Raw genomic sequence first — 72,089 nt, 5'->3', positions numbered from 1 at the left:
GTATGACAGGAATTACCATTCTAAACAAACAAGGCAAGTGAACATGGGCTCTAAAACGCATACCTCAAGAGCTATGAGCAATTCTTGATCTTCGATGCTGTGAAACAGATCTCTTCTACTGCAAGCTCTTTGCTTTCTATATTTTGGGATGTGGTAGTATGACCCAAACCACGAAAAAAAAGTTTATTAAACGTGTGCTCTTAAGAACTATGAGCACTTACTTGTTCATCTTCGCTATTTCGAAACACAACTCTTCTAATGAACAAGTGCTCATAACTTTTAAGGTATGCATTTTAGAGCACATGTTTACTGGATATGTTTTTCTTGTTTTGCTCCGTACTACCAGTTCACAAAATATGGAAAGCAAAGTGCTTGCAGTAGAAGAGATTTGTTTCGCAGTATCGAAGATCAATAATTGCTCATAGCTCTTAAGGTATGCGTTTTAGAGGCCATGTTTACTGACTTTTTTGTTTCGAATGGTCATTCGTGTCATATCTCTGGAAATTGAACATCACTTGTGAAACTACCTGCATAGATTCTACAAGGGTCACTCCAAAAGAAATGCACACTATTTTTGTAAAAATACAGTTTTCATTCTGCATGTGTGAAAGTCTTACAGTGTGTGGATACATCCTTCCCCTTGTTTTCAAACTTAGTTCAACCTGTTCCCGTGAGGGGCGCCGTCACAGCATGTCTTCAAGATGGCTGCTACACTTGACGTTCTTCAGAAGCAACGTGCTGTCATAGAATTCCTGTGCTGTGAAAACGAGACAGTGGGAAACATACTCAAGAGGTTGAAAAAGGTGTATGGAGATGCTGCTGTCGATCTCAGTACAGTTAGTCGGTGGACAAGCAGGTTACATGATGAAAGCGGGCACGGCAACATTGAGGATTGTTCTCGCAGTGGCAGACCTCGTACTGTACTCACTCCAGACAATGTGCAGAGAGTTAACGAATTGGTGACTGCTGACAGACGCATCACAGTGAACGAATTGTCACGCTACGTTGGGATTGGGGAAGGAAGTGTTTGCAGAATACTGAAAGTGTTGGCGTTAAAAAAGGTTTGTGCCAGGTGGGTTTCCAGGATGTTGACAGTGGCTCACAAATAAACAAGAAAAACGGTATGCAGCGAACTTTTGGAACAGTACGAGAATGGCGGAGATGAAGTTCTTGAAAGAAATGTGACAGGTGACGAAACATGACTCCATCATTTTTCACCAGAGACGAAGAGGCAATCACTGGAGTGGTATCGTGCAAATTCACCCAAGAAAAAAATTCAAAACCACACCTTCTCCTGGAAAAGTTATGGCTACGCTGTTTTTCGATTCCGAAGGAGTCTTACTTGTGGACATCATGCCAAGTGGAACCATCATAAATTCTAATGCATATGTGACGACACGGAAGCAACTTCAAGCTCGACTGAATCATGTTCGACCATATTGGCAAAAGCGGGATGTTTTGCTCTTGCACGGCAATGCACGGCCACATGTCAGTCAAAAAACCATGGAAGCGATGACAAAATTCGAATGGGCAACACTGAAACACCCGCCTTGTAGTCCTGACCTGGCTCCATGTGACTATCATCTCTTTAGGAAACTGAAAGACTCTCTTCATGGAACAAGGTTTGAAGATGATGACTCCCTTGTGCACGCTGCCAAACAGTGGCTCCAACAGGTTGGTCCAGAATTTTACAGTGCGGGTATAAAGGCGCTGGTTCCAAGATGGCGTAAGGCAGTTGAGAAGGATGGAAATTATGTGGAGAAATGAAAATATTGTTCGTAAAGGATGTATCTACATACTGTAAAACTTTCAAACATGTAGAATAAAAGATGGATTTTAAAAAAATGTGTGCATTTCTTTTGGAGTGACCCTCGTATTAGTAGTGTTTAGTGCAAGTTGTACTCAACGTTTTGCGAAACGGTGACTACGAAGATGATAAAGGCATCTCTGACGGTGCAGCGCCAACTACAAGCTATTACAGCGAGTCTTCCTGCTTTTCTGACACGCCATCATACTGAGTCAGCAAGCTGCTGATGCGGCATCATATTCAGAGTTTATCACATTTGCTATGAACATGATCTTTGGGGAATACAAGATCCAAGATAGCTGGAAACTCCAACTCCCTAAACATAGAACAGATAAGCAGACCTCCCATCTCTCTGCAACAATTCTGCTGTAATTTTTTAAGTCTTTAAAGCATGCATAGTAATAATGAGGTGTGTTTACGAGGCAACACTAGGCAGCAGTTGCCTTTCACCTGTGTGATAAGGTAGCAAGCAGCTGAACGCTGTCTCAAAATAACGCCCTGTGTTACGCGTCCTGCGCTACAGTTACGTGAAATGTTTCCGAATGTTTAGGGGCATCAAATTTAACTGATGGACTGCCCTCTTACGTAACTGCAGTCGAGTCTTTTCCTTTATTTTCGACAGAACCTGTGAACTTCAAGATATAATCAGTGCTTTGCAAAGCTGATTCCTCTTGACATACAGCCTGACTTGTACAAGCACTTACTCTAAAGGAAACGGAAGAGAACATGAGCGTAGCTTATCAGCACCGTGTTATTGATTATGACTCAAATGATCAGCAATACTTAATATTTAGAGCGACGGTCCAAAGCTTTGAATTGCCTTTTCGTTCTCTCTCATGGTTGCAGATGCGCATTGCCTCATACGTCGTTGTGTTACACCAAACGACTACAACAAATTAACGTGGCAAAAAATAGCAACGTTTTAAAATTTATACGGTATGTGTCCGCCCTTCACGCTTTTGAGGAGTTGAACTCTTCTGGTAAGATTTTCAGTTAGACATTTGAATGTGCTTCATGGTTTTGAAACCATATGAGGTACTGATGTTGGATGCTGTGTTTACGTTCTAACTCATCCAAAGGTGTAACATCTGGTTTTACTCGTGACTTGCGACATGTCCGTCCATTCCAGGAATGTTATTGTCCACAAACCATTGCCTCACAGATGCTGTTTTATGACAGGATGTATCGTCATGTTGATATAAACGATGGCCGTCTCCTCTGCCGTATGCAGTACAAAATGCTGTAAAATGTCTGAATACCTAGAAGAACATAGGATATAGTGAGCAGAGGTTCATAAAATATCGTTCTAGTGAAACACAGACAGTCTTTTTGTTGTACCAGTGACTGAACATACAACCAATAATGCGGGGTGTTCAAAAAGTCTCTCCGCAGTGCCGTTAGCCGCGCCTGCCGTTTGGTTATTAGCCTGCCGGGTTACCTTCCTTCAAGTGGACTCTGCCAGCATTCCACTGTTTCGTTTATCTCATCCAGCGTCAGTAGTATCGTTGGTGTGTGTCGTTACGTGTTAACGTGAATGTTTTAGTTCCTTTATTCGTTTGTTTCGTTTTTGTCACTTAAAATGCTAACCATTGAAGAACGTGTGTTTTTAGTCGAACAAGTGTTCAAAGCTGGCGGTAAATACACAATTTCTGTTCGTCAAACATTTAATTTAGTTTTCCCGGAGACAACACTCCCACATCGCATTACTGTGCGAGATTTGATTAACAAATTTCGAAGTACGGGTTCAGTGACAGATGCACCGAGAAGTGGTCGTCCTAGCGTGTTGTCTGAGGATAAACTACTCGATATTTCCGATAAAATGTCCATGCGTCCGAACAAGTCACTAAGAAAACTCGCCAAGGAAATCGATATTAGTGTCCGAACGGCCCGCACAGCTGTAAGGTTCAAATGGTTCAAATGGCTCTGAGCACTATGGGACTCAACTGCTGAGGTTATTAGTCCCCTAGAACTTAGAACTAGTTAAACCTAACTAACCTAAGGACATCACAAACATCCATGCCCGAGACAGGATTCGAACCTGCGACCGTAGCGGTCTTGCGGTTCCAGACTGCAGCGCCTTTAACCGCACGGCCACTTCGGCCGGCCAGCTGTAAGGAAAAAATTAGAAATTCTCCCAACAAAGTGACAGTCGTACAAGAACTGAAAAATACTGATCATGGGAAGAGACTGCGTTATTGTCAATGGTTCAAAAATTTCGTTCAACAAAATGGAAGGTTTTTCACTGATGAGGTGTGGTTTCATTTATCTGGGTACATGAACTCGCAAAATTCTCGTATGTGGAGTACTGCAAATCCATTGTGTATTCATGAGGAACCACTTCATTCTGTGAAAATAGGACTTTGGATTACAATTTCTAGACGTCGGATTGTGGGTCCCATATTTTTCAACGAAACAATAAGCGCACAACGATACTGCAGTGATATTCTGTGCCCATTCACAGGAGAATTTGTGTTAAGTGAAATACTGAATGGTTATTTTCAACAAGATGGTGCAAACGCGCATACAGCTCGCATTTCAATGTCACTGCTTGCTGATGTTTTTGGTGATCGCATAATGTATAGAGACTTTGGCCTCCACGATCGCCTGACCTAACACCACCTGATTTTTTCTTCTGGAGTGCAGCGAAAGCAACTGTTTATAAAAACCGTCCAAAATCCATCGATGAATTGAAAATTGCAATATCCTCTTTCACTGCTTCTGTTACAGAAGAAATGTTACAGCTTGTGTTTGGAAACATAATTAGACGAATTGAATTACGCATTCAATAACAGGGTGGAGACTGTCAACATTTAATGCACAAATTTGTAAACAAAAATGAATATTCAATAAATTAATAACTTGTATTTCACTGAGTTTCATTTCGGTATATTCACTGCGGCATATGGCACTCGCTGCTAACAATCGTACGGCACTGCGGAGAGACTTTTTGAACACCCCGTAGAAGGCGTGAGTAACCAACAACTTTTATTTCTCTACAATTAAATATAGAAAAAGCAACGTACATAACTTTGGTGGCTAGATTTAGTGCTGCAATTGGGACGCCGAGTGGCAAATTCCCGGGACGAATCTAGAGGTCAAGTTACCATTTAGTATAAATCCCAAGAAAGTCCAGTACCAAGCAGAGCAGAAGCCCAACGAGGCCGATATGAGTGTTGAGGCGAAAAGGTAGTAGCGGTAGCCGAAACTGCCGGTGTGTGTTGCCGTGTGCCCTCATAGAGTCCCGGTGGAATACGAATACCTCCGCCGATAGCGAGTCTGCTTTGGCGTGACGCAACGTGATTGGAGCGGCATCAAATTGCAGTACTTTGCTAGGGTACGCCGGACGCTGACGCTTTGATACCGTGGAGATAACTATGTGCAATGGCGGTGCCTGTACTGTCCGGCTGAGTAGCACTGCTCTGGAGCCTAGAAATCCTGGTTGAGGACAGCTTGACATGTGAGCTGTATCTGTGTGGCGGCAGGTGCCATGGTGGAGACACTGATGAAACTACACTCTTCTCATCTCCCCCCACCGCCACCACGAAATGCGTCACCATGGTGGTGTACTTCGAGGGCCCTTGGCGGCGATGGAGAGGTACGGACTAGAGGCAGTGTGATGAGATCAGACCAGGAACGGAGTTCGGACGTTGCTGATCAGCATTCCAGAATTCGCTTCGTGGGTCCCAACAAAAACCGGAGCAAAAGTGGAGGTATGTGCGATCCCGAATGGCAAATGCGAGTCCAGCTCCTTGGCTGTCTTAGTATATGACAGCGAAGAAGACGGCGGCTTATGCTGTGATGCTAGGAGCTGCAATGTCTATGGTAGTGACCACAGCGGCAGTATTGCTACTCACTGTGACGGCAGCGACTTCAGGGCCAGGGGCTGTGGCGGCTGGGACTGTGGCGGCGGAGGGTGTGCTGCCCATGATCAAGGACACGAGGTTCTGATGGTTGTAGCAACAGTGATGGTGACTGTGTTGTAGCAAACCTGCAGGCAGCACAGGGCATCTGGTAGGACACCTGCCATGAATGACTTCTCGGGTCGAAATCGTCTTTTCGAAAATGCTCTGGAAGAAAATGGCCTGCAATATGAGCGAGGAATGCATGATAGGGCAACAGATTGATATGGTGTCTTGATCTGTCCCAAACAATACAGTTTGCTTTGCATAAAGGTTTCGCTACAATCCTGGGTTCCCACGAATGACCACTGCTAACAACCGTGAAATATACATTGGCATTGGTAAGGAATTTTGAAGCATATGGAGGAGCACTTGGGTATTTTGCAGAATGGAGAAGGTGCAGTGTAGTCCAGTGAGACCTGCCATGCAGACGTTTTTGTCGAGTTATACACACATAAAAAATCTTTTGCATCACCTCGCTTCCGAGAATTCCGGAACCTGTACAGGAAACTGGAATAGAGATCAACATAAATATCATTTCCGCAATTTTTATTCATGAAAATCAGACATTGCATGTTGCACGACCATACAGCGAGACCTTCAGAGGTGGTAGTCCAGCTTGCTGTACACAACGGTACCTGTAATACCCAGTAGCAGGTAATCTTACATTGATGCATGCCTGTATTCGTCGTGGCATACTATCCATAAGTTCATCAAGGCACTGTTGGTCCAGTTTGTCCCACTTCTCAACGGCGACTCGGTGTAGATCCCTCAGAGTGGTTGGTTAGTCACGTCGTCCATAAACAGTCCTTTTCAATCTATCCCAGGCATGTTCGATAGGGTTCATGTATGGAGAACATGCTGGCCACTCTTGTCGAGCGATGTCGTTATCCTGAAGGAAGTCATTCACAAGATGTGCACGATGGGGGCGCGAATTGTCGTCCATGAAGACGAATGCCTCGCCAATATGTGGCCCATATGGTTGCACTATCTGTCGGAGGATGGCATTAACGTATCGTACAGCCATTACGGCGCTTCCCATGACCACCAACGGCGTACGTCGGCCCCACATAATGCCATTCCAAAACAGCATTGAACTGTATTTTTTTTAGTGGGAGCACATCTCCATTTTGATCCGAAAAGATGTTGCACTAGGAAAACCAACTCCAGAGAGATTCATTGTGAAGGCTACTGCTTATCCATGAGCCAGCCAGCCTGAATAAACTGGTAATGGAGCCAGAGGGTGCCATCTTGCCCTGTGGCCATGGCAGTTCGATGGTGGTCAATTGGAAGAATACCTACTGTGAATTCATTGATCTATTCAGTGTGAAAGCAAGCTACACGAGAAGACTGAAACTCCACATCTGATCCAACTGGAAAACAAGATAAAGTATCCGTGTTGGTGCGGTGTGCCACAAAAAGGAACATTTTTTCGTGTGAAAACATGTAAGGGTGCAGCGAACTGACCAGCTGTAGGTATGAATCAGAGGTAACCCGAGGTCTTCCCCAGGACAACCTGGAGCTTAGCGAGTTTCTTGGGGGAAGGGAGCTTTTGAATATCCTCCAAATGTTTGGTGGTAGGGCGATCTCCGTGGAGATCGATGAACTGACCAAGATATTGTATTTGGATACAGAAAAAGTGAAATTTCTCTCCCCTGCATCTCAATCCTGCATTTTTATGGTTTGGAAGACATATTACAGGTTTTTCAGGTGCTTACCTGGAATACTGCCAGAGATGACAATATTATCCACATAGTTGGAGCAGGAAGGAACTTTCAACAGTAGTTGCTCTATAAACCGTTGGAAAATGTCCGAAGCAGAAGCACTGCCAAAGGTAGATATTGTAACAGCCAGATGTAAGTGCTGAAGGTGCTGAAGGATTTCGTCATGTCATCCAACGGTAGTTGGAGACAGGCTTGCATGAGATCTGTCTTCAAAGAGAAAACGCCCCCTTATATTTGTCCATTAGCCGTTTGGGGCGAGGAAGCGGGTGCGAATCCACGACAGACGGTGCATTGTTTGTGGACTTAAAATCTGCGCAAAGGTAGATTTGCCTGTTGGGTTGTCTGACTAGGACGAAGGTGATGCCCATTGACTGGCGGAGTCGGACTTGATAAAACACAGTTTCTGCATCTGTCTCAACTCTGACGCAGCCTCCTCCCAAACTGCGTGGGGGAATTTAGTTGTTTCACATATCACGGCTGTGAGGTTTCTTTCAAGGTATCGTGGGTGGAAAATTCTTTTGACTTATCCAGAGAGTCCTCAAAAGGATAAAGGAATTTGACATATAGCTTCGCGGTACTGTTGCTGGGGATGTGGGAAATGATCGTTGCCACATTATCCGCGGCTTGGAGCCCGAAAATGTGAAACACGTTTAGGCCAAAAATGTTAGGGCTGTCGTAAGAGTGAAGCACCCGTGACTGGAATTGCTTTGACTGTAGGTCTATATTGCACATGTAGAAGAAAAGTGCTGAGGACGGTGATTCAATCCTCATTGTGTGTGTATTGAGGTCCTGTGCTGGAGCTTTGAGCCTTGGGGAGCAGTGTTTTTATAAAATGAACCTGCTGATTAACGTAACGTAAGCCGCAGTATTCAACTGCAACTCGATATCCTGATTCTGAATTTACAACTAAATGAAGAGTTTATTTGGCTAATATACAAGCACAGAAGGACGCTGGGCCGACTGACAGCCTGGGGTGTTTTGTTCATAATGGGAATGTTGTAGTAGGTTTGAAATGATAAAGGCTCATCAGAAACATCCATTGCTTAAGAACAGTGGTTGGACATGATAGCAGATAAGCCCCATAATTTCAGTGTGCAAACGTCGTAAATATTCCCAGTGATTTTGCGAAACAAAGATTTGGTTCGGCGAAAGCAACAGGCGTCTCTGTCGTGAAAGAAGAGCAGGACTGCCATTTTCTGCCCTTAAATGTCTGCGACGTGCACGCTGCAGATTGTTTATGGTACACGGTAGGATCAGTGACCCCATGCTGAGAAGCCTGGCAGGTGTGAAGAGCGGCTATCACAGGTGACAACATTTGGAGCTCTGCAGTGACAAACAATTTTTGCGCGTAGATTATACGAATGATATGTTCAAGTGAAGGTCTGAAAGCTTATGGACTCTTTATAAATACTTTAGCATTGAGCCACTAATATTAGGAACATAATCCACAGCAATGTGTTTCAGGAGTCAAGCTCCAGTCACCTGCCTGTCTAAGTTAATCCTACGTAAAAAGCCCTTCGAAAGCACTGAGGGTCAAAATATAAAACAGACAAAATTATTCGGACATGAAGTCCTTGTTTTACTTTAAAAATGGTAGTTCTGCATTCCCTGCTCTACTTATCCATGCTACTGCACTTCCTCCAAAGAGGTTTTAGAATTTCTGCCTCAAGTCTGGAAGCAATAACATTTTGACCTACTGCGTCCTACAAAAGGGCACCATCGTGTGGCTGACCGGAGGCACATTTAAATTTGCAGGTGCGGATCATCTCACAAAACTCTATGAGCCACTGCCTACAAGACTGAGTAGGTTGACACTTCGTTGGAAGAACTTATACTGGGAGTCGAAATACTTATCTAGAGTTGCAGTGACCTCCAGAAAACTAATTGATTCAAGTTGAATATGACTTGCTGCAAATGCGCAAGATGTCGACGCCAGCTACAGAAAAAATTTAATTTTTGAACATCACCCAAAATATTGTAGGTCGCAAAGTGCTGAAACAGCTGCATTTTGTATTTGACCCTCTCCTCTGCGGCATCGCTGAATTCGTGGGACGGTGGTTGTTATAAGTGTCTGCTGCCATTATCATCAGCCTTTGTGATATGTCGAACTAGGGCTTGGTGGAGGAGCTCTCGGTCCTCTAACATCAGTTTCACCAAACTCATCAGGTGTGTTAATGCAAAGTCTGAACCTTGCAGGGTGGTAGACATGCGAAAAGGAGAAAGAAATAAGGTGTGCGAAACAAAGATAACCAAAGAGGGAGATCCCTCAAACTTGAAGCTAAACACCGCCTGTCCACTCCTGAAAAAAATGAAGGATTAAAAATGAAAACTGGGCATGTTGATCCATTGTCGATTCAGCCATATAGGTGTGGAGATGGAAGTGCCAGAGAGACCATCGCAGTAGGAATGGCCATTCTGGATATTTCAAAAACCTGTCTTATCAGCTTTCACTATGGATATGTCTTAAACAAGTCTCCTCCACGTCATGTAAACCTGCGCTACGCAGATGTCAATTGCTCAATCTATAACATTAAAACTCTAAATATCTGCGAGGATATCACGAGTGAAGTACATACAAGATTTGATACATCCCTGAAAATCACAGATACAATATAAAAATTCCGCCCGAATAGGCCATGAACGCCCAACGGTACCGACCGGCCGCAGTGTCATCCTCAGCACACAGGCGTCATTTGATGAGGATATGGAGTGCTATGTGGTCAGCACACCACTCTCCCGGTTGTATGTCAGTTTGTGAGACTGGAGCCGCTACTACACAATCAAGTAGCTCCTCAGTTTTCCTCACAAGAGCTGAGTGCACCCCACTTGCCAACAGCGCTCGGCAGACCAGGTGGTCACACATCTTATTGCTACCCAGCCAGACAGTGCTTAACTTCGGTGATATGACGGGAACAGGTGTTACCACTGCAGCAAGGCCGTTGGCTACAGATAGAATACACTGCTGGTAAGTAAAAAAGAGGTTGGTTTAATGGAAGACGAACTTAATTGTTAACCTGTTATAGAATTTTTTGGTCTAAGAGCAAAACTGTGTCCTCTTGACACTGAGTCTAGGTACATAAAGCACAGAGCAAAATGTATAAAACCATGTCCTCTGTTGTTAGGTTAACCATTGACGGTTACAAGCACTGTGTGCTAGATTCGGAAATACATTCAGGTTTGCAGCATGTAATTCACTCAAAGCAACATGTTTCTGCGATTAAACAACATAAACTTGCTTTATCTGCACAAGACAATAAACGTTTGACACATTCTTATAAGGTAAACAGAGTGGCTTCGGACAACTACCACATGAAAAATAATTATCATTGATTTTATTGTAAGAAAATGTAACTAATATAAATACCAGAAAAATGTAAATAATTAAAGAAAATATAAGTAATGCAAGAACCTGAGAAATGTGTGTGAAGTATGCAAGTAGTAAAAGATGTGATTTCATTAATTTCATGTATACTTTTCAATGGAAATTTGGTAATCCATCATAACTGCTTAAATGGTGAAAAATATTGTTTGTAAAGGCATTGTTTTAAATGCATTGTATTTAAGAACATTGTATGAAGAAAATAATAAATTCCTCTGTAACACATTGCTCATGCTTCAAACAACATGACATTAGTGAGCCGACAAGCGTCATTTCTGTCTCTCTCTCTCTCTGTCTCCCTCCCTCCCTCTCACTCTCTCTCTCTTTCTCTCAACAGATTCAGCTGGACTGTGTGTTACCAGGACACCAAGAACACCTTGAGATGTGAGTTGATAGCTTCCATACTGGCCTCTACAAGGTCTGTCTCTTCCAGAAAGTGGTGGGACGGAAGCCAATAAACATGTTTCTCAGACCTATGCGTTACTAAAAACTTTTCTTGAACATAACACAAAATTAGTTAGTATGTATGGGAGTGTACTGCAAGTGTGTGTATGTATGAGCGTACAAATGTGCATGCACATGTTTACACACATGCGCACTTGTGTGTGTGTGTGTGTGTGTGTGTGTGTGTGTGTGTGTGTGCGCGCGCACATAATTCAGAGGCAAATATCGTGCATAGATACCTTTGGCTTTCAAGTGAGCATCACTTTAATGTTGTTTAAACAGTAGAGACGTGGTTGGCGAACGGAACGGTACCGGGATCACAAAATAAGGTATACTAAAACAGCAATTAAACTTTTTACAATGGGAAAATATGTAGTTAAATACAATCCTTGAAATGCGTGGGGGTAAGATGATGACATAAGGAAAAAAAGTAATCTCAAGGTTGATGGGACAAGAAATTATCTAATAGTTCAAGTACAAGCAGTTGCAACCAAATTAGTAATCACCCTATAGTGTTCCTCATTAACAGACAATTCAAGAACAACGTTAGACTGTATTTTAGTAACTGCAGAAATGACTTAAGACCTAATGATAAATGTCGTACAAGGCGAAGACAAAATAGTTTGAAGTATTATCCAGTTGCAGTTCAAGCGATCAAGAGAGCGTTACAGGTCAAGATCAAGCAAATAATTATTCTTAGTAACTGCTTAAATTGCTTAGGGCCCAATGTTAAATGTCTTCCACGGCGGAGAAAAAGTTTAATTCATAAAGAAAGTTTCAGTACAAGTAGTTAACAGAGAATTACAGGTCAAGGTCAGCCAAATAATTATTCTTAGTAAATCCAGAAACAGCTTAAGACCCAATGATAAATATCTATTACGTTGAAGTCATTTCAAGAAATGCAATTTTATACACAATTTTCGTTAACGAACACGGTGTCTCAGCCATAAAGACCAGTTTACACCAACAAAGAACAATCGTAAACGAAAATTATTTCACTAGCGATTACAAAAGATTCCAGGTAACTGAATGGCTGGTGGCGATGCATCTGAAAATGCTTCTGATTTATCGTAGACCACAGGACGTTAGTAACTATTTTAAAGAATCTGAAGCTAAAACAGAACTTTATGGTGCAACGACTGACCAAAATATCGGTCTAGTTTTACACTAAAAGTTGCCTCTAGTAGTGTCACATTTACTTAGGCGGGATTTAAAAGGAAACAGCTGCATTAAATTATATACTATTGAAATATGAAAACCAAAGCAGGGCAGACACTTAAGTTCACGTCACACGGCAGTAAGCAACCAAACATTCAAACGGAATCGACTAATCACAGTAGGCAGGAGTGGCAAATACACAAATGACACGACAATTATCACACAAGCGGCCAGTTGGAAAATAGCAAATAGAATGTAAGGTGGACTTTTTCCGATCAGCTGTCAAGGTGTCTTATCAAAGTAGATACATTTTCCACAGATGAATGAGGAATTCGGAAAATCATTTGGTGAATGCCATGAGACTGGCCAAATCATAAAAGGAGGCCCCTTTCTAGGTTCATCTCGATAAATAAGGCAATAAGTAATGGCTAATCTGTTGTGATACGCAAAGGTATAGGGAGTATTAAACACTATTCTCATTACGTATAAAATACCAGTGCATAAAACATGTTTGACAAGCACTGAAAGCTGTAAATGGTATTCTCATTAAACACAGAACATCAATGAATTTAGCTGGTTGGGCAAGCACTAAGCATTAAAAACTATGCTAATAAAACACGTGTTAACAAGATTCAAAACTGTTGCCTAGAACCCATTCAACTATTCGCCACCTTGTTTTCGTAGCTTGTCAAGCGTGACACAGTGCGAGTCTGAAAGTACATTTCACAGTGAAGATAACGGGGAAACCTGAAAACGTAAAAGGAAACATATTCTTTATACCACTTAAACTCAGATACAGACATGTACATAAATAATAAAAATGTTAACCACAACAGTTCCACATATTCAGTCGAAAATTTTCGATCAAAATAAGCTGCCCAAAAGAATATTACTAATAATTTCTGGAATACTCTGTCTTAGGTGTACTTATTCTAATGTTACACTTCGACTGTCTTTTAACTTTTTCTCTAAGCATTTGTGTGCGGAATGATCGCCGTATTTCGATATCAAAACACATATATTGTAACACTACCGAAGTATGCTTACATTAGTGCTATTTATTTTTACGTGTAAAATACTTCTTCCAACGACACGTCAACCGTGGTTGTCAGTGTCTGCATTCACTTACAAATTTCTTAAGTCTATTGACAAATTCACGCCTCACTCATTAATTAAAAGTGGTGCTACAACTATGGTGATATTGAGATGGGTACATAATTGTTATGGACAACGTCCTTAATTATTATCTGACTTACCGCTGGTGTTCATATCACTTTTCATTATATAGTATAAGTACAAATGTTAAAAATAATACGAAATTCAATTAAATTGCTTGTAGCATGCGGAGTTGTTGGAGTAAAGCGTCTCGCTGTATTCGTCACACTGATGCGGTGAAACCAGTGTACTTGTTTTATTTCTATACCACAGTTCATGCATTCTTGAATGTAAACTTAATTTTCTACTCTTGATCAGCGCCCTGTGCTACGGAAGTGGGTGACGTTAGCGTCCGTTTGTGGCACATCATGACCTCTTACCATCGCTCTCCAGCCCCGAACGTGGCTTCGTCCTAGGGTAGTTATTGAGCTAAACCAGATGAACAACATTCATATCTACTGAAAGTTAATTACCTGTGAAAGCTTTGTGGTCCTTGTTAGCACCGACGCTTAGGCGTAATGCCATAAGTGGACTGAGAAGATGAGATATTAGGATGTTCTCCACGGAACAGGCTGGTATAACGCGTGGAAAACACTGAAAGAGGATGGTAGAACATGTGTTGAAACATCGGGGAAGAACTACCGTGTTACTGGACGAAGCAACAGAGGGCAAAAATTGTAGTGGAAGACGAAGCCTAGATGTTGGTTGTAAGTGAAACCCTGAAGTGAAAAGATCGGCGCAGTTGAGGATGTCGTGGCGGGCCACAGTAAATCGGGGTCAGCATACTGATAAAACAAAGCGAGCATCGACTGTCATTTACTTGGTTCCAACTTGACTCGTTAACATTGCTGCATTTTACGTGACTGAATGGCTTCGAGCACCAAACATTAACTACCATCATTCAAGGTGTGGTAGACAGGGAGGTAGGCAGTTCGAATTCAGGTGACAGATAAGTTATTACGTGGATTTGGGCCCAACGAAAGATGGAGAAACAATAGTCTTAATCAGGAGGTAGGACACATCGCTCTTTTGTTAAGACCCAAAGTTCTCTGAAAAACCTTACTAAGAGACAACATTTAAGATTATTATGGTGATCCATTGATTGGAGGGGAGCTCAAGCTTTAAGGTAGTAATTTTAGATAAGGGAGTAGTCTTCGATTACGTGCAGGAACCGGTTTCATAGACTCCCTTCATCATCAGTTATCAAAAATACAATGTTAGGCTAAACGCGTTCATCAGTTCCCCGAATAAAAAAAAGCGCTAGTGCTTGGACAGAAAACTAATCCACTATGAAGGAAATACATAATTTTTTGTAAGATATCATTTCGAACTGGACATCTGAAAGACCTCTCGTGGTGTACCAAACAATATTGACTCACGACTCATTCTTTCTGCTTAACTGACTTGAATGATGCACTCTATCAGATCAGAAGTATTCAGAAGCCTCTATGTAATGCGGAATTGATCACTAGAAGCCACAATATGTGGAACCGCCATTATATTAAGACCCTGGGAGCCCTATGTTGTCAGTCGAGAGCCACTAAATGCTCACCCGAGTAACAAATCTGGCCAGGAACATTTCAGCCTTTCTAAAGATGCCCAAGTCGACTGTTCGTGATGTGATGTGATGTGGAAACGCGAAGGTACAACTACAATCTACCAAGACCTGGCAGACCTCATGTACAGGTACCGTCACTCATTGTAGACGAAGATTCTAAAAAATGCATTATATCGACGGAAGGCATCATTCGTGAGTTCCATAGTGATACCAGCGATCTAGATAGCACAAAGTCTGTGCGTAGGGAGTTGAAAAGAAGGTGTTACAATGGTCGTGCAGATTCTCGTAAGCCAAACATTTCTGGACAGTGGATGACTCGAAACGACTGATTTGGAGCGAGGACTCGCTACACAGTGGCAATTCTATGGTAGCGATTGCGTTTGGTGAATGGATGGAGAAAGTTACCTACCATCACGGTAGTGTCAACAGTGAATCACGAAGGTGGTGGTATGTTTGCTATCGGTAAGTTGTGGTCCCCTTATTGCGCTTAAAACCCTAAATGTGGAAGTATATGAACACGTTTTATAGCATTGTGTTATGCAGAAAGTAGATCATTGTTTGTACCAGCACAACATTGCTGCCCATAGTAAAGTAGCATTTGTGACGCATGGTTTGCGGACATTTACGTTCCTGAAATGGACTGACCTGCCCAGACTGCTGACCTAAACGCATTGGAACACCTTTGGGACGAGTTAGAACGTCGGCTTTGCTCCAGACTCCAACGCCCGACATCACTATTCTCCCTGATTTCTGCTCTTGAGGAAGAATGGGCTGTCATTCCTCCACAGACATTCGGACATCTCACTGAAAGAGTTCCCAGCAGAGTTCGTGCCGTTGAACTGCCTCCTGGGTAGGATATACTGATAAACAGACCAAATAATTTTTTATCTGGGTGATAAACTGAAAGTACTGTCGAAAACGAAAAAAAAATCGTATGAAGTAAGTGATAAAACGTTAACAGCGTCGCTGATGAACAATTACATGTGATAATTAAGTGAAAACCTCAGCTGCCGACAGGTGTTGTTGATATACCTCCATGGGGACAGCTGGAAATGTGTGCCCCGACCGGGACTCGAACCCGGGATCTCCTGCTTACATGGCAGACGCTCTATCCATCTTTTTTCGTTTTGCATTTTGTTCGTTGTTGATCCTTGTGTTTGGTCGTTGCTGACGTCACATGACATCCGTTAAAGTTCGTTTGTTGATTCTTCCTCTCAGTTTTTTATTACAGAGGCCAACCAGCTCTCTGGCCGAACACACTGAGCTACCGTGCCGGCGTGCATACGAGCCACCGAGGACGCAGATGAATAGCGCGACTGCAGGGACTTATCCCTTGCACGCCTCCCGTGAGATCCACATTCCCAACTGTCCACAATCTACATACGTAATGTTCCTAATAGATATTTGCCCATCCACTCATTACTCGAGCCAACTAAGGTGACGATTCCCGTAAGAGTTCGGGCAATCTGTGCGCATTCGCACAGAATAAGGTCAATGGCCGGGTAGCCTTTAACTACATATGAAGATAGTAACTATTCTCGAAAGAACAAATGGCCCTGAGCAGTATGGGACTTAACTTCTGAGGTCATCAGTCCCCTAGAACTTAGAACTACTTAAACCTAACTAACCTAAGGACATCACACACATCCATGCCCGAGGCAGGATTCGAACCTGCGCCGTAGCGGTCGCGCGGTTCCTGACTGTTGCGCCTAGAACCGCTCGGCTACTCCGGCCGGCTCTCGAAAGAACAGATACCATTGATGATCTAGAATAAATGATAGTTAAGTGAAACCATCAGCTGCCGACAGGTGTTGTTGATATACGGGAGGCGTGCAACGGGTAAGTCCCTGCAGTCGCGCTATTCATGTGTGTCCTCGGTGGCTCAGATGCAGAGAACGTCTACTAAGTGCGCAGGAGATCCCGCGTTCGAGTCCCGGTCGGGGCACACATTTTCAGCTGTCCCCATCGAGGTATATTAACAACACGTATCGGCAGCAGAGGGTTTCACGTAATTATCATTTTTTCTAGAGAAGGTGCACGATCATCTACGGTATCTGGTCTTTCGAGAATACTTACTACCTTCAATTACATATTAGTGTGTGACCTCTGCTACTAACTACAAAAGACGTTAATAATTAGTATTCTTTCCTTCTTTTGTCCAGCAAGCAAAGACAGACACCAGCTCTCTTAAAATTAGTGCTGGTTTAGAGGAGCGTGATTGCAATAGCTCTTACTAAAATACAGATCTGTTAACAGTAACCGTTTGTATATAGCTGAAATGGCGACTGAATATCGACGGGGAATCGAAACCGGGTCTCCTGCTTTCTAAGCCTGTGCGTTGGCCACTAAGTCACCTTGTTACAGCGGTTCGCACACCTGCACGGATTAACCTGGCAATAAGCAGGAGACCGAGGTTCGATTCCCAGCCTCGGTACAAATTTTCACTCCTCGCTTCAGTCTGTGTGCACAGAATCATATCTGTATGAGACCAGTAATGTCTCTCAAATTGTGTCATTTCATTTATATAAATAAGTGTATGAATTATTTACTTACGCGCTTTCAGAAAACGGAAGTATATTTGCTAATTATTAAAAAAAACTTCTTTTATTTGTAATAGAGTGCCCTCATTTGAGATATTTAAGATAGCTTCAGTCCTGTAGTATTGGTCGCTATTGCTATCGGTCTAACAAATTTTGTCAATTACGGCACTTCAAGCCTACTTACTTATGGAAAAGTTCATTCAATCTTTAGCCAAGTTAAAGATAAATGTTTGATAACAAAATTTCATCGCTTTTTCTAAAAACGGTGGTCGTACCGGACATAGGCTGCCGAGTACGTTCAGCTTACCGTATTCGTCATCGCAGCGTTCACGGAATAGTAATTAAACATACAGGCTGGTTGCAAAGTGGAAATTAATAAGAGTGTAATACACCTTTACGTACAAACGACTCTATTTCCGAGTGAAATTCCTGAGATCTTTATTAACTCATGCTCTACTGAAATGTATTTCTTCGATGTGTGTACAAGTAATTTAAGCGAACCTTTTGCTCTTTTGCCCATAAGTAGTTAAAAATATTGACATAACATCAGCGTGTTGTTGGCTTCATAATTGTGTTCGAGTATTAATGTGTTGTTTTGGAAATAACATCAATTTTAATGCAAGGATTAACGATAGTAACTGTAACTTTCATTTGAATTTGAAGCATGTTTAAAGACCACTGGAACCACAACGCAACACACTATGCAAACAGGGTACGACACGTCACAACCTCACCAAGGGGGCAGGTGGGCACGCCCCATATTAATATCCACTAATAGGTGACCGGATATTTTTGATCAGATAGTGTACATGAGATGTTAGTCACCACCAGCGCATCATGTCAGACTATGAGACAATATTTCACCTTTACATCGATCTCTTCTTAACATACTGAGAGGAATGAAACAATAAATTCACTTACGACCATCACGTAATAATCTCTGGAGACTGCAGAGCGATACTGTAAAATGGGGTCCCCAAGCTGTTCAGACAAATACAGCGACGGTGCACGTATAATAGATTCACAATTGTAAACGCATCAAAATTTTACATATTTTTGAAGCAAAAATTTCTTTTTAATTTGATATCAAATCACATGACATAATTAAAATCCAGCTGCGAAAACGGGTTTGGGCAATCTGAGCCGGCCGGTGTGGACGTGCGGTTCTGGGCGCTTCAGTCTGGAACCGCGTGACCGCTACGGTCGCAGGTTCGAATCCTGCCTTGGGCATGGATGTGTGTGATGTCCTTAGGTTAGTTAGGTTTAAGTAGTTCTAAGTTCTAGGGGACTGATGACCACAGATGTTAAGTCCCATAGTGCTCAGAGCCATTTTTGAGCAATCTGAGAATGATGTGCGATACCATTGGTAGAGGAAGCACTGTACATACTATTTTCCTCGAAACATGGCACTTGTGAGGAAGGAAAACGTGTACCTGATAGTGTAATGATTAAGTCGCTTTTCCTAACCCTTCATACCCTTCTATAATTTTGTTGGGTTGCGATGATTTTGGAGGGAAGAGACCAAACAGCGAGGTCATGGGTCTCATCGGATTAGGGAAGGATGAGAAAGGAAGTCGGCCGTGTCCTGTTGAAGGAACCATCCCGGCATTTGCCTGAAGCGATTTATGGAAATCACGGAAAACCTAAACCAGGATGATCGGACGCGAATGCGAGTCCAGTATGCTAACCACTGCGCCACCTCGCTCGGTTGTAGTTTGGTTCAAATGGCTCTGAGCACTATGGGACTCAACTGCTGAGGTCATTAGGCCCCTAGAACTTAGAACTAGTTAAACCTAACTAACCTAAGGACATCACAAACATCCATGCCCGAGGCAGGATTCGAACCTGCGACCGTAGCGGTCTTGCGGTTCCAGACTGCAGCGCCTTTAACCGCACGGCCACTTCGGCCGGCTCGGTTGTAGTTTAGTAACCGTGGATGTAGTGTAGACGGGTAGTGGCTTGCGGATACATAGAACGTGTTACACACAAACTTATTGTACTAAGGCAAGTAATCTCTCTTCGTCCAAGCTTTTCCACAAACGAAAAACATAATAGCGTACAAAATTTACTACTGCGAACTCCATACAGACCACTGTAGCGTTTGCAGTAGGAAACCACACAGCGATGGAACTAAAACATTGAGTATTGACAACAGTGTGAATGGAAGTGAAAAATTGTAATTTACATCTTTAGTGCGAGTGCATTATGAGTCATCATGGATGTCATGAAGACCCTCTCGCCAGGACTGAGACAGGTTAATTGTGACTGAATATGTACGAATATAACAGAAACTGCTCCTGAACGTGTAGCAAGTACATACGTAGGATTCCATTCGGTGACAACTCCGTAATTTCATAAACCACTAAGCTGTTGTTATGTAGAAAGTGTTTTAAACTTTTAGCGGAAATGCAGCCCTCAGGAAAATCATGCAGTGAGATCCCAGTAAACGCACCACTAGGCGAGAGTAGTTAACTATTGTCTTACCCAGTGCAGGAACAATATTTGCAGAATTGGCCAATTCGGTTCCTGCCAACAGCGGCATCCTAGAATTCATTGACAGGGCACAAAGGCACAAATGATACTCAGTCATCAAAGCCAACAGCAATCCTAGAGGAACTCTCAACGGTTTGATTTGTGCACTACCTAATAATGGTCCAGAAAATCCAGACACAGATCCGAGATGCCACCAACGTTGAACATTCCGTCCGAAGCCCATAATCCGCAATGTGCTGCGGTGCCGAGGCAAGTGTTGGATGGTGTACCTTGGGAAGAGATCTGTCTCTTCCTTCTTTTGCTATGAGACTTCATCACGGCTGCTTTGTTCCAGGATTGTAGTCCAGACTAAACATCTAGTTCGTTTCTTTAATGTTCTCCGCATCTTTCGTGCGCATGCCATTGCGTTATTTCTTCATCTGTTGCAGTTCACCTTACACCTGCTGGTGCAATAAATGCGAGGGAGGTCCTATCAGTCGTATGCCCCAGCGCCGGGATGTACAGAGGACGGGCAAAAGTACGGATACACCACGAGGAATACATGCTTGAACGTAACTACAGATTCTAGCGAAGCCTGCAGCTTGCGCTTTTGTATTTGACCAAGAACGGCACCTGCTCGGTGCCCTCAGTACGCTTCAAGTGTCAGTCGAGGTGACAACAGTGTTCCGTATAGTTGTGAGTGCATTAGGGGACGCAGCTAAGTGAATTCGAACGTGAGCAAATAATTGGTGCTCGTATGGTAGGTGCTTCCGCAGCTATAGATGCCGCGGTGTTTGGTGTTTCAAGAGGCATCGCAACGAAGATTTATACCGTATACAGGGAACGCAGAAAAGCGTCATTTGCTAAGTCACAACGTGGACGAAAGTTCGTGTTGGGTGCGCGCAGTCCGGAACCGCGCGACTGCTACGGTCGCAGGTTCGAATCCTGCCTCGGGCATGGATGTGTGTGATGTCCTTAGGTTAGTTAGGTTTAAGTAGTTCTAAGTTCTAGGGGACTGATGACCTCAGATGTTAAGTCCCATAGTGCTCAGAGCCATTTGAACCATTTTTTCGTGTTGGGTGATCGAGACACATGGTTATTACAGAGGATTGTGCTGAAAAATAATCGGATGACATATGCAAAAGTCACCGTAGAGCTGAATGTCACACTCGTGAATGAGAGTGTGCAAGGATTTTAGTGTGTAGATCCGTGGGAGTGTAGTAGTCTGCCACTGTGTCAGAACAGCCAGCTATAGGAAACACATACCAGGTATCAAAGAAGTTTCTGTTTGCCTTGGACGAACCTTTTGTATAGGTTGGCACCACAACAGGGGTTCCTCTGGCCACTTCCGTAGGTACGGGGAGCGGTTTTGGGTGGAGAGCGAATGCTCGTGGAGTGTTCCGTGGGATGCGAGACAGGTGAGACCTGCTGGCGGAAAGTGTAGCTTTTTGACGAGAAGTTAATGTTGTATTTAATGTAAGCTTTTCAAAGCTAGTCAAAGTAAATGATCCCTTTCATCGTTCATAGTTTATTACCATGTGTGACAAATTTTACTTCCTAATACGCGAGTGTAAATGCGTTAAAATCCAGGGACGGTGTAGGCTATTGTTCAGTTGAGCTGTTAATCAAACACGCTGAGCCGTGTTGAGTTTATTGTGATTCAGTTCGTTTTGCTTAGTATCCATTTCGTGAAAGCATGTACGACTATATCGTGTGTGATTTCCGTGATTTTATGACTGAATTTTGTGCAATTCGTCTCACTTGATAACTTTCTTTGTGCACGCCTTTGTTTGTGAGGACCACGTTGTCGCAATCTAATGAGAAAGTCTACAGTGCCAAGGCCACAGTGATCTTCCGCTGTAGTTTATTTGAATTAATTGTGGTTCTTATTTATGCTTCATTTTTATAGCAATTCACGTTAATAGAAATTTTATTCGTTTATCCCCCATGTTAAAATCAGGGGAATAGTCCCTCTTGCTACCCACATCTGCTGTGGTGAAGATTTTTAATTCTTTTTCTTCCTGTTAGTCTCTCAAGTGCGTGTGAATTAAGTGTTCGTGATTAAACCATCCTTTGATCACTCCCCTTCCATAGATCATAGACCTTGCAGGAAGTAAAGTAATTTTTTTTAATCGTATGGTGATTTTATACAATATACACTTGATATAACACAAATGATTTTATACAATATACATATGATGTAAGACAAGATTTAAACCTTAAATTTCGTGTTTTTCAACCAATTAATTAAGCTGGGTGTGAGAGTGGATATGTCGTCGGCAATTCCAGGGTATGAATGGAGTGGACAGCGTTGGACTAGATGTTCAATTGCCTGCTCTTCTTGATTACATTCACACATTGGTGAACTGATCTAGCCACATTTGTACCTGAAGTAGCTACAACAACCACGTTCAGTCCTTAACCTGTTGAGGTGACCCCCAGATGTTCCTCGGTAGGTCAAAACCTTTTGGCTTCTTTGTGGGATCAAGGTGATGGGTTCTTGTTCCCAATGTTTTTGTTGACCATTTATGCTTCCAGCTTTCATTAAGATCAAAACCATCCGCGATGAGTTTTCCTGCAGTAACACTTGCTGGTCTTCTTGATCGCAATCGTTGATGTGGTGGATGACAGAATTCATCGTGGAGTGGTGATACAGAGATTTTTTAGAGTACTAAGTTTAATTAATATGCGACGTTATAGATTGCAGGCAACATCAACCATAATATTACTCACGACACATATTTATGTGTGTAATAAAATTTACCGATCTAATAAATATTCTTTAGCCAGAATTTTCGTTTACGTTCTCACTGCTAAAATTCCACTCCATGCTTCATCCAGCTCTGATGTACGGCGCATCCTACTACGTTCCGTTTGCGCGACAGTTGTATTGAGACCATACTTCCCCCCCCCCCCCCCCCCCATGTTCAGATTAATTGTATATATACCCATTAATTGTAAAGACATCTTTCAATTATTTGTCAGCCATATCATAGTATTCCATGGTTCAATGGGTCATATGGATACTGTCCAAGATCTCATTACTGTGAAGTTTGTGTGACCATTTTGGCTGATCAGATCCTTTCCATAGGGCAATCTTGGCCTCTCAGTGGTGATGGTTTGTTTGTTATAAGACGACAGGGCCCCTATACACACAGCTCGCTTCGTCCAGGAGTTGTTTTGTGAGCGCGATGATGAGTTGTCGCCTCACACCTAGCCACCACAGTCACCAGGTCTTAATGTTACTGACTCTTTTTGGTCTAGTTTGGAGAGACGGATGCGTGACATTATCCACCTCCACCATTATTACCTGAACTCGCCATTATTTTGCAGGAAGAATGGTATGCGGTTCCATTGTAAACGATACAGGACCTATATTTATCCATTCCGAGACGAATGAAAGCTATTTTGAGCGCTGTTTTTCTAAGTCGTATTACGCATGTTAATATGTTTGTGGTGTTACCATATTTTTGACCATCGCCTGTGCCTGCTCTGGCAATATAGGGGCATTAAATTCGGTCCAAGTGCATCAGCTAAATAGCCCCTGGGTCACGTTGGTCGCACCACCTACTGCCTGCTCCAGGTGATGACTATAGAGTCGATCCTACACTAATGATGTTGGAGTTCGAATCATGTTGTTGTTGTTGTGGTCTTCAGTCCTGAGACTGGTTTGATGCAGCTCTCCATGCTACTCTATCCTGTGCAAGCTTCTTCATCTCCCGATACCTACTGCAACCTACATCCATTTGAATCTGCTTAGTGTATTCATCTCTTGGTCTCCCTCTACGTTTTTCACCCTCCACGCTGCCCTCCAGTGCTAAATTGGTGATCCCTTGATGCCTCAGAACATGTCCTACCAACCGATCCCTTCTTCTAGTCAAGTTGTGCCACAAACTTCTCTTCTACCCAATCCTATTCAATACCTCCTCATTAGTTATGTGATATACCCGTCTAATCTTCAGCATTCTTCTGTAGCACCACATTTCGAATCATAGCAAGTACAAAAACAGAGCAACTGTTATCTGAACTATTCGAGGATATGATGGCCTCGTGAGATCTTCATGTATAGTTAGTTTCTCGGCGTGAGTTCTACTTTAAAGATTTAGTGTAAGTATTGGCGAATGTCTTAACTGTTACTCTATGGATGGGGTCGTAGTTGTTTTTCTAGGGAACTGTCTACCTTGTAGAGGGAGATTACAAACTGTGAGGGTGGATACCAGGCGTGCGGCAAGACTGAAGCCTTGCAGCTGGGCTGTCCGGCGGCTGGCAGCCACAATTACACGGTGACTCCCACCACACGCTGTAGGCGGCGCAACTCGGAACGCCGGACCGCGATACAGAGCGCAGTCCCGACAGGTTGAAATGGTGAAACGCTTGCGTGACTGTCGAAACAGTGCCGAACGACCTCATCGGAGCTTCAGCTAAGAAACCTGAGGGGTAAACTCTTAGGGTACGGTGAACAATGTCATGGGATTTTTGGAGAGAAAGACGTGCTGGAGGGGTGGTGGAGTTGGGGGGGGGGGGGGAAGGGGGAGAATTCAGGATATCTTCAGGGCGTTGATCTCTCTAGAAACAATATTTAACTCTCAACATCACTCTTATTTTACTTATCGATCTGTTAATTATATTCTCCCGCTAAGACAAGGTGGCAGTACTTACAATCGATTCAGTAACCAGTACAAGCTCACCTTAAGTATTTTTCTTATGAAAATAAATAATTATGCCATCTAAATTCGGTCGCCAGTCCTGAACGGACAAATTGTAAAAACAATTACGTTCATCGAGTTTGAAACAGTTAATGAATTTACGTTTGAATAAATGAAACTTTAGTTTTCAGTACTATACTAAAAAACGCAAGACATTTAATGACTGTCTGTCAAACAATCAACTTTACAAAACTTTCTCAAATTAAAGAGAAGTTAGTTACTATTATCGGAGAATTTAGTTTTGTTCTGAGGAATTATGCAACTTATTTTAATCAAGTACTTTAAGTGCGAACATTTTAGGTTAGGCTTTACCGTGACTGTTATTGACATTATATGAAACAACAAGTTTACTGTTACCAGTCACCGTTTTATTTATTTCCACGACGCGTTTCAAAGGTTTAAACCTCCGTCATCGGGTGGATTTACTTTAGTTAGTATGACATTTGTGTGTGGGTTGTGTTACGATTTTTAAAGGAACTTGTGGCACTTCCTAGTGGAGAAACAAGGCACTATTTCCGAACATGTTTTGTTTCTCCACTAGGCAGCGCCACAAGTTCCTCCAAAAAATCGTAACACAACCCACACACAAATGTCATACTAACTAAAGTAAATCCACCCGATGATGGAGGTCTGCCTCCCCTGCACAATACCGAAGACGAAATTTACTGTCAGTAGTTTGCCCCTACAGACCCAGCGCAGTTGAGAATATGCTTCTGACATGCTTTCACAGTATCCTTGGATCTCATATTATTTAGACGGACTTGACGTGCCATATTGGCTACCTTTTGGAACCCTTCTTGATGTAATGGCAGCACAATTCTTAAAGCACCGTATTTTGTCCGGAAGCGTCTTGGGCCCACGGCTACAGTTTACATGAGATGACTTATTACTACAGAAGTGATCATTATCACCTTTCTCCATAAACTGCACCATTGGCAGCACAAAATATCAAAACTGTGTGGAACACAGTATTGCGTGAACCTTATTCGCTACTCGCTGGCTACCGTCTTCTCTGCACTCTTTCTGCTGCACACGTCTTCCAAAGAGGAGGCGTACCAAAAACCGTGAAAGACGAGGTCATCTGCCCATAACAACATTATATACTGGGCCAGTCTTCTGTGCATTTCTCCCAAAGAAATGGCGTTCCATAAACGGAATCAACAATAGAAATAGCTCCGCAGTTAAAACCCGTAATGGCTGACGTATTTCCATAGTTGAATACCACCGTTTACAATAAACTGGTTCTTTCTCAGGTAGTCGCCAAATGTACACAACTACGATTGGTCAAATATATACGTGAATAACACTGGAATAAAGTGATCGACAGCTAATTACAAAATACTTATGCAGTCAACTTACGACCTCTCTCTCACAACATCAAACACTTCGAAATAATCTAAACTAATAATAAAACTGCAAATCCGTCGTTGACTGCCTGTTTGTTTCAACATGCTAATCTCCATAACTACTAAATAAAATTTCATGGGATTTTCACAAGTAACTTGTGCGTAGCTTAGGGCAACGTAAAGATTTAGTTTCATCAAACTCAAACCACGAAAAAATGGATATCATACACATTATGAAAATGCATGTACGTATGTTCCACATCTTCTCCGACACCTGTGTACCGATTTCAACAAAACTTGGTGCACATATGAATTAATGCCTGGAAAGAATCGAGTGGGTCTACGAACCACTTGCCTACCAAAGACATGGGGGTGAGGTTGAAAAAAAAGTGTAGCCCACGGCGAGCGAATACGCTGACTTTATTCATCCAGTATTTGGAAGTGAGATCACATAGTGACTTACAACGAACTTTACACATAATTTCAAACTTTTATGAAATTTTTGCTCTCTGATAACTCGCACAAAATGCTGAAAGGTAAAAAGTTGGCTGTTTATGCAGTAAAACACTCGCATCAGGTATTAAGTTTCAATTTTGTGACTTCTTTGCTATTAACTCTATGTTTTGTAGACAGAATTCATATTTACCACTGATTGTACTTGCAAAATTATATCATTCTACGACACGTAGTTTAGGAGATATAACGTCACAATCACTGAGATGTGTAAAAAGCTGCCGCATCGTGCTTTACGTTTCAGTTTACCACCTCTTTGGTTCTAACTCTTTCGCAACGTATTTGGCAGACAGTATCTCCAAATGGCGGTGAACGTAGCTATAAAATTGTTCCGTTGTAAGATTCCTAGTTCAGGAAATATGACGTCATAAACAATGAGCTGCATGAGAACGAAACTACAGAGCGAAATTCGATAGAGATGTGGGTGAAATATGTGTACAGATGTGTAAAATAAATGTGAGATGTGAGTATACGGGCGAAGCCACGGGTAAAAAAATTTCTCTTAAGCCCCTGGACCGCTTTCAACCAAACAGTGCCGGAATACAAATAGTGCACCCTTTTAAAGGTTTCCAATTCACTTAAGATTTATTGTTGCAACAGTTCATATGGAGTACATGAAATCATTGGATTTATAGATCAATAGCACTGGCAAGTATCGACCCATGCTGGTTCAAATGGTTCAAATGGCTCTGAGCACTATGGGACTTAACATCTGAAGTCATCAGTCCTCTAGAACTTAGAACTACTTAAGCCTAACTAACCTAAGGACATCACACACATACATGCCCGAGGCAGGATTCGAACCTGCGACCGTAGAGGTCGCCCGGTTCCAGACTGAAGCGCCTAGAACCGCTCGGCCAGGTTCGCAACAATTTGTGTTTTGGCACGTCTGCGCCCACAAGTCCTCTTGTCGGTGCTGTGGTAACTTTACGATCTGCCATTGCTCCCCTTACCACTATGACGATCCTATCTGGCTTCTGTAGTGTCTGGACGTCCAGAAACTCGTCTGTAGGTGTGAGAACATTCGAGTGACCATCGATACCAGCACTGTTGCACAATTAATACAGCACATCAAGGTCGTGTGGCAATTTTTGAAAGGGTATCTCGCCACCCGGAAGGCCACAATTTGACACATTTCAAACTCGCTATGTTGGCTGCAGGGAGCACGAGTGCGTCTCCATGGCATGATTGCCTGCTTGCTTCAAGTGTTTGTACCACACTGAGGCTTCTGGCTGTGAGTATTCCCTATTGAAAGCATTATCACTGTACATACTACCCCCCAGGTGTCACATGCCGTCATCGGATCAAAGTAGACGTCGTCTTTCCAGACATATTAATTTTTTTCCGGCAGTGTATTACTATCTGGAGAGCAACACTGTGGAGTAAGAGCCAGCAACAGGGTAACACCCAGTAACCTCCCTTTGAGGTGGCGGTGATAATGTGGAATGAGAAGGAGAAGAAGGAGATGGACAGAGAGTAGGAAAGAGGAGATGGACTAATAGAACTGAAATAAACAAAATATCAAGGGAATGAAGAGTACTCAGCTAGTCGTTAATAAGTTGTCTTAGTTACTGTCAACACATAACGAAAAAGTAAATGTAACGTTGTTCCGTTACAATGTTACGTTCCTTCGGTCAGAAATGGCTAAGCGAAGTATACATGGACAGTGCGTTTAGTCTAGTATACACGGACTGTCGATACGGCGACCATTAGCCTGTTCACGAATGCCGTAGCAACAGGGAGAGGAGCCTCACAACAACGGTCGCCCTGCTAACAGTCCGCATTGTCCGTGTGGATTTTTTCTTTTTTTTTGGTGCAAACAAGCCGGTTTTCAAAACTCAATGTATGTGATTTGGTTGTTGAGTATTACACGGCTGAGCGAAAAATATATCTGTCCTCGTGGGGCTATAGAGATCGTGCGTGGCGTTGTGTATCTCCCTGCTGAGCCCGTCGTTCCCATATACTCGTATATAGGCCAACCATCGGATCCCGACCAACCTGAATAATAACATTACAAAATGATAAATCAGATTCTCGATAGAGAAGGATCCTGCCGCTGTGGAATTATGGCACTTGATGCCTAACGTGTGTACACCTTATACGAGGCATAACATGATGTACTCTGAAACGAAAAACATTTAAATGCTATTTATAAATTAGAAACCTACTGTGTAATCTTTCCTTACGTGCAGAAAGTGGATGCCGTCACTCTCTTTTACTTTAAGTGGTTGCAATGAAATGCTGATAATTTGTCTATAGAAGCATGTAGCACACTTCACGTCAGTTTAGCGTTTATTGCATGCCCCCTTAATAGTGTTGCAGTTTTAATGATCTTCTAACTACGACGAAGAAGTAGCAGGTAAGCTCACTGGACAAAACATTAGTAATCCTTAAGAAGTAATTACAAGTGTCATTCAGTACCGTGAAGTTCCGCCGCTGGACTTGATATCCGCCTGGATTCGGTCAGGAAATGAGACCACAAGGCTGTGCAGGTAAGTCGCATTGAGGTTAAGCCACTCGCTGAGGATTTGATTGTGAAATTCCACTAAAATATGGTGATGCGAATATCGGCGTATAACCCGCTGTTCCAACATATCCCACAGATTTTCAATGGTGTCCGAGTCAAGTGATTTTGCAGGTCAATCGAGGCGTGATAGGGTTGGGAAGAGTTCCGAAAACGAGTCCATATTCTTCCAGCCCGATGAGCTGTTGTCGTGTTGTGAGCATGAACTGATTCATTCGGACTTCGGTGCTCTCGACGACGTGCGTCATTTAAAAACTGGCAGAAACGTGATTCGACGGACCACATTACGTACCACCAGTCAGCTACTGTCCACGTTCGATGATTTCTAGTCTAATGAAGAGGCGCCGATTTATATGCCTGTGTGTGCAATGGCCTCCTGTGAGGTGATCGATTCCAAATTTTCATTGCTTGCAGTTCCTGCTATAATGATCTCCCTCAGGCTGGGATGGACCTTCATTCACTGCCAACAGCAATTCTTGTTGGAAGCGATTTTGATTCACGAGCTATGAAACGCGTCACTGGTGTCTCTGTCAGGATTTTTCCCGACGAAAATTTTTGTGACATCGTGTTTCGTGGTCACTTGTATTAAAACCATTCTTTGTAGACACGTTCAGCAATCTGCCGCGGAACGCCAACAAGTCCAGAAACCTCACCCAGCATACGGCCAAACACGATTGTCCCTTTTTGTTACTCTGTCACGTCCTTAAATGTACACAAGTTTGCGTCAATATCCGCTTGAAACATGAATGTCCCACTGATCGCTACTGCCTTATCCTCTCGTAGAAGCAGTGCGCGTGTGGCTATGCAAGTGACTCGATCTCTGGGCCATCTGTAAATGTTTAACGATTCATTTGTGTGCCCACACCGGGCAAAGTATTTTTTTTAATGAGCTTAGTCACTGCGTTATGAGAAATTTTGTAGCTGAGCACTTCGATTTAGTTGTTGCACAAATTTAAACTATGATCCTTTTTGTCTTTCAAGTACATCTCTTAATCGCTCATCAGGTCTCTCTCTATACACTGAAGAGCCAAAGAAAGTGGTACACATGCCTAATATCGTGCAGGACCCTCGTGAGCATGCAGAAGTGCCGCAACAGGACTTGGCATGGACTCGACTGATGTCTGAGGTAGCGTTGGAGGGTACTGATTCCATGATTCCTGCAGGCTATCCATAAATCCGTAAGAGCACGAGGGGGCGCAGAACTTACTGAACAGTACGTTGCAAGGCATCCCAGATATGCTCAATAACGTTCGTGTCTGTGGAGTTTGGTGTCCAGTGTAAGTTTTAAATTCAGAAAAATGTTCCTGGAGCCACCCTGTAGCAATTTTGGTCGTGTGGGGTGTTGCATTGTTCTGGCTGCATTGCCAAGTCCATCGGAATGCACAACGGACATGAATGGATGCAGGTGATCAGACAGGAAGCTTAGTGCGTGTTATCTGTCAGCGTCGTATCTTAGACTTATGAGGGGTCTAATATCACTCCAGCTGCACAAGCCCCACACCATTACAGAGCCTCCACCATCTTGGACAGTCCCCTGTTGACATGCAGGGCCAATGGATTCATGAGGTTGTCTCCATACCCGCACACGTCCATCCGCTCGATACAATTTGAAACGAGACTCGTCCGACCACGCAACATGTTTCCAGTCATGAACAGGTCAATGTCGATGTTGACGGGCCCAGGCGAGTCGTAAACCTTTGTGTCCTGCGGTGATCAAGGGTACACGACTGGGCCTTCGGCTCCGAAAGCCCATATCGATGATGTTTTGTTGAATGATTTGCACGCTGACACTTGTTGACGGCCCAGCATTGAAATCTGCAGCAGTTTGCGGAAGGATTGCACTTCTGTCACGTTGAACGATTCCCTTCAGTCGTCGTTGGTCCTGTTTTTGCAGGATCTTTTTCTGGCCGCAGCGATATTGGAGACTTGATGTTTTACCGGATTCCTCACATTCGCGGTACAGTCGTGAAATGGTCGTACGGGAAAATTCTCACCTCATCGCTACCTTTGAGTTGAGTTGCTGTGTCCCATCGCTCGTGCGCCGACTATAAGGCCACATTCAAACTCACTTAAATCTTGATAAGCTGCCATTGTAGCAGTAATAACCGATCTAACATCTGCTCCAAACACTTGTTGTTTTATATAGGCATTTCCGACCGCAGCTCCGTATCCTGCCTGATTACATATCTCTGTATTTGAATACGCTTGCCTATACCAGTTTCTTTGGTGCTTCAGTGTATTTCTTGTGTGGATGGGTCTCTTTTTTTTTATTTCTGTAGTTGCACAGACCGGCGTTAACCCGTGTACTTTCATAATTCTGCCTTAATATGTTACGTAAAGTTATTCAGCAGCATGCTATTATCTATGACTCTGATGGTATTGCCTGAAATATACTCGTTAGCCGAATACGGCATTCAAAATAAATTAATACATCTGACCGTCCTCATTTTGTGCTGACATTCAAAAGTTCCTGCATTAATCGAATTATTACTATGGGTTCGGTTAACTAAAATTGCAGCTCTTAGTAAAGGTAAATTACTTTCTTTCATTTTACATAATTTACAATTCCAGACAAGCATATTTCAAAGTTTTCTTTGCAGTTTTCACTTTCCAACAACGCACAGCTTCTTCTGTGAATAAAAAAGTGACTAGTTACTGCATAATAGTTAGTAGAAGATAGGATAACCGTCGATCGTGTTAAACGGACATGAGTGATAAGCATCTGATGGTGCCAGTTGTGTCTCGTATTTTCGAAATCAGAGGCTCAGTGTCCTCCCAAAGCACAAGAAAGGCGAAGTATAACATGTTGAATGCGTGTTATGGGCGTAATAAATCCATAAAAATATTATGTGTGGTGGGGCCTGATGCATTGATTGAGGGAAGGAGAAAATTTTGGACACAGACTTTTGATGTACATCCTCAGAATGCGGAATAGTGTTTTGGTTAGCGTTCCAGTGCAATACTATAGTTGCGCTCAAAGTAAAAATATCTCGTAATGTCTAAGACAATTTTTTTGTTAAAATGTTTAAATATCTCAAACACTCGTTATCCAGCGTGGGTTGCATCTTCTCTGATAATAATGTCTCTCACAACACTGCTGGACATGTCCGATATTTTAAGGAAAATGATGGAACAACATGTGTTTCAGCTATTCAACATCATTAAGCCATTGTAGCTTATATCGAGAAAACAATTAAGGGTCCGTTATTTTGCTCCACCAATTCTCAAGCAACTACAAGAATTTCTTTACGGGGGAAGACGTAGCAACCCAGCGACTGACATTCGGAATTTATAGGAAATGATTATTATGGGATTCTAAGGCTATTTAGGATGTTTAAAGTAGTCCTGCATCATATTAGACAGGCTTTCATTTCCATCAGTCTTGTAAAAAAATGGTCACACTGAGTAAACAAAGTTCGATGATAATCTCGGATACGAAAATTTAACTTCCCTCCCCACAGCATCTAATGTATGCACCTGCTGAATTTTTAAGCTGTAATGGTAGAAATGCTTGTCTATACTACTACTACCGAACATAAATGACGCTGCTAAGAACGGAAGTTCGTAGAGGTATGGTACCGCTCATATAAAAATTTGTAAAAATAGGCAAATTGCTTAAGAATAGTGTTTATAAAACTTTTTCTTCCGTGGGAACTTGATGCTTGCACACTTACCTCAAGTCATAGTTGAAATAAACAGCCTTAAGGATAGGGGAGTAGCAATCTGCGACTGGTTGCTGATGAAGCTTTAGTGAACGAGGAAGTATCGTTGTTGAGTTACTGTAGGAGGATGTAAGATCACTAGTACAGAATTTCTATTTTTTGTGATGGATGGCAGCTTGCTCTAAGCATGGAAAAATGTAAGTTTATGCAGATGTATAGGAAAACCAATCATGTAATGTCCGAATACAGTATCAGTGGCGTGTTGCTTGACATAGCCACATCGATCAAATATCGACTTTTTTTCGACATGATTTTATCAGGCGTGACGCTAGGTTTTCAAACCTAGAATTTGTGATCATCACTGTGTCGAGTTGCATTTTCAGTTTCGCATTGTTTTTATTAGATGATTTACTGGTCTGGTTAAATCTTCTACTGAGCTGATTAATATCGAGTGTATTTTCAGATTGTTTACGTTACAAGTACCGTTTATTTCCTTCAGTTCAGTTCCACATAGTTCACAAGGTTGTTTCCGCGAGTTGTCTAGAATATCAGAGCCTTTGCACTCAGTATATGTTTCAGTATCGGCACCTACCTTCAGGTTTTCGCTGTTGATGAGGCTGGTTCCACTCACAGACTGCTGATGTTTAAGGGGCTCCGGAACGCCCTATACTTGCAATGTTAAAATAACGCTTATAAATTACATCTTTCCTCACAAAGTATTTGAGGTAGGAAGTTGAACTTTTTACAGATTATTTATTGGAATATGGGCTACAACTTAACACAGGGATTTTACAAAATTTTAGTTCAGTTATTAAAGATGATTTTTTTTCAATTGTAATGAAAATTCACAACATTTTTTTGCAATTTTTTATTTATATATTCAAAAATATACAGTTTTTTGGAAAAAGGCTGTGCTAAATTATGCAGAAGGTACTGTGTAACATTTACTGAAAGTTTGAAACAAATATGTTTGGAAGATCCTTAGAAAACATGTAATTAGTATGAGAAAATAAAAGTTTTGGGAATTGAGCGACAAAGATTGGATTAACTTTTTAGTGCATTCCAGGTCCATAGGATGGATTATCTTCATCCTCTGCAAACTCCTCCTCCAGCTTCCTCTTGTTCCTCCTCCTGTTTACCCTTGCTTGTATTTCTAGACTCTTTACAGCCCTGTCTGCAGCCCGAAGGCGTTCCTTGTCTAAAGCAAGCATCGCTCGTACCATGTTAGAACCTATCTTCATTCCCATATTTCTAAATACCTTGCACCTTACAATGTTGCCATCATTGAAAGTCGCAACAGCATCATACACACCAAAGTGAAGTGTTTCTATTCCAACAAATACAGTCTTGGGGATTCTCGACCATATAACACTATTTACACTTTCATTGGGGTTTTGAGTTTTTCCGTGAATACACTTTTTCAACAGTTCAGGTGCTGCTAAGTCTCTGAAAATAGGTTTTATCACCTCCATTATTGCATGAGGCAGACTATGCTTATGAGTGTACACTTCACCAGTTAGCAATCCTTTGTTATATTTACACCAACTGTCTTCTTCTTTGGGACACAAGCTATGTTGGGGATTTTCATCGGTTGAAGAAGTATGAAAAAAAAAGAGCCCAAACAGCCTTCTTCATTTCGTCGACACTTTGTGTATTTTGCCTAATAGCCATTCCATAATAGTTCTGTATTTTGTCAATTACACTGTCAGTTAACCTTCCCTTCCCATCCAACCCTTTACCATCACTGGGTTTTTGTTTTTTGTACGAAGCTTTCAGTCGCCGAAGTCTTGTTCCCATTCGCTTCTGTACGTGTCCAATACACTCAAATTTCTGCACTACAACATCATCACCATAGGGCTTCAGTCCTTGAACATGTTTGAAACTTTTAGAATCACCGTCACCAAGGTAATTAACATATCGCACTTTATCACACGCCTCAGAAGCTGGAATATACTGGCAACACCAGCCACTTCCATTCCTCCACTACTGCCACTATAGTTAGTTTTGCAATTATTTTCATGTGTACCTTTATATTTTTGTGGACATCTACAATACTTTGATATTACTGCTACATCTAAAACTTTCCCTGTATACATACTGGTGGCAGATACTACACCATGAAGAGATGTGTGTCCCCGTTTATGCCAGGTACCATCGAACGCTGCAGTCAAATCTCTGTTACCATTATTTTCCATTTGACAGCAGTTTAACAGCGCCACAGTGGGTCACGCCCATGTAGAACACATTTCAAAAAAAATTTAAAAATAGTTGTAGTCTTCGGAAATGAATAAATTATATATCTATTAAAAGATAATAGCCTGCAGATTCAGAAAACGCAAAAAAGTAAAAATTGAACTTTTCATGATTTTGAGCCTTCCCGGAGCCCCTTAACTGGAAGCGCGACTTCTGAAAGTTTGGTGTTTAACCTAAGTTCACATACACCACAGTAGAACTTAATTCGTTCTTTTGAGCTATTTACCACACGAACTTCACTATTGGTTCAAATGGCTCTGAGCACTACGGGCTTAAAATCTGAGGTCACCAGTCCCCTAGACTTAGAATTACTTAAACGTAACGTATCATTATCAGGAGAAAGAAAACTGGCGTTCTACGGATCGGAGCGTGGAATGTCAGATCTCTTAATCGGGCAGGTAGGTTAGAAAATTTAAAAAGGGAAATGGATAGGTTTAAGTTAGATACAGTGCGAATTAGTGAAGTTCGGTGGCAGGAGGAACAAGACTTTTGGTCAGGCGAATACAGGGTTATAAATACAAAGTCAAATAGCGGTAATGCAGTAGTAGGTTTAATAATGAATAAAAAAATAGGAATGCGTGTAAGGTACTACAAACAGCATAGTGAACGCATTATTGTGGCCAAGATAGACACAAAGCCCATGCCTACTACAGTAGTACAAGTTTATATGCCAACTAGCTCTGCAGATGACGAAGAAATTGAAGAAATGTATGATGAAATAAAAGAAATTATTCAGATAGTAAAGGGAGACGAAAATTTAATAGTCATGGGTGACTGGAATTCGGTAGTAGGAAAAGGGAGAGAAGGAAGCGTAGTAGGTGAATATGGATTGGGGGTAAGAAATGAAAGAGGAAGCCGCCTGGTAGAATTTTGCACAGAGCACAACTTAATCATAGCTAACACTTGGTTCAAGAATCATAAAAGAAGATTGTATACATGGAAGAAGCGTGGAGATACTAGAAGGTATCAGATAGATTATATAATCGTAAGACAGAGATTTAGAAACCAGGTTGTAAATTGTAAGACATTTCCAGGGGCAGATGTTGGCTCCGACCACAATCTATTGGTTATGAACCGTAGATTAAAACTGAAGAAACTGCAAAAAGGAGGAATTTAAGGAGATGGGACCTGGATAAACTGACTAAAGCAGAGGTTGTACAGAGTTTCAAGGAGAGCGTAAGGGAACAACTGACAGGAATGAGGGAAATAAATACAGTAGAAGAAGAATGGGTAGCTCTGAGGGATGAAGTAGTGAAGGCAGCAGAGGATCAAGTAGGTAAAAAGACGAGGGCTAGTAGAAATCCTTGGGTAACAGAAAAAATATTGAATTTAATTGATGAAAGGAGAAAGTATAAAAATGCAGTAAATGAAGCAGTCGGAAAGGAATGCAAACGTCTCAAAAATGAGATCGACAGGAAGTGCAAAATGGCTAAGCAGGGATGGCTAGAGGATAAATGTAAGGATGTAGAGGCTTATCTCACTAGGGGTAAGATAGATACTGCCTACAGGAAAATTAAAGAGACCTTTGGAGAAAAGAGAACCACTTGTATGAATATCAAAAGCTCAGATGGAAACCCAGTTCTAAGCAAAGAAGGGAAAGCAGAAAGGTGGAAGGAGTATATAGAGGGTCTATACAAGCGCGATGTACTTGAGGACAATATTATGGAAATGGAAGAGGATGTAGATGAACATGAAGTGGGAGATATGATACCGTGTGAAGAGTTTGACAGAGCACTGAAAGACCTGAGTCGAAACAAGGCCCCGGGAGTAGACAACATTCCATTAGAACTACTGACGGCCTTGGGAGAGCCAGACCTGATCAAACTCTACCATCTGGTTAACAAAATGCATGAGACAGGCGAAATACCCTCAGACTTCAAGAAGAATATAGTAATTCCAATCCCAAAGAAAGCAGGTGTTGGCAGATGTGAAAATTACCGAACTATCAGTTTAATAAGTCACGGCTGCAAAATACTAACGCTAATTCTGTACAGACGAATGGAAGAACTAGTAGAAGCAGACGTCGGGGAAGATCAGTTTGGATTCCGTAGAAATACTGGAACACGTGAGGCAATACTGACCCTACGGCTTATCTTAGAAGCTAGATTAAGGAAAGGCAAGCAAACCCACATTTCCAGCATTTGTAGACTTAGAGAAAGCTTTTGACAATGTTGACGGGAATACTCTCTTTCAAGTTTTGAAGGTGGAAGGGGTAAAATATAGGGAGCGAAAGGCTATTTCCAATTTGTATAGAAACCAAATGGCAGCTGTAAGAGTTGAGGGGCATGAAAGGGAATCAGTGGTTGGGAAGGGAGTGAGACAGGGTTGTAGGCTCTCCCCGATGTTATTCAATCTGTATATTGAGCAAGCAGTGAAGGAAACAAAAGAAAAATTCGGAGTAGGTATTAAAATCCATGGAGAAGAAATAAAAACTTTGAGGTTCGCCGATGACATTGTAATTCTGTCAGAGACAGCAAAGGACTTGAAGAGCAGTTGAACGGAATGGATAGTGTCTTGAAGGGAGGATATAAGATGAAAATCAACAAAAGCAGAACCAGGATTAAGGAATGTAGTCGAATTAAGTCTGGTGATGTTGAGGGTATTAGATTAGGAAATGAGACACTTAAAGTTGTAAAGGGGTTTTTCTATTTGGGGGGGGCAAAGTAACTGATGATGGTCGAAGTAGAGAGGATATAAAATGTAGACTGGAAATGGGAAGGAAAGCGTTTCTGAAGAAGAGAAATTTGTTAACATCGTGTATAGATTTAAGTGTCAGGAAGTCGTTTCTGAAAGTATTTGTATGGAGTGTAGCCATGTATGGAAGTGAAACAAGGACGGTAAATAGTTTAGATAAGAAGAGAATAGATGCTTTCGAAATGTGGTGCTACAGAAGAATGCTGAAGATTAGATGGGTAGATCACATAACTAATGAGGAGGTGTTGAATAGGATTGAGGAGAAGATTGTGGCACAACTTGACTAGAAGGAGGGATCGGTTGGTAGGACATGTTCTGAGGCATCAAGGGATTACCAATTTAGTATTGGAGGGCAGCGTGGAGGGTGAAAATCGTAGAGGGAGACGAAGAGATGAATACACCAAGCATATTCAGAAGGATGTAGGTTGCAGTAGGTACTGGGAGATGAAGAAGCTTGCACAGGTTAGAGTAGCATGGAGAGCTGCATCAAACCAGTCTGAGGACTGAAGACCACAACAACAGCAACAAACATAACTAACCTAAGGACATCACAATACATCCATGCCCAAGGCAGGATTCGAACATGTGACCGCAGCAACAGTGCGGTTCCGGACTGAAGCGCCTAGAACCGCTCGGCCACAGCGACCGGCACTTCACTGTTGGTAACATCAACATATTCACTATGAAAAATGTTCACACACCATAGTACACAAATCTCACTTATATCTTACTGATTTATTGCATGATTCACATACTCTGCTATCATCACTTGCCGCCATCTTTTGCATAGGGAAGTATGGTTGTTTTTTGAAGGACACAGCGTATAGAACAGTAGTACGATGACGTCTTGAAGTACTGATTAAAAGTAGCTGTATTTTTCATGCGTGGGCTCTATCGATACGCAGATATTACGGAAATGTTCCCTGAACTCAAACAGGAATATCTGGAGGAAGACGACTATCTTTCAACGAAAGCCTAGAAAATTTATAGAACAGATATTTTGGGCTGACTGCAGAACGATTCTACGGCTGTACACATTTTGCGCAATGACCGCGAAAACGGTATAAGAAAAATTAGGGCTCGAGCGAAGGCATATCCCCCCCCCCCCTCTCACAGTTTGTGTATGGAATAGGAAAAGGAATGCCTAGCAGTGATACAAAGTTCCCTCCGCCGCATGCCATATGGTGGCTTGCATAGTATGTATGTTGATGTTGATGTAGATGTAGAAATAAAAAAGCCTTGAGCGTTACTTCCTCATGTGCAGACAAGTCAAAAATATTGCTTTATTTTAATTGAAATATTTGGTTTTTAATTCAGTCGATATTGTATCCATTTTCATTTAAATATAAGAGTATCAGTAACATGGTTTGGAAAACGTTGCTCCTCTTGGTGCTGTCACGACCAGAAGGCAAGAATTTACCTTTTGCATCATGAGGAGTTCTCAGTTCAAGGACACAGAAAGGTGACTTACTTCTATCAAGCAGCGGAGTTTATGTGCATTGAGCAACGGGTGCTTACTCGAAAGGTGCCTGCTCCGACAGGATCTACTGTGGCTGCGCGACACTTTGGAAACCAGTCCGCGCTCTTTGGCTTCTCCGAGGGGAAGGGGGTGCCCGGGCCGTCGGACGCGCGGCTGTTTGCTATATATACCCGCAGCTGCGTAGGGCAGGTCACACTTGCATCACCAGCCGACAACATGTACACTCTGGTAAGTTCTGGCGCTGCATCGCTGCCGCAAGCTGGGACCTGGCCTGGATGTTCCCACTGACCGCGCAGTAAGCCGCTGAGTTGATGGCATCGCCGTTCAGTGTTCACTACGACATTCTCATCTTACCAGTGACCTTCATCGAAGCCTTTTAGGGCCATGGGTTTGGAATAGGTCTCCAGAACACGGATTACGAAAATGTATTCTTAAAGGCGATATTCATATCTGATGTCAAATCATCGACTTGTGATTAAAGATCCAGCGTCTTCATGCTAAATGAGTGGACATACAGAGCAACAGGTACCTAGAGACTTCTGGAAGTAACCTGCACATGTCGTCCCAGACTAACGAGACCATTGCACAATGAAAATGGCGCATTGTCATAGGTCAGTTTACTCCGGGTATCCTGCTACCACAATTCTACTGTGGTAAAGATAAGAAGAGCATCACAGTGGGCAATTGAAATTGTGCGGCAACTGGACACGTACTCCAAAGATATAGTATGTGGGACATTACGATTTTCGTTGGCAAATGTCTAAATGGCGTACAGATTTACTGAGACGTTCTGGTGCTATGGACTAAGAACAAGTCGTTGTTGTTTGGGAAGTCCCGATCTGCTACAATACGATACCCATCTTTTCCTCAAGATGGAAGAACATCCAGAGGAAAAGAAACTTTCCAACTTTGAAGATGTTGACTCAGAGGTTTTCTAATGGCTACGTTATCAATGAGCGGATTTCTGTACTGAGAAACTGAACAACTGATGGAATGTTTCGGCCATTGTTTATAGAGATTTGATGACTATGTTGAAAAATGATCCCATTTTCTGTGTCACTTTGACACCTGCCATAACAATGCGCAAATTACGTTCTGAAGTCACCTCGTATATACCACTCTTCGGAATTTCGATAAAATTCTTGTCGATTTACTTAGAAGCGACGTAAAATATTCCACAGTTTTAATGCCTATTTCAGGTGTTCTTCAGCAGGATGATAACGTATACGCTGAGTAATATGAGACCGTGATGATATCACAGGGCCAGACTTCTTATTGAAGCTGACTCCGATAGCAGAAGCATAGTTGTACATACTCCGGACGCTCATTTAGAAACTTTTATTTTACACTCAAACGTTGCCTCCTTAATAGTGGCTCCTGGATCTAGGTCGGTTATAAAATTTCAAGAGTGTTACGACACATTGCACGGAAGAAGACGATTCTCTGCGGGTACCGCTACTGAGGAAGTTGAGGGAACCGGTATTTACGACAGACTGCAGTACGATTCGATTACCTCGAATGCTGATTCGTGTCAGAATAGTAAGGACAACAGAACGGAGATTAGGGCTCATAGGGAGATGTACAGGCAATCATTTCCCCCTCGTTCCAGGAATAGGAAAGAAGAGCAAAGTTCCTAGTCTATTAAAACTTTGTGGCGGACCGTGAGTCAAATCCAGAACCAACACCTTTCGCGAGTAGGTGAGCTGCTAATTGCGCTATTAGGGCGCGATTCACTACACGCCTTCACAGCATTACTTACACCAGTACGTTTCTGTTCCCTTCCAAACTCCAGAGGTATCTTGTGTAACTTGCAGGATGAGAAATCCTGGAAGACATACCCTGTAATAGGTAGGTGACAAGTCCTGATGAAATTAAGGCTGTGGGGGCTGGCCATGTATTGTAGAGTCCGCACAGCATACGCTGACCAATGCGCTGTACGAGGTCGTTCGTTTGTTCGAAAGTCCGCAATTTCACATTTGAGGCACACGCCCTTCACTCTTTCTCAAACGATTTTCCCGAAACTATTCGACATAAAAAATGTAATGTTTGCTATACTTATAACTTTATAAGTCAGCTTCATGATGATGTGCCCATCATTTCGTTAATGGTCATAGTTATTGTGATATTTGCATGCATGTAAGACCCTATGCGAAATTCGAGAAACTTTACAATAAAAAATAGTGGTCAGTATGATTCTGCATTTGGCGCATATCACATAACATGTTTTCTGTCTATGAAATTTACCTAAAATATTTAATTCTTCTTTTGACTTGGGTGGAGGTCTCTATCTGTCACCGATTTCGAGAAAACTGATCTGACGTAGCACATCTATTTGCGATCGCGCGTGCCAGTGATAAAGCCAAAGTGGAATATCCACAATATTCCTCATATTTCATATAAGGTTTGAGGTATAGAAATGTGATTTTGGCAAATGATAGCATGGAAAGAGGAGGGTGTTTTACCATGTTTTTATTATGAAAAACTTCATCATCTTCCGCATTATTCCACAACTACAAACTTTTTCGATGAAAGAAAGTAATTTTTATCGGCCATCAATATCTGGGGATTCGAGAAACGCTATAGGTTTTGGAACAACACAAGTGAAGAAATTACGCGTTTATTTTTGTACTGAGTATCTGCTTTTTCATAATCTACTGACTTTACAACTCAGTTCCTCACTTAATAAACCACTGTTTCAGAATCCTCTCACAACTGCGTCTGCACATGTTAGTGAGGTGACATCGTGTAAACTCTGCTATGTTTTGGCAAAAGAAGCAAATTTTCATACAGCAACAAGAGAAATGTGGAATTTACTCAAAATTCGCCGCGTATGACACATATATGAAAGTTACAAATGTTTAACAAGTTAGGCAAAAGTAAATCGCTGCTTTACCAGCATTTTCAGTGCAGTTCTTTTTAGATGCTAACCAAAGCAGAGGTGACAGGGCTTTTTGAATGGTCGTCATGCAAGTGCGGGTGTGGACAGATTCCGTTCAATATTTACAAAAAATGAGAGCATGAGCTTCAGTTTAAAACGAGCGCTTGGCATTTTCCCTACAGGTGCCTTCCCGCAACCCCCACCACTACTGCTCTCCACACACTGGCCCAATCAACTGCACGTCTGCTGGCCATGTTATTCGGTGTGTACTTCACCTGGATGGATCAGTCGATTGAGCGTGTGTCTGTGAATGCCAGGTTGAAGGTCAGAGTGAGGACACAGTTTTAGTCTGCCAAGAATTTTTAAATCAGCACACACTGCATTGCAAAAGGGAACTTCGTTCAGAAAAGGGAATGACTGTAATTTGTACAAATAATCCTCTTCCATGGATTGTACAATGCATGCGGACTGCGTATGTAGGCTCAGCTGTGAAACAAAGAAGGTTAACTAATTATAGAAAACGCTCAGAGGGTTTTGAACCTTCACTGAAGAGAAACAGGTACAGGAAACGGTATACAGGTCAGACTAATTCCACCACTCATTGAGTCAAGGTTACATCCCAGTTAGTTTCACAGACGACAGCGTTTTTGTAGCCCTCATTGATTAAACTGGAGGTGGTTGTTATCATGTTATTAGGAGAAGTTTAAAAATCGACAGACTTGCTGAAAATTATTCCCATTAGCAGTTAAATGTTTTAAGAATAACAGTATTATGAAACAATCTCCTAAGAGAATAATTTCTAACTGTGAAGATTATAGTTGTTAGTAATGAACTAGGCTTAACTATAAAAGCTACAAGCTGTAAATGTAATTTATCTTGCTCTAATCACCAAAGTTCATCAACTCATTTGAAAAGAAGTACAGTTGGTCTGTAAAATTAATCTTGGATAAACATTTAACCAGTATTTTATCTTTTCAGTGTAGATATCGGGACAAATACTTGAGGTGCCCCAAACCTACTGGCCGAACATTTTACCAACGATAGATGATAATGAACTTAGCACTTAGAGAGCAGGAACGAATGATCAAAAATTAATATTTAGTTTAATTATTAACACAAAAAGTTTACACTTTACAGCAACAACTTACGCTCATAGCAACTTTCCCAAGAGACAGCTGTCAGTCTCACTGCATGCATTACAGCTGTACATAAAATTTTTCCGCACCTTCGAACGTTTTTGTTATATGTTGTACAAGCGTCTGACACTTTTCAGCCTTTTTGTTTCTATTTAATTTCTACTTGGTTCCACAGTCAAAGGAGAACGTGTAGGGGAAAATACACAGTGGAAACGTCATCGATGGTTGTGTGTTAAAACAAATCAACAATTCTCGTCAATTGTATCACGTATGCGTACATAATCTGTATACTTGAGTGTGAACAATTATTATTTTAGTGTTGTTAAATACGAGGGAGTTGGAAAATAAGTTTTCCCTGTTGACTGTGGTCTGAGTCGTGTGTGAAAGGACGAAAAAGAGAATGAGACATTAAAGATAAGACATATCTTTATTTTTCTACATAATTTCCAAGTACATTGAGACATTCGTCATACCGCTTTATAAGCTTCAAGAAGCCTAGCAGGAATAAATCTGGGCGTTGCATACGGTAGAAGCGTTGAACGACTTGTTTGACGTCAGCATTGCTGAAAAAGCGCCTTCCGCCGAGAATCTTCTTCAAGGCAGGAAACAGATGGAAGTCACTTGGTGCGAGATCCGGATTGTAAGGCGGATGGTGTAGGCGCTCCCAACCAAGAGTTGCAATATGGTTTTGCGTTGCCGTCGCCGTGTGTGGTCTCGCATTGTCGTCCAGAAGCAGAACGCCAGATCTGAGAAGGCCAGGCCGCTTTTTCCGAATCACCTCTTTCAGTTTCGACAGAGTGGCACAGTACCGCGCAGCATTGACGGTTGCATCCTCCAGAAATTCCAGCAGCAGAACTCCTTTGGCGTCCCAGAAAACGGTGAGTAGCACTTTACCTGCAGACGGAGTGCTTTTGGACTTCTTTCGGACAGGTGATGGCAGATGTTTCCACTCCATGGATGCGACCTTCGATTCGGGAGTGTAATGGTGGACCCACGTTTCATCCCCCTTCACAATCCGAAACAGAAGGTCATTGCCTGATGCATGGTAACGCACGTGATGTCCCAGGCTTAACGCCTTGCGTTGTTCCATGTGCGTCGGGGTCAACTGGCGGGGCATCTATCGTGCTGACACCTTCCTGTATGGAAGAATGTCGTCGATGATCTTGTGAGCTCGCTCATGTCCGATTCCAAGTTTTGCTGCTAACTCAATCGATGGTGATACGCCGGTTCGCTTTAATCGTGTCATCCACCTTCCTGACATTTGCATTTGTAGTGGTCGTGCGCGTCTTTCCAGGTCTCGGTATGTCCTGCACTTGCTGACGTCCATCATTGAATTGCTGGCACCATCTCCGCACCGTTTGCCTCGACATCACACCTGACCCGTACACCTCAACAAGGCGGTTATGAATATCTGTGCCTGACACTCCACGTGCCCATTCATAGCGGATAACAGCTCTCATTTCCGACTGTGGCCACGACTCCAAAACGCACCTTCTCTTCACAGCTCCGGGGAAAGACTGAGCGGCTGGCCTCCTCTTTGCGCAGGCACTGCGACAGCGCCATCTGCTTGATGGCGGTCGACCTCTACCCAATGGTGTATCCGTGTCTTACACGTGCGCTTTCTCCTGCCGTGTCGTCTTTCGCCCATATCACACAACTCTGCCCACAGTCGACAGGGGAAACTTGTTTTCCAACTCCCCCCTCGTATTTTTCTGCTATGGATGATTTACTTCCTTTCAGATATTTAATTTTATGTACAGTTACATTCTTATTAGCTCAAAAGGATGGAGGATATTGAAAATATTGAGGAAAAGTTCAAAAGACGGACAACACATTGGGTTTTATAGAATTGTTGACAGGAAGCACGGAAAAAGTTTTGGATACAAACTTTATATTCTTTAGAATTTGGCGACGACCAGCTAATTATGAACCAGACATAAAAAGGAAATTATCAGAGTGAAACAAAAACCGGGTTTTTCCTCTCAAAATGAATAAAAAAAGTATATGCTAATAGGAGAAAAAAAAACGACAAACAACATTTGACTCTGGAAGAAGGATGGGAACGACATCACACACTGACGAGTACAACCATCTTTGAGTAAAACTCACAACAGTTGATAAATAAGATAAGAAAATTAAATGAAGGTTAGATGCTGGAAAGTTCACTATTGCAACATTAAATGGTATATAATGGGATCAACACTTTATAAAGGAAACAAAAGAAGTAACCTTCAAAACAATTATTAGAAACACTTTGACATATGAATCAGAAGTATGAGGAGTTAAATCCCAATTAATGAAAATAGTGATGGCAACTGAGACGTACTTATGGAGATGGTCTGCAGAGCCATGCAGATCGGAAGTGTCAGAGATGAAGTCATCAGGAAGAAAATGGGTATCGCAAGTTAGATTTTTGATTGTGTGGAGGAAGAACCAATGGTGTGAACGTATGAAAACATGAAAGAGGAGAGATTGCATGTCAAACCATGGAATGAAGAGCATCTCTAAGCAAGAAAGGAGGGGACCACTGGCCACATGAATACGGGGAATCCGGACTTCAATTAGTAGAAGAAATATGTAAGAAAATTTATGGGGTAATAGGTACATATAGAGAGTAAAAATTAAATTTTATGTTTAATTTTGAGTCACCGGAAAATGTAAATAGTCTGTTAAACAAGGAATAACAAAACATTGTAACTGTTAAGAGACCATATTGTGTTATCAGTGGTTTCGGATGCAAGATTTCCACGCGTATGGAGAACTACACACTATCAAACATATTCGCTACAGCATTCTGTTATAGATGAGTGTTCTTTCGCAGTGTTGATATGAAGTTCAATGCCAGAAGAAGAACAGTAATCAGTACTCTCATAAAAATGTTCATTTTCTCAGATTGCTTTTATGGGGAAAATTCCCAATCATTCTTTTGTGTGAAAAATGACCATAGGTAAATCAATAAAAATTTCCATTTAAGGAGTGCCACCAATGGTAATGATTGCTTCTGCACAAGTTGGGAGAATCCATTTCCCTTCACGGTTCCCTTGACTAGCACAAGCTTCACCATACTGGGTTTTGTTTATGTGGGCGTTTCTTGTCCTAATTAGACTAATTGTACTGTAGATGTGACGAAATTAACGGATCATTGTGTAGTTTTGGAATTTGTAAGATAGTGCTTCATGAAAGAAGTAATGTGCAGATCAACAGTCGTAATGTTGAGTTTGCTATGAAAATCAAAGTGAATTACCGGTACCCGTAATCAATTGGCGCACACCAGATGTGGCTTCGTGTATGAAGTTCTTAGTTATGCAGATGGATAATAAAGTGAGCTCTTAGATAGCACCAGCTCGCTGATAAGTCAACTAAAAAGCCCAGTTCTGCCATGTTTGGCAAACTTTCACTCAGTACTGTACTATGCCATAACCTCCTGGGAAAATGCTGCTAAAGCCGAAAAGTATTAATTTAGAGAATCATGCGGTAGGAATATTCTAATATGTTGATAATCGATCAACTTGCGAAACTTCTGCAAGGAGCTAGGGATTCTTACACTTTCGTACCAATAAATATACTCGCTGTCCTAATGGTGTCTGTGGTTAGTAACAAGAGTGATATTGGATGAACGCTGCAATTCACAACCACAGTGCTAGCAGTAAAAATAATTTCAATGTGAACTAGACATTGGTATATAGGGTTCAGGAAGGAGTTTTACGCTCTGGTGCAAAAGCCCATAAAGTGTTGCATAAAAATGTCAAACAAGAAATTGAAACCCCTCCCTCCAAATATTCAACAACAAGGTGAAAGAATACATCACTGGTCATTCCTTCTAATATTCATGAGTATATTTGAACTCAGGGACGTCATCTGTAAATCTTAATATTTGAATTAAGTGGCTCTTGAAGTTCCTACTATATCCATACATATTATGAAAATGAATATGTGTGTGTGTGAATATTCCGTTCTCACCCAAAACCACTGGTCCGATTTCAACCAAACTAAGTACACACATCATTTACTGTCCGGTGACGATCGCAGTGTGGATAAGAACAACCTACCTGGCGTAGTTCAAGAGATATGACGTCACAAACAATGAGATGCGTGAAAAACTTCTTCATTGTGCATGACGTTTAAACTCGTTTCTCCTTTTCTTTTAACTCTTATTCTCAATAAATTTTTCAGACAGCATCCACATATGCCGACGAATGTACACAAGTACATCATTCTACAACAGATAGTCCAAGAAATATTACGTCATAAACATGGAGATGAATGAAAAATTGCCTCATAATCCGTGAAGTTTTAACACATTTATTCCTTACTAGTAAGACACTCGTACAGTCGAATCAGTTTTTTTAAGGAAGTCCTTGACACATAGCAGGGCAGTTTTCAACTACGAAGCTAAAAAAATGGTTCAAATGGCTCTGAGCACTATGGGACTTAACATCTGTGGTCATGAGTCCCCTAGAACTTAGAACTACTTAAACCTAACTAACCTAAGGACATCACACACATCCATGCCCGAGACAGGATTCGAACCTGCGACCGTAGCGATCGCGCGGCTCCGGACTGAGCGCCTAGAACCGCTAGACCACCGCGGCCGGCCAACTACGAAGTCCAAACTGTTATATGCGAAAAGAGCATACGTCTGTAGAGGTCGTAGTGACGTTTACAAAATCGAATTGTACGCATGCGAAGAAAATGCGCCCAGCGTGCAGGGAGTGTCCTGGCTCATGTTTCTTAATTTAGATATTGTAGTTGTAGCTTTGTACATTATGCCTACTTCTTTGTACGACTGTTTCATAATTTAAATGGTGTTTTCACGAAAGCATGTAAATGAAATATTTTAGATGTTTCCCTACGGACACAGCTTATTTTTTGTTTTCGTTTCTAATAGGAAACTGGCAAACTGAATATCCTAACAATTTCGAGTTTGTCAGCTTAGATACAGGGTGATTATATTTAAAGTTAAACTTTCAAACCACTGTAGAAATAACACCACTGGTCAGAATGACGTAAAATTGCAACGGAATATTATCGGAGAAGGGGGAAAACGTATGGCAGAAAAAAATAAATCGTTACAAAATGTAGCAATAGATGGCGCTGTCAGCATCATAATTTAATAGTAGTCGACTAAAAATGACAAATGAATCAGACAACAATGCCTGAGGTGTACGTTTGATGTTAAACTATATTATTTAGTGTGCATGATGTAGTGTTAGCAGTTAGCCAACACTACGCACACTACTTGGTTGAGGAGGCCGAATGCACGCGTTAAACTCACGCAGGCTAGAGATAGGTCTGAAACAGGATACGTAATGAATGCTATAAAGAAAAGTACGTAGCTGCTGGAATACTTAACTTTAATCCATCATTTGTATACATCGTTCTTGATGAGACATGCTTCATACGATAACTATCAATTGCTATGGCGCCTTGCTAGGTCGTAGCCATTGACTTAGCTGAAGGCTATTCTAACTATCTGCTCTGCAAATGAGCGAGGCTTCGTCAGTGTGCATCGCTAGCTAAGTCGTCCGTACAACTGGGGCGAGTGCTAGTCCGTCTCTCGAGACCTGCCGTGTGGTGGCGCTCGGTCTGCGATCACTCAGTGGCGACACGCGGATCCGACATGTACTAATGGACCGCGGCCGATTTAAAGCTACCACCTAGCAAGTGTGGTGTCTGGCGGTGACACCACACATGAGTATACAGTTGTGACACTGTTAGTTACGTAAACTCATCCACCACGGTAAGGTCATATAACACCGGATGGAAAAATCGGTTTTTAATTGTCCTGAGGCCAAAAATCGCATTAATCACATCGGTTTTTAACAGTACTGATGCTAAAAACCGCATAAAAAACATCAATCAAACTCAAATAGGCTCTGTATTAATTTGCCTCCGACTAGCGCAAAACATGTTCAGTATGCTGTCCACAGTTTTCTACAAGTTGAAATCGAGAAACAGCATGTTCCACAACTGATTGAAGTGTTTCCGGGTTACATTCACAATGTGTTGCGCAATGCGTGCCTTCAGTGCAGCTAAGTTTGCAATCGGAACACTGAACACATCTTTCAGATAGCCACACAGCCAGAAGACACGGATTAAGATCAGGTGATCTGGAAGCCCAGGCTGTAAGGAAATGGCGGCTGATAATTCTAGCATTTCCGAAATGGCGCTTCAGCAGCTAATTAACTGTGGGGAGGTGAACCATATTGCTGTTGGAGAGCTGCAATGACGCTGTTGCGCAAAAGACAGTCATAGCGCTTACCAGTGACGGTACAGGTAACAGGATTGGAATCACCTGTCTTTTCGACAAAATATGGCCCTATGATAAATGATGCCGTAAACCCACACCACACAGTGACCTTTTCAGGGCGAAGTAGTACTGGTTGATTTGCGTGTGGATTTTCCGTTTCCCATATTCTACAATTCTGTGTACTGACATATCCTATGAGATGGAAACGGGCTTCGTCTGTCCACAAAATCTTCCCCGGCCAGTTATTGTCCACTTCGATGCGAGCAAGAAATTCTAAAGCAAAGGTCTCTCTCTTGCTGGCAGGTCAACAGGAAGCAACTTGTGCACATGGGTAATTTTGAATGGATAGCAAAAAATGAAGTTTCGTAGCATTTTACGCTCCGTGCTCACTAGTATGTCCAATGTTCGGCCAATTCTCCATGCACTACATATTTGCACACCACCACTCGTCTCCTCTTGCATTGCTGTGGCTACTGCTTCCACCGACGTCGGATCCATTCGTTTCCTCCCTCTACCAGATGCACACCAAAAGAGCCCGCCTTGTCGAATTTCCGAATAATTTTCTCCAGACCCATCCATGGCAGTCATCGGACCAAAGCATTCTTTCAAACCCTTCAGTGTCCGGAACTTCTGCAGAGTCATCATTCTTGTAATATAGCCTTACAAGCAGAGCGCGGTTCTGCGTTAAGACAGTCATAGCGAATGTCGCAGACGCGAAAAAAGGAAAAGCCGTGTATCCGGCGTGTTCATACCAACTTCAACAGGTCGTGCGCATGACAGGTGTTTTCATTTACATATTCTGACACATACAGCTCCATCTATTGATAAATTTTCACACTATTTTTTTCTTCTTCCATACGTTTTCTCTCTTCTCCGATAACATTCTGGGACAATTTGATGTCATTCTGACCAGTGGTGTTATTTCTACAGCGTTTTGAAAGTTTAACTTTAATTATAATCACCGTGTATACATCCTTCTAGGAAATATTCACGTAATTATCTGTATGAATAGATTAGTGCTAGTCATAATTAGTTCTTTGTATATCTTTCAAAAGTATTTAGTAGTAGCTGCTTCTGTCTGTAATTCTCTACCTTGAGTTATTCCGAATATCTGAAAGCTCTTCTTCGTGACCCAATTTAAGAAGGAGAATAGAAGACTGTCGGAGAGTCTCGACAATACTAATGATTTAAGAAGAGAAAAATTGGCTGAAGATGTGCATTGACGTTTGTGTTACGGAAGCCAGTCCTTGCAGTATTGTAGCCACAATGCTACGGTGGTGTAGTGGTTAGCACATATGCGTAATATTCAGTAGATCTAGGTTCAAGTCCTGACGATAGTGCAAATTTTAATTCATTGCCTCAGCTTCTGTCTTTATCGAAGGAATGCAAGAATGATTCGAGAATCAGAGCAAACTGCACTGTTTCGAATCAGCCTTGTGCCTGTGCTGAGAGACACTGATTTATTGATCTTCTGACATACTGTTTGGTTTGGGAAGAATCTCTTCATAACATTTCCTACTGTTTTGTGAACAACTTTCAACTTTTACAGGATGCACTAATATAGAGTATGCAGAACTTGTCAACAATCACTATATAATGATGAATGTTCAGTGGTCTGAAAGTTGGTTTATGGAACAATAAATTATTCCGAAATATAAAGCTACCCCTTCAGTTTAGAAGCAAATAAAATGCTATTTACATCACAGTGTCATAGCTAAGCATCCAAAGTGAAAAACATATATATATTCTTGTATTTTTTAACTGACTATGTAGTTACTGCTGTAACTTAGGTGTAACGGTGGTAATGACTATTATGTATGTGCAGGTTGTCCTGTCAGCATTGTTGGCCGCCGCCTCGGCCGGTTACCTGGGAGGGTACGCCGCCCCCGCCATCGCGGCCGTCCCGGCGGCGTCTTCCATTGCCAACACCTACAGGGTGTCCCAGACCGCACGCGTCTTCGCTGCTGCCCCCGCAGCCTACGCGGCACCTGCCATCGCTGCCGCCCCCGCCATCGGCTACGCCGGTGCCATCGCCGCCCCCGCACTCGCCGCCCCCGCCATCGCTGCTGCTGTCCCTGCAGCATCTTCCATTGCCAACACGTACAGAATATCGCAGACCGCCCGCGTCCTTGCGGCCCCCGCCGCTTACGCCGCCCCCGCAGTCGCCGCCGCCCCAGCCATCGCCGCCGCTCCTGCCATCGCTGCCGCTCCGGCTATAGCTGCCGCTCCCGCTTTGGCTGCAGCCGTTCCTGCAGCGTCTTCCATTGCCAACACCTACAGAATATCGCAGACCGCCCGCGTCCTGGCCGCCCCCGCTGCCTACGCTGCCCCCGCTGTCGCTGCCGCCCCCGCCATCGCCGCCGGCCCTGCCATCGCTGCCGCACCAGCTCTGGGTGCAGCCGTTCCTGCAGCGTCTTCCATTGCCAACACCTACAGAATATCGCAGACCGCCCGCGTCCTGGCCGCCCCCGCCGCCTACGCCACCCCCGCAGTCGCCGCCGCTCCTGCCATCGCCGCAGCTCCAGCCATCGCAGCCGCCCCCGCTTTCGCTGCAGCCGTTCCTGCAGCGTCTTCCATTGCCAACACTTACAGAATATCTCAGACCGCCCGCGTCCTGGCCGCCCCCGCCGCCTACGCCGCCCCCGCAGTCGCCGCCGCCCCTGCCATCGCCGCTGCTCCGGCCATCGCAGCCGCACCAGCTCTGGCTGCAGCCGTTCCTGCAGCGTCTTCCATTGCCAACACGTACAGAGTGTCACAGACGGCCCGTGTCTTGGCCGCCCCCGCCGCCTACGCCGCCCCCGCTCTGGGCTACGCACGCTACGGAGCTCCCGCCCTGGGCTACGCCCGCTACGGAGCTGCCTCCCTGGGCTACGCCGGTGCCCTCGCCGCCCCCAGCCTGGGATACGCACGGGCCATCGCCGCCCCCGCCATCGGCTTCGCCCGCTACGCCGCTGCCGCTCCAGCACTGAGCTACGGATACGCTGGATATGCCTCCTCTGCCCTCAGCTACGGCTATGGCGCCCGTGCTCTTGGTCTCGTCCACTAGATGCTCAACACGCATTCACTTATTTATTACAACCAAATAAACAAATAAAAACCTCATTTTATCTTTTTTCTTACACCCATTCTAGCACCCTTCCACAGTTTGTGGTGCAGCAGAGACTAAAGTATTCCTTGTTATGAGTAACTATTTAAATTTCGGAACCGAGGTCGCTAACAGATTATTTTGAGGAATGTGTGTGTGTGCGTGTATTTAGCGCGTTCAACAACAATGTTATCATCGTAATTGTTAAGATAGTCTGACGAGGAGGACACGGTAAGTGCCATCACCAGATTTTACAATAACTTCGCTCAATGCAAGAGGGGTGAAAATACACATGTCGCTGTCTATTTGTAGAAACTCGACTATTTCTGAGAAAACGACGGTCGAAGTTCTTACCGTAATTTATGCACCTTGTGGCAGATGGAGGTTGAACCGAAGCGGTGCCACAGTAGCTGGAGTCATGACTTCACATTTTCGCGCCCCGTTTCCGAAACCCGATTTTTTAAAGTTTTACTTTATTGTATTTAATTTGTCTACCCATGTTTGTAGAAGGTTACTACATGAACCTTTCTTACCAAATTAGGGGACACAAGAGAGTTATATTAATTGTAAAATTACAATTGGATTTCGTAGTAAGTGTCATAAATTTATCGTGCAGCATAAATTGTGTGGCATTTTCAAGCGTTACAATATTTTCAAATCCTCATACTCTTATATTTCATTCTTATATTAATTGTTACATTTTATTCTAACGTTTATTTTTCAGAAAGATTTGGTACATTCCATTGGATGGAACCGATCGTAGAAATTCTGGGCGCCATGAGCATCGCGAGAAGGCAGAGTTGCCACAGTGACACTTCCTAATATGTATCTCACTTGGGAAGAAGCATCGTTAACACTGCTAAAGATCTCGCGTATTTGAAATAATTCCACGACAAATCAAGCATAACGGATCATTTTTCCGAAAACTGACGCTTGCAATTCATTACGAATCACGATACACTGCAGGAATCTCACCACCAAACAACTTCAAATAATTTTCTCATCCTTTTATTGTCTTTCTTTAAATTCATTCACCAAATAGACAATTAGTAGACGAACAAGGAAAACGTTATTTCGGCAAATATTGGAAAACATTCTAGCAGTTATCTTCTACGGACATGGGTAGATAAATGAAAAACAAAAACAAAAATAAAAACAATAACCGGGTTTCAAACACGGAGTGTAAAAGTGTAAAGCCGCCACCCTAGTAAGTGCTTCACCACTTCGGTTGAACTATTTACTCTTTAAAATGCACTTAAGGTACCTCGAAAACTTTGACCGTCGTATTCTCAGAAACGGTCTTGTATCTACTGACAAGCTGAATAGGTCAGGCGTCCACTACACGCAGGAGGCGGCTATACGGATAGCAGGGGCTGTGTGGCGTGGAGTGGGCGGTTTTTCAGGTTAGAGAGTCTCGGGAAAATACAAAAAGGGCTCCAGTCTCAAAGGGTGCAGGTCGAACATGGGAAGAACGGATATAGGCTCTGAAATCTGGCTAAAGCCGAAGATAAGTAAGCTGAAATTTTTGCGAAGAACCTAACGGTGTACCGAAAGGACAGGCTAAACACAGCTGTCAGTAGATGTTCGTTACTGTTAAAAGTAGTTTATTTTGTAGTGCAATTGAAGTAGATAATTCCTGTGAGTTAGTATGGGCAGAGGTCATTCTTGACAACCGGAATAAAATTATAATTGTATCCTTCTAGCGACCCCCATCTCAAATGATACAATTGCTGATAGGGTGAAAGAAAACTTAAATTTGATTTCAAACACATACTCAATTCATACAATTATAGTTGGTGTTGACTTTAATTTTTCCTCGATATGTTGGCGAAAATACATTTTTAAATCCGCAGGTACGCATAAAACATCATCCGAAATTGTGCTAAATGCATTCTCTGAAAATTATTTCTAGCAGTTAGTTCGTGGGTCTGCACTAATGGTAAACAGTTGTGAAAACACCCTTGACCTCTTAGAAACAAATATTCCTGAGCTAACAATGGGTCGGCAACGACCTTGCCGCAGTGGATACACCGGTTCCCGTCAGATCACCGAAGTTAGGCGCTGTCGGGTGTGGCCGGCACTTGGATGGGCGACCATCCTGGCCGCCATGCGCTGTTGCCGTTTTCCGGAGTGCGATCAGCCTCATGATGCCAGTTGAGGAGCTACTCGACCGAATAGTAGCGGCTCCGGTCACAGAAAACCATCATAACGAGCGGGAGAGCGGTGTGCTGACCACATGCCCCTCCTATCCGCATCCTCATCTGAGGATGACACGGCGGTCGCATGGTCCCGATGGGCTACTTGTGGCCTGAAGACGGAGTGCCTTTTTACAACGGGTACAAGCATTAGTGAGCATAGGGTTGCCGTAGTGAGGCTGAATATTGTAACCCCCAAATCCTCCAAAAATCAACGAAAAATATACCTGTTCAAAAAAGCAGAAAAAAATTCACTTGACACCTCTCTGAGAGACAATCTCCACTCCTTCCAAATTAACAACGTAAGTGTAGACCAGATGTCGTTTGAATTCAAATAAATTGTATATACAACAATTGAGAGGTTTATACCAAGTACTGGTGAGAACATTGTTGCAGAAACAACGAAAAAAACGTACCAAATTTAAACTAACGCAAAATACGATCGCCGTTTTTTTTCCAACCTCTGATAGGCTGATAGGCTATAAATAAAAGACAACTTCATAGAAAACAATTATTTTGTTACCAAAACTTTTGTACGCTTATGGTTACTTTTCAACATAATCACCGGATAGATTGAGACATTTATCGTACCTGTGGACAAGCTTTGCAAAACCCTCTTCAAAACATGTTGCCGCCAATGATTTCAAATGAGCATTGACGTTGTTTTAAAGATCTTCGTTTGTTTGAAAGTGCTGCCCTCCTAGTTCAGGGAAAAGGTGAAAGTCGCTGGGTGCCAGGTCAGGACTGTACGGCGGGTGATCGAAAATGTCCCACTGAAATTGTTCAAGGAGCCGCTGGGTTGTGACAGCAGTGTGTGGACGAGCGTTGTCATGGATCAACACAATTTCTGAAGTCAGCATTCCTCTTCGTTTGTTCTGAATGACTCTCCGCAAACATCGTAAAGATTCACAATAAGCGGCTGCATTGATAAAGGTTCCGGGCTGCATAAACTCTACAAGCAACACACCTTTTCGGTCCCAAAACGTGGTAGCCATAAAGTTTCTGTTGTTGAATGTTTGAACTTCTTTTGGTTTATTTGGCAAATTTGGATGCATCCATGGTTTCATCGTCGTTTTGTTTCCGGTGTGTCTTACTGGATAATCAGTACAAAATAATGCTTCCCGTCTGTTGCAGCTCGCGTAAGCCGCTGTGTCTATCCTGCCTCGTAATTTAGCAGCATAGACCGCTTACATGGTTTGCCTTCCTTTTACAGATGCAACATTTCTTGAAATTCATCGGCACAGAACGTGGCCTCACATACGAGGGTAATCCCAAAAGTAAGGTCTCCTACTTTTTTATAAGTACATAGACCTGTTTATTTCTACAACGGTCTACATCAGTTTACAGCTCGAACACTTAGCTATTTTTCGACATAATCACCATTTCTGTCGATGCATTTTTGTAGATGCTGTGGCAGTTTTTGTATGCCCATGTCATACCAGATCGCCGCCATACTGTTCAGAAAGTTATGAACTGGCGTTATTGTTGCTTGGTCTCAGGTGTAAAGTGGTGTGCCCAAGTATCATCACCCGTGACAGTTGAGTCCAGAAAGTTGTCCTGTTAGGCTGCAAGGCGGTGAAGAAATGCGCGGGAAGCATCAACTCGTTGCCGCATGAGGTCCTCAGTCAGCATACGTGGCACCCACCTTGCCCACACCTTCCGTTAGTTCAGTGCTTCCGTTAAAATTCTGTGAGCGGTGCTTCGGGAAACCTCAGGAACCAACGTGCAGAGATCATCCAGGGTGATCCGCCGATCTTCACGCATGCTTTCCTCAACCTTCAACACTGTCTCCTCAGAAATTGACGGTCTCCCGCTCTTTTGTTCGTCGTGAATTTCGATACGACCAGCTGCAAACTCTCTACACCACTTAAGAACGTTTTTGACATCCATGCACGACTCACCATACAATTCCGTTAATTGGCGATGGATTTCAATCTGCGCAGTGCCCTTTGCGTTCAAAAACCGAATAACTGAGGGCAATTCGCACTTGGCGGTAACGTCCATCGGGAGCTCCATTCACAACGGCTGCCAAGCCAAGACAGCGCCTCAGCGCGGCGTGCGCGTGTTTACACACAGCGCGTGAACCACTCTTCATAACACTGTGGCCAAATGTCACACAAAAATTAAACTATAGAAAAATAAGAGACCTTACTTTTGGGATTACCCTCGTACACAGGAGATAGACACTGGTTTCATTAACCTGCAACAGGCGTATGCTACACACTGGAAACAACATTTCATCAGCTTAACAAATAATATACAAGCACCCGTAATGAAGTCGGTAGCGTCAGACTGCTACGAAAACTATTAGAGAACACCACTCTATTACTCTGGCGCCTTATGAGCATGCCTTTCGTGTGTCTTTTAAAATACCACTGCAAATAGCACTCGGTATTTCGCAAGCGATTTCGGCTTTCCCGAGTCCAGCCCACAAACCTTTACTCCCGGTCGACCACCGCACCAGAGAACCTCCGGCTCTTCCTAGTCCCAAGAGCGGTCATTGCCACTTAGTGAGACTATCGATGAGTGCTGAAGTGGCAAAGCGATCAACCTCAGTTTGTTTTTTTAGGCGGGTTTACACTCGCGTTTTGGTGCATGGTGGGTTAGTCCTCAATCTACGCCTCAGCAAATACCACACACAAACACTTAAAATACGATAACATAGAAAGCAATGTTTGCAAGATTCGCAGATCGATAGCGTACAGGCCTTACCTCCCTTAGCTTAAATGACGTTTATGGAGTATCGAATCGCAAAGATAAAATAAAGTACTCTACCCACACATTGAAAACAGCAATCCTCACATCATGCGATGAATACCAAGAGAGGCTCGACACAGAGATGAGTAGTTCAAATATTGAGGACGGAAAATTTTACCCAGTATTTCACAGGCTACAGGAAGGGACACATAGTTTCTATAAGCTTTCTAGCATCAACTGGCCTGCACTGCATTGGAAACTCCTCCGTACAGTCTTACTCAAAGATTTATTGTGAGGCTCTGGTGGTGATCCGTTCATTGATTGAAACTCTAAGCCCGGCGGCCGAATGTGCCAGGTCTGGTTTTCGTATTCCCTCTCTATTCCATAATCACAAAAGCACTACCCTAACACTGCATAAATTATTATCACAGTCATCCACGTCTGACGTAGCTACATTGCTAACTTACGCAAATCTAACCTACCTTTATGTGTGTTTTGTCGTTTGTAGTTTTATTTTTCTAAAGCAGTTTATTGCATTTACAGATTCAGTACAATTAAGATTACTGTAATTTTATTACGGTATATCGATAATTTTTACTTTATGGACCGTCTGACAGCAGCTGAATAAAACACAATTTTAGTGGTACTAAAGTTGTGTTTTATTCAGTTGCTGTCAGATGTTCCATAAAGTAAAAATTATCAACATACCGTAATATTACACGCAACTGAGGAAGACAGGACAATTGAGGAAGACAGGACTACAAAAGTTGAAGATGTAATTTTATTGCTTCATTGTTTTTCAACGTAAGTTGTATCAGTATGAATGTGTAGTAATTACATAAAAGAAATTTTAATTATCGAAGTGAGTGTGTAATTTTACCGAGTTAGGCAGATAATCTGTAAATCATTGGATATAACCGGACGCAACGAGTTGCGAAACCCTTTGCGAAGCAGAGGTGTGTTGCGTACAAAATGCTCAGTCCATAACAGTTCATAGAGTTGTGTGCTCCTGGAAAGACAGGCTGTTCTGCACTTGCTGCGAGGCAAAAAGAAATCTTAGAGCAGACAAAGTGAGGCTGTCTTCCCCTCAAGATAATGATTATTAGTCTCTGATCGATGATCTGTAATAAATACAGCTGCTGGGATAATAACAATTACACTTAAAAAGGTATGTAAGAAATGAGAAGGTGCGAATGGCACCTGAGCAGTACAATATGATGCACCATGTCTGAGCACCACACCAATTAATTGAGCGTAAATTTCACCACCATCGACTGCACAAAGAAAGAGCTATTATCTATTGTAATTTATTCTCTTAACAGTGTAACGATTAGTGGTTTTCTAGAATTTGGTAATAAACTGCCTGACAAAAAAAGGAGAAGACTCAGAAGATATTATAGGATGTTAATGGAACTTCGTACACGTACACACCAATCCCAGGTATGTAAATATTTAGAGTTGCATTTCTGTGTGGTAGGTAGATCATCCATATGAGGGCTTCAGTGTTCTTCGTGTTTAGCGTCGTTACCATGTCTTGTAGGGTATGTAAGAAGGGTGAACAGCGTCAGATGTTAAGTAAACACTGGCGAACAATGGACGCCACGTAATCGTGTGAGACAGCACTATCAGCACCTGCTAGAGCTTCAAAGTGGCCTCTTTGTGGATCCGCATTTGACCAATAGGTCTAATTTTACAGTTGGGGACATTCAGGTATGACAGTGGCACGATGTTGCACTGTACAGGAACATGAGGATAGGTGAACTCGTCGTCGAAATTCCCATCGACCACGTCTGACCACGAAACACGTCGTTCCGTCAGCTCCTGCCTTTGGCGAGCAAGTAGACTCCTCCCGGATGTCACTGGCCATATTAGCCACTTAGGTTTGTCACTTTGAAAGCCTTCAGAAAAATTCATGTAGTTTCAATACGTTATTTTCTTTTTCAAAATATGTAAATGGTAACCTTCTAGCAAGAATTATGATTTGTTAAAAATCGAATTTCTCTTTGAGTGCCCACTGTACCTCCCCACCTACCCTTCTTGCTACTGGGTCCAATGTGTCGCCCTACAGAGCCTGTATTGGTTCTTACGCAAAAATGTTTGAAGACCACAGCTCAAGCAGGAGGTTTTTGAGCAATGAAGATTTTTTTTGTGATATATAAGTTACTTCATAACATTATTTCCTATAACATTATTAAATGGAAATATGAAGAAAGTCAAATTACTGATTTGTCTCTCCCCGACACTTGCAATGATTCTAAGTGCAAATGTGGCTGAACTAAGTTGTTTTAGGAGCTCCAAAATGTGCTTTCTACAGTTTAAATTCTCTTAGGTTGTTATATATTAGACGGAAGATTGTTTACATGTCTGAGGAACAATGTTGGAGCTAAAATTGAGCCTTGGGGAACACCAAACGTGATTTCGTCCGAGTCAGAATAATGTCCCCGGCTCAAATTATGTAACACAAATTTCTGAATTCTTTTAGATAGATGTTACATTATGCACTGGTTTGCTATACCATTAGTCCCATAAAACCTCAATTTATCTAGGAAAATACTGTAATTCACACAGTCAAATGTGTTAAATTAGCAGCAGAAAATACCAACCGACGTTATTTTATTATTTAATGTTTTTAAAATTTGCTGACTGAACATATGAAAGACTTCTTCAGTAGAACAACTCTTCTGTGCTCCAAACTGTGATTTGCTGAGGATATTATTGTTGCTCAGATGAGATACTATTCTAGAATACATCATCTTCTCAAATAATTTGGAAAATTATGTCAGCAATGAAACAGGTTGTTGACATCTCTCCTATTACCTTTTTATCAAGGGGGGGGGGGGGGGGGTTGGCAACGGAATAACTCAGCCTCTCTGAAGAAATGTTTCTTGTTTGCCCGACGTTCATCTGCATCTACATCTACATGATTACTCTGCAATTCACATTTAAGTGCTTGGCAGAGGGTTCATCGAACCACAATCATACAATTTCCCTACCATTCCACTCCAGAACAGCGCGCAGGGAAAACGAACACCTAAACCTTTCTGTTCGAGCTCTGATTTCTCTTATTTTATTTTGATGATCATTCCTACCTATGTAGGTTGGGCTCAACAAAATATTTTCGCATTCGGAAGAGAAAGTTGGTGACTGAAATTTCGTAAATAGATCTCGCCGCGACGAAAAACGTCTTTGCTTTAATGACTTCCATCCCAACTCGTGTATCATATCTGCCACACTCTCGCCCCTATTACGTGATAATACAAAACGAACTGCCCTTTTTTGCACCCTTTCGATGTCCTCCGTCAATCCCACCTGGTAAGGATCTGTCACGGAGGCGGACGTATTCACAACCAAAGTTCTTCACCCACTAAGGACAAGCGTACAGATCTCGGGAAGAATGAATTTCCTGACCCATGTTTACTAGACTTATTTCCTTGTACTGGTGGTTACTGCCACCTCTAAAATATTCGACACTTTACTTTTAACACAATTTTTAAAGCTTGCTAATGGATTGTATAATGGTAAGTACTGGCTTGTCGTAGTCTGCATGTACTGCGTACTGCACTGCTAGAAATCTGTGACGATGCTAAAGAATGATAAACAAGTAGGAAATGATGTAAAAATTTTACGGCCATAGGTCAGTGCGTCATTCTATCTTCGCTATTGGATTGCCTTACCACATACTAGGAGTTCCGAATACGTCACGGTTTAGATACACTGTAACTGTTTCATTGGGTTGCTTGTTGGATACTACGATAAAGTTCGGATAAATAGCAAGTATGACATTTCGTAGCTAATGTAAATTCATTTTATAAATCTTATTAAACGGTCGTGTGAATAAAGTTGTAATCTCCCCCTCGCTTATCGACCTAAATGACAGTGAAAAATTAAACCGCGAGCACCTAATGGAAATTTGGGAAAAGCAATCGTCACCGAAGTTGATTTGTCGGTAAAGAGGGAGGAAAGGGTTACATCTAAATGAAAGGAAAAATGCAAATGACATCGGTGGAAATTAATTTTGAGGAAAGGGTAAAATTAATAAAGAAAGTAAAGGTGCGGTCGTTACGTTAACAATTAATTGGCGTTAATTAGATATTTGAAATTTGGGGAAATTTACGGTCGCCAGTCCTATGGAGAACTACTATAATAACTAAAAATGAAAGATTAATGCACATATAACTAGCACTAAAGGCGTGGCAACTGAAGGTTGACAAGTGTAATGTGAAAACTGAATGTCTGTCAGAAGTAATAAATTTCGTTACACTCTGACTTAATTTAGCAAAAGAATTAATAAAATCGGAAAATTGAAAGTTAATTTAGTGACTGAAATTAATAGTGAACTTTGTTTCTGAAGCACTACGGAATTCAATAAAATAAGGTTAGTCTTAGGCTACCTCGACAATCATTTCAAAAGCTACTTGAATCTACACAATTTAGAAATAAGAGATTTAAATTTGAACCTGAATTAAATGATTCTGAACAATTAACAATAGTAAAATTTACTACGTACCAAGCTGAGCTGCAGTCACAGGTAAGCTAAAATATGGTAACAAAACTCGCACTCTTAATTTGTGCTTGTGTAATCTAAATATTGTAGCCAGCTATGAATACTTTAACTGAACTTTGAAATTAAAGCAGTGAAATGGAATGATATTACTTTAATGCTGGCGTTTGAATTTTTAATGACACTCGGGTTCATTCCGGAAAGGGAAGGGACCCTGCTTGGTAATGCAATTGGGACAATGAGCAACAAAGGTTCATGCTATGTCGCTGTAATTTTGAAACAGTTTGAAAAGCTGAGGTCTGCCATACAGTTCTAAAACTTAACGTGCTTTCAGTCTTCCTTGTCGGTTGGTAGAAGGTTTGAAGTCGTCGATCGAGGAGGTGGCGACAGTTACTCATTGTCGGCCGTCGCTGTGGCAGAAGTTGGATGTTGGCGCGCCTTCTTCTCGACACGGTCACCAGGCGAAACGGGCTCTTGTGCGCCAGCTAATGCAACTCGCGGGAGCGTCACACAACACACCTGCTCCACCGCCCTACTCCAGCCAGACTGCCCTGCCCGCGCTCCATGCGGCAGAGTTAACACTACCAAAGATCGTAAATGCTATAATTCTCCACACGACCTATCGATGTAGTCGTTCGATAGCATAGTTTTCTCTAGGCAAGACCCAGCGTAAAAATACAACAGTATTTACAAAACAAACCAATTATACGTCGACATAAATGCATATATATATATATATATATATATATATATATATATATATATATACATTTATGTCGATGTATAATTGGTTTGTTTTGTAAATACTATTTCTATTTTTACGCTGGGTCTTGCCTAGTGAAAACTATGCTATCGAACGACTACATCGATAGCTCGTGTGGAGAATTATAGCATTTACCATCTTTGGTAGTGTTAACTCTGCTGCATGGAGCGCGGGCAGGGCAGTCTGGCTGGAGTAGGGCGGTGGAGCAGGTGTGTTGTGTGACGCTCCCGCGAGTTGCCGCGCTTTCGGCGTTTGGCAGCATGTAATTGCGTTCGACTTCCTATGATATATATATATATATATATATATATATATATATATATATATATATATATATACAGTAAAACAATTACAATATATAAAGACACAGAAATGTCATATCTTCAGGTAACAAAATAAGGAAAAAAATTTATAGTACTATAGATGGAAATAGGATATGCATTTCCGGCATTACAAAGTGAAGCTGCTAAATTACATAAATTCCATAGGTCTAGCAGTGCAGAATGTTCGCATAATAATCTCAACGTATTTTATGTAAAAAAAACTGATAGGGTCGTTACAATCTGTCTCATTATTAACAGATTGAAGGATGATAAAAGAGGATGGACTTCACTAGAACGTTGGGAAGAAGACATTGAAGGGGAGCCAACACTGTTGCTACACTATCTAGTGAGTAGGAGGGTCCATTTATATAATTTCATTACCAATCGAGCTTTTGGTAATAGACGGAATTGTAGGATAACAATTTAGATTCGTTCCCAGCGGTACTACTCAAAAATTGGGATAAACTATTCAATTGGTATCCTCAAACGTTTGAAAACCAGCGTCACTTCAAATTTGTACATTTTAGTGTAAGGGAGATGCCAATTCACAATATTACATTGACTGACGTAGCAACGATGCGTACACCTTTCAGGTCTGAAGCTGGCGAAGTGAAATTACACAAACTCCTCAGCAGCTGTTCATACCACAATGGCGTCGCTAATCTACTCTCGCTCTGAAGACAGTGACTCCATTGCTGTGATATCACAAATGTGCAATTCAGCTTATTAACGTCCAGATAAACAACAAAGTAGTTGTGCGGGTTAAAACTAATTTTTCTTTGTTTTCTCTTACGTAGAGTTCATTAATAAATTCACGCCTTGAATTGTAATCACATGTACTTTTAGTATTCGTTGATATTCCTTCGCAAAATGAATAAATAATAGAAGCCGACAAAGTCTGAACAAATGACACCGATTCAGCAGCAAAAGCTTTTCAGAGGTGGAAAAAATGCTCGTAAGTCACGAGTCGTCTATGAACATCGCTCGCAGGCTCTTGTGCCTGTCTTGCTCAAATCATGTTTCAGAAAGTTCATTTTTTTCCACTAGTTTTGGTGATGAAATAACCAAGTATATTTCACAAAACATTATAATGTACACGAATAAACTCTGAAGAGATATTCATACCATTATCTTAATCAGCGTCACGACTATTATCATCGATGTCATCTGCCGTTTGCACTGTTGTAGAAGATATGCTGCAAATTTTTGCTTGCATTACGATCTTGACGCATATGCAACCATTTTACCTCTGCGTATTTTCTAATAACATGTTCTGCTCCATTATCAGGTTGGCATGTTCTGTTTTAACCACTCAAATCCAGCATAGAACTTCTTCGGTCACTAATTTTGTGTAAGGGCCTTTCGATTTCACTTTCATTAAAACTAGAATTACTTCTTCTACTCAAGTCTGTCCCCTCATCCATTTTTTTGTCACACTTAGTAATTTGCCACACAAATCACTCCATTGTTAACAGGGAAACGCACAGTTTTTGTTTTCTCAATGTTTTCTCAGTGCCAATAGTCGACACACAGATAGTAAATTTTTTTCTTTCACACTCATTGGAGTACTAGTTTTAATAATTCAATTTAGTTTGCTAAAGCTTTGCAGGCTATTTATACTGCTCTGTTTGTACCTTTTGCTTATCATATAGCCGTTGTCTTCAACTGCCTTATGAGTACATTGTTAATTTGTGTTATACTGCTTACAGTGTGTTTAGTGCACTTTGCCATAACTCCATGTTAATTGATTTTCTGGGATTGTCACAAACGGTTGAGTGCCATCGCCAAAATGAAGATTTTCCAGGCATGTTACATTAACGCATGTAAACCCTCTCGTTTCTTCCGGTACAGAATTCAGAAAACTTGGTGTGGGTTTTACTGAGAATAATTTTGATGATATATAAAATGGAGAGAAGAGTAAATTTTAGTATCTCGTTGATGACGAGTTTATTATACACGGAGCTGTATATCCATCGAGGAAAGGCGAGGAAGGAGTTAGTGCACTTTCTATTGGAAGCACCCCGACATTTGTCTTGGGGGGACTCACGGAAAGTATGGATGATAGTCACCAAGTAAACAGAAGTGATTTCTGGCATTCTTCATGGTAGTTTTATAGGTCCTCTGCTGTTACTTATCTATACAAAAGATTTAGGAGACTCTCTGAGCAGCCGTCTGCTTCAGTGTAGGTGACAGTGATTAGTGTAGGTAGATTATTGTTGTATCTGGATGATAGGTGGGGGATGACAACGATGATGATGTAAATGATGATAATATCGTAGATGAACGACGATGATGTTTGCATGTATGTTGTATTAGTCATACAGAGATACAGACGTTTGTGCAGGATATGGCGAAGAGTTACATGAAATCATTTTTCAGGCTCAGAACCACAAAAACTTCAACGTAGGTGAAAGGCCTAGTGATCACGAAACGTACGCCACCAGCTCGTCCCTGTTTTCCACCCAAATATTAGTGATCAATTATTTTCCGCTACCATTATTCGAATTGTCTGTCTCTCAGTGTGACACGATACTACTAAGGCTCCTATCTGTACGTGGTGAGGTATTGCATTACCCTCTGTTTGGACCGTTGCCAGCTATATCATAACTACACTCGTTTCTGCAGGCTATGCTACTCTCGTAATGCTGTGACACCTATGAAGCAGCCCCCCACCCCACCTGCATCATTCACATTGGCGTTTCTCGCAGAGCACAATGTAGCCAAAGCTTCCACTCGCTTTTTCTGGATGTTTTGCTAACCAGAAGCCACACGAACGAACGAACGAAAGTGAGACGTTGCTTGGTGGCAATTCATTACACTGTTGAATCGTGTTTCATTTACATTATGGCTCTAGTTATTCCAGAACTACACGTGGAAGTTAAGCAGCTTGCAGTGGAAAAATAACCTTTTTTATGACGACGTTCAGTCAGTCCGCCGGTAGTCAGTCGAGGAGTATCAGTGTGAGCTCCACACAATGAGCTGGAAGACAACCTGGACAAATTGTTCCATTAAATGATCAGACCGTCGGAAGGGGAAAATCTTTAGCCATCGGTAAGCAGTACTGAAATCAATGACCAGTACCTCTGGGAACTACACAGCCATGCGGGGATGGTGACACTGAAACATTCATACTATGTAGGTGGTTCAGGATCCGAGTTAACAATATCCACCGATGAGCCTGGATTAAGCCACATTTTAATCCAGTTTCCATCAAACACCTAGTACTCGTGTTTGCACGATCTCTTTCACTGCTTGAAAAGAGACGCATCTTATCACACTCACACGTTGCCTCTACATCGCTGTGAACATGAGAATAAAAACGTTTAACTGAGTTATCAATCGTGCTCTAATATGGAAGCCAGTCGACTTGGCTGTAGTCTGCGAACGATATTATCTGGTGGTGGCGCAGTGATAATGAGTTAGTGAGGACTGTGGGATAAATGCAGCCAAGCTCATTAATTTTCACTGATGACGAAATGAACGTAGATACAGAGTGGACAAAATGAAACAGGCCCTCGGAAAATAACTCACATACGCGCGCGCGCGCGCGCGCACACACACACACACACACACACACACACACACACACACACACAGAAACACAAAAAAATTCCACTAAGGAATTATCCGAATGGGACGTACAAGTACAGACAAACACATGATTAAAATTTCAGAAAAAACGGATGATTTTTTCTGAACACAATTTGACCACTTTCATATCGCGTCGGTTAACTTCTGTCCCTTAAGGAAGCAGTTATTCGGCTTTCTATTGACAGACAGAATTATTGGATATCCTCCTAACAATATTGTGTCAAACTGTGTCCAATTGGCGCATTACATAGTCAAAATCTCAAGCTGTTTGATAGGCCTTGCCCATAATGCTCCAAACATTCTCAGTTGGGGAGAGATCTGGGCCGGCCGAAGTGGCCGTCCGGTTCTAGGCGCTGCAGTCTGGAACCGCGAGACCGCTACGGTCGCAGGTCCGAATCCTGCCTCGGGCATGGATGTGTGTGATGTCCTTAGGTCAGTTAGGTTTAACTAGTTCTAAGTTCTAGGGGACTAATGACCTGAGGAGTCCCATAGTGCTCAGAGCCATTTTTTTTTTGGAGAGATCTGGCGACTTTGTTGGACAAGGTAGGGTTTGGCAAATATGAAGACAAACAGTAGAGACCCTCGCCATCTGCGGTCGGGCATTATCTTGGGGAAATTTAATCCAAAAATGGCTTGCCATCACGGGGAACAAAACGGAGTAGAATATCGTCTACGTAGCACTGTGCTGTGAGAGTGCCGCGAGTAAAAACGAAAGGGGTTGTGGCGTGAAATTAAGTGACAGCCCAGACCATCACTCCTGGCTGCCGGGTCGTACGGCGGGTGACTGTCAGGCTGGTAGCCCACCACTCCTGGATCGTCTCCAGACGACTCTTCGCTGGTTATCGGGGCTCAGTTCGAAGCGGGACTATTCACTGAAAACAATTCTACTCCAGTCAATGATATTCCAGGCCGAAGACGTGTCTGGAGACGCCCCTGACAGCAGTGTGATGCCGACATGACTGTCGACAATCACATCATTTGAAAATCACACCATTTGCCCAGACTTCCAACAACAACTACACACCACGGTCTAGGAAGAAGTGAAAGAAATTCCCTTTTAGTTTTGTCATTACTTAAGGTGTTTCGGTGAACTTTTAGAGCAGTAATAATATTATTCGAGGTTCTGTGGGTGAAATCTGGGTTTCGCAGGACAGAGCGGATCAGGTTGTGGAAAGGGGCCCAAATCAGTTGCTTCTAGTTGCACAAACATACAAACTTTATTTGCTAAAAACATTTAATCTGACATGCCCTTAAAAGAATTCAGAAACAATATGGCTGAAGGCCAGAACACTACCTATTAAAATTGCGTTAAGTAATACACACTGCTGAAGGCCTTAGTTATCAAATAGAAGATCTGAGGGCTTAAGGTCTGGATAACAAGAACTACAGTAAGAAAACTTTAAAAGGTTTTAGACAAAGGCCCTTCAAATTTTAACTTAAGTAGGCTGAAGCCCATATCTTAAAATCTTTCACTTAAGATTCGCCTGAAGGCCACATACTGAACATTAAAACAAATTAAAATAATGCACGGCTGAAGGCCTCGCACAGTACTTGAGACGAAAGAAAATCACAATCCAAAACAACAGAACAGTGGTCCTCAAAAGTACTCCAAGGGTCGGCCTGGGAAGGAAACTCTAACAACAGTTTAAGTGAGACAGGCAGCCAACGTAACACTAAATAATCGGGTGGCAGCACGGCCTAGGGACGGCTGACGAACCAACCAACAGCCTAATCAATTCCCTTTCACTCGACCAACGACACGACAACCGAAAATATCAGCGAGGACGAAGATCCCAGCAGCACTATGTCTTGACAATTGGCGTCTAAACACAGTCATGGCACAACAACCCCTCAAAGACAAAAATGAACAACACCAAAGCTGTCGTACTACACGCCGTGCCGGACAGCATCAACTCGACGAGGAAAACACACTGCCGGAAAACTACGCTAACCTGCTCTCTCGCAACCTACCGACTGGATACTTCAGTACGCAGACAGAATTCATCTGCTCAGCGGAAATCACAGAAGCTACACACAGTTCCACGTAAACACTTGCACCAAGAACTTCGACAATCCTGAAACCAGTCACCGTGGAACAACAATGAGAAATGACAAGTCACACACACACACACACACACACACACAGTTTCCATAAGCGGTCAGCGCCTAAATACACGTTGTCCGATGAGACGATCGACCGAACGACCAACCAAGGTCGTCCCCGCTCAAGTTATGCGTGTCGGCAACGGTCGGGCGGGTCTTGGCTGTCCGGAGCTCACTGAAGCTCCAACCCGACTCAACTCGATGTCCGTTCGGAACTCGGAGACACGGCGACCTGGGCACACTGGCTCGGACCCACCCATGCAGAGGCAACTCTTGCCCATCGGAGACGACATCTGTGAACGAGGAAGGATCCGACCGACGTCCGGCAAGATTACTAACTGATGTGGCCCAGAAACGCTAAAAGAACAAATACACGTCGCCCAATGAGACGACCAACCGACGGTCGTTCCCGCTCCAATCTCCTCCCCTCGGACAGTTCATGTGTGTGGCCAGCGGTCGGAAAGTACTGTCTGTCCGCGCCTCACTGGCGCTCCGTCCCCGACTGAACTCCCGACAGACGATGACCCGCAAATACTAACGGTCGCTCCAGAGATAATACTACAGTGCACTTATTGATAAGTGCTGCTGCTGCCACTCACGGGCAAGCAAACCAGCAACTTAGTGACGCCAAAAAAATTGAATAAGAAAGAGGCGACAGAACCATAAAAACAAGATGACGAGCAATAAACGGATGATAGCGAGTCGCGCACGGCTCAGTGGATTTTAGTTACATGGTTAAATCCGTTACAACACTAACAACAGGTGCCCAGAGACTTTTGGTTCAATCACCATGGTTGCCAAATACTATAAAATCTGTGATAGCTCCAAGCTCTTAATATTTCCTAAATATGTCTGTTACTTTGTATAGAGTCTTGTGTTAACCTTTTGCGAGAAAATCTAAAAGATGCTTTATGGCAACATTCATCGCTCGCCAAACAGTAACGGTAAATCGGAAATAACATATCTAAATTGTGAATTTAATTACTGGAGAACTGGTGAAATAAGAATATAAATGGATGCCGTTAGTGTTTTTCAGTCAGTTTCTTCGGCATTTCATAACTAAATGAGAAATACAATAGCTGTTATGATACTACTTACTACTGAGCTATTGCTTATTAGCAAGAAATAGAGCGAAACTTCCTGTTGGCAGAAATATTTGATGCGCGGTGTGAGTGAGACTAATCCTGTAACCCGTTCCGCTTTTGCAACTCTGGTTTCCCGTGACCAGCGTAGAATGTTGCTGCATGCCAGTGACAAGGTGGCTGCTTCAATTAGATCATTTCCATTTCCTTCTAACAAATTCGTCTGTCCATTGCTCTTTCCCATCATGGGACTTTAAAACTGATCGTCATCTTTCTTTCTCATACTCCTTTCTTTTCGTCCCCCACTTAGCGAAAAATGTTGGCGAGATACAAATTGAATATTTATAGAACCAGTAAAAAGTGAAATGAAGAGAGTAAACTGTATCTTGAATACGGAGGAAGAGTTCATTTCAAGAACCAACTTTCTATTGCTCATTCATTCTCTTGAAACGATAATTTTATGTTACAAGAAGGTTTTCAGTATCTCACTTTTCAGTGTAACTAGAGTAGGTAAACTCGGCGAAAGGCACGTATATGCTCTTTGCACTGTTGCAACAAATCTTTTGAAGTGCAGCGTAGAGTTAAATTAGACGGTAAGGCGTTTGTGTGTATTTCGCAATCCGGCGATAAGTGGGGCGGCGCCACTGAATATGGAAAGTAGACCACCACCTTGTTTGTGGCGAATGAGAGGTAATACTTAAGTTCCAGTTCGTCCTTGTTCTTGTTCCTGAAGCGCAACACATTAACAGAAGACAATGCTTCGTTCTCCTTTTGGCCTCTCATGAGAGACCAACACTGAAGTTTCGTTCTCCAAGTACACGTCGCAAAGTGATTGAGAGTATGAAGAGATTGCTTGACAGCCTTGCAGATCACAAAAAAAACATTACCCAAGAGAATTTGAAAGAAAGTACCTGTTTTAAAACATATTTTTCATATATTTTTCATAAAAATGAATATCAGTTCATTATGATTATATACTACAATGTCGCGTGTTCTTCACCTATGCCTCGAAAAAATGTTTAGAGGTCTGAAAAGGTGTTGCATAGAAAGAAAATTAAACTGTAAAGCAAAAAGAAGAAGACAGAATTAAGTATCCTGACTTTCACGCAACCTTGCTACTTTTGTTACAGATTTAATCCAGTATAAAAAGAATAATTTTGGGAAATTTCGAAGCAAACAGACTTTCAGTTCTCCTCTTCCAAAACAGAATATACATCGAATACACCGAAATATACACTATGTGATCAAAAGTATCCGGACTACCCCAAAAACATACGTTCTTTGTATTCGGTGCATTGTGCTGCCACCTACTGCCGGGTACTCCATATTAGTCACCTCCGACATCGTGAGAGAGCAGAATAGGGCGCTCCGCGGAACTCACGGACTTTGAACGTGGCCAGGTGATTGGGTGTTACTTGTCATACGTCTGTACGCGAGATTTACCCACTCCTAAACGTCCCTTGGTCCACTGTTTCCGATGTGATAGTGAGCTGGAAACGTGAATACACGTACAGCACAAAAGCGTACAGGCCGATCTCGTCTGTTGACTGACAGAGACCACCGACAGTTGAAGGAGGTCATAATGCGTAATAGACAGACATCTATTAAGCCCTTCACACAGGAATTCGAAACTGCATCAGGATCCACTGCAATTAATATGACAGTTTGGCGGGAGGTGAGAAAACTTGATTTTCATGGTCGAGCGACTGCTCCTTAGCCACACATCACGCCGGTAAATTCCAAACCACGCCTCGCTTGGTGTAAGGAAAGTAAACATTGGACGATTGAACAGTGGAAAAAGTTTGTGAGGAGTGATGAATCACGGTACACAATGTGGCGATCAAATGGTTCAAATGGCTCACAGCACTATGGGACTTAACATCTGAGGTCATCTGTCCCCTAGACTTAGAACTACTTAAACGTAACTAACCTAAGGACATCACACACATCCATGCCCGAGGCAGGATTCGAACCTGCGAGCGTAGCAGCAGCGCGGTTCCACACTGAAGCGCCTAGAACCGCTCGGCCACAAAGGCCGGCAATGTGGCGATCCGATGGCAGGGTGTGGGTATGGCGAATGCCCGGTGAACATAATCTGCCAGAGTGTGTAGTGCCAACAGTTAAATTCGGAGGCGGTAGTGTTATGGTGTTGTGGTGCTTTTCGGGAGGGG

General features: G+C 42.4%; 1 protein-coding gene across 1 annotated transcript; it reads left to right on the top strand.

Moving 5' to 3' along the window:
* The first annotated feature begins 39,520 nt into the window (after positions 1–39,520).
* On the top strand, positions 39,521–52,644 carry LOC126252867 (calphotin-like). The gene is made up of 2 exons (XM_049953822.1): positions 39,521–39,542; positions 51,404–52,644. Exons 1-2 carry the CDS (start codon positions 39,531–39,533, stop codon positions 52,622–52,624), a joined length of 1,233 nt encoding a protein of 410 aa, XP_049809779.1. The 5' UTR covers positions 39,521–39,530; the 3' UTR covers positions 52,625–52,644.
* Positions 52,645–72,089: the final 19,445 nt, after the last annotated feature.

The sequence above is a fragment of the Schistocerca nitens genome, chromosome 4 (genome assembly GCF_023898315.1).
Source record: "Schistocerca nitens isolate TAMUIC-IGC-003100 chromosome 4, iqSchNite1.1, whole genome shotgun sequence".
Taxonomy (NCBI): Eukaryota; Metazoa; Arthropoda; class Insecta; order Orthoptera; family Acrididae; genus Schistocerca; species Schistocerca nitens.
Note: the sequence above shows the minus strand (reverse complement) of the source record. Positions and strands in the feature narration are given on the sequence as shown.